At 41.3% G+C, this 67,053-nt stretch overlaps 14 protein-coding genes across 14 annotated transcripts; 9 read left to right on the top strand and 5 right to left on the bottom strand.

Moving 5' to 3' along the window:
* Positions 1-9,689: 9,689 nt before the first annotated feature.
* On the top strand, positions 9,690-11,062 carry MELLADRAFT_50002 (uncharacterized protein; the record flags this gene model as incomplete). The annotated part of the gene is made up of 4 exons (XM_007414863.1): positions 9,690-9,781; positions 9,892-10,023; positions 10,096-10,409; positions 10,520-11,062. The coding sequence occupies 4 exons, from the start codon at positions 9,690-9,692 to the stop codon at positions 10,759-10,761; spliced, it is 780 nt and encodes a 259-aa protein (XP_007414925.1).
* Positions 11,063-11,522: 460 nt separating this feature from the next.
* Positions 11,523-11,854, bottom strand: MELLADRAFT_91880 (uncharacterized protein; the record flags this gene model as incomplete). Its single annotated transcript, XM_007414838.1, has 3 exons — positions 11,523-11,531; positions 11,612-11,711; positions 11,793-11,854. The coding sequence occupies 3 exons, from the start codon at positions 11,852-11,854 to the stop codon at positions 11,523-11,525; spliced, it is 171 nt and encodes a 56-aa protein (XP_007414900.1).
* A 553-nt stretch (positions 11,855-12,407) lies between these two features.
* On the top strand, positions 12,408-13,389 carry MELLADRAFT_38944 (uncharacterized protein; the record flags this gene model as incomplete). Its single annotated transcript, XM_007414864.1, has 4 exons — positions 12,408-12,454; positions 12,568-12,898; positions 13,002-13,209; positions 13,343-13,389. 4 exons carry the CDS (start codon positions 12,408-12,410, stop codon positions 13,387-13,389), a joined length of 633 nt encoding a protein of 210 aa, XP_007414926.1.
* A 6,701-nt stretch (positions 13,390-20,090) lies between these two features.
* On the top strand, positions 20,091-21,698 carry MELLADRAFT_91878 (uncharacterized protein; the record flags this gene model as incomplete). Its single annotated transcript, XM_007414865.1, has 4 exons — positions 20,091-21,266; positions 21,342-21,396; positions 21,477-21,604; positions 21,645-21,698. 4 exons carry the CDS (start codon positions 20,091-20,093, stop codon positions 21,696-21,698), a joined length of 1,413 nt encoding a protein of 470 aa, XP_007414927.1.
* Positions 21,699-21,968: 270 nt separating this feature from the next.
* Positions 21,969-22,470, bottom strand: MELLADRAFT_110709 (uncharacterized protein; the record flags this gene model as incomplete). Its single annotated transcript, XM_007414837.1, has 3 exons — positions 21,969-22,149; positions 22,222-22,366; positions 22,464-22,470. 3 exons carry the CDS (start codon positions 22,468-22,470, stop codon positions 21,969-21,971), a joined length of 333 nt encoding a protein of 110 aa, XP_007414899.1.
* Positions 22,471-23,177: 707 nt separating this feature from the next.
* MELLADRAFT_66817 (uncharacterized protein) lies at positions 23,178-23,861 on the top strand (the record flags this gene model as incomplete). The annotated part of the gene is made up of 1 exon (XM_007414866.1): positions 23,178-23,861. One exon carries the CDS (start codon positions 23,178-23,180, stop codon positions 23,859-23,861), a length of 684 nt encoding a protein of 227 aa, XP_007414928.1.
* Positions 23,862-24,447: 586 nt separating this feature from the next.
* On the top strand, positions 24,448-26,399 carry MELLADRAFT_66816 (uncharacterized protein; the record flags this gene model as incomplete). The annotated part of the gene is made up of 8 exons (XM_007414867.1): positions 24,448-24,478; positions 24,667-24,786; positions 24,872-24,970; positions 25,045-25,335; positions 25,383-25,570; positions 25,663-25,767; positions 25,807-25,923; positions 26,025-26,399. The coding sequence occupies 8 exons, from the start codon at positions 24,448-24,450 to the stop codon at positions 26,397-26,399; spliced, it is 1,326 nt and encodes a 441-aa protein (XP_007414929.1).
* A 3,296-nt stretch (positions 26,400-29,695) lies between these two features.
* On the top strand, positions 29,696-31,880 carry MELLADRAFT_72916 (uncharacterized protein; the record flags this gene model as incomplete). The annotated part of the gene is made up of 7 exons (XM_007414868.1): positions 29,696-30,178; positions 30,255-30,356; positions 30,431-30,601; positions 30,667-30,805; positions 30,866-31,222; positions 31,355-31,412; positions 31,483-31,880. 7 exons carry the CDS (start codon positions 29,957-29,959, stop codon positions 31,523-31,525), a joined length of 1,092 nt encoding a protein of 363 aa, XP_007414930.1.
* A 401-nt stretch (positions 31,881-32,281) lies between these two features.
* MELLADRAFT_91875 (carbohydrate-binding module family 19) lies at positions 32,282-33,120 on the bottom strand (the record flags this gene model as incomplete). The annotated part of the gene is made up of 4 exons (XM_007414836.1): positions 32,282-32,343; positions 32,433-32,603; positions 32,691-32,726; positions 32,820-33,120. 4 exons carry the CDS (start codon positions 33,118-33,120, stop codon positions 32,282-32,284), a joined length of 570 nt encoding a protein of 189 aa, XP_007414898.1.
* Positions 33,121-33,363: 243 nt separating this feature from the next.
* Positions 33,364-34,780, top strand: MELLADRAFT_110705 (uncharacterized protein; the record flags this gene model as incomplete). The annotated part of the gene is made up of 4 exons (XM_007414869.1): positions 33,364-33,374; positions 33,423-33,497; positions 34,362-34,584; positions 34,673-34,780. 4 exons carry the CDS (start codon positions 33,364-33,366, stop codon positions 34,778-34,780), a joined length of 417 nt encoding a protein of 138 aa, XP_007414931.1.
* A 646-nt stretch (positions 34,781-35,426) lies between these two features.
* MELLADRAFT_110704 (uncharacterized protein) lies at positions 35,427-38,114 on the top strand (the record flags this gene model as incomplete). The annotated part of the gene is made up of 4 exons (XM_007414870.1): positions 35,427-36,627; positions 36,732-37,159; positions 37,227-37,299; positions 37,384-38,114. 4 exons carry the CDS (start codon positions 35,427-35,429, stop codon positions 38,112-38,114), a joined length of 2,433 nt encoding a protein of 810 aa, XP_007414932.1.
* A 1,641-nt stretch (positions 38,115-39,755) lies between these two features.
* Positions 39,756-41,718, top strand: MELLADRAFT_66812 (uncharacterized protein; the record flags this gene model as incomplete). Its single annotated transcript, XM_007414871.1, has 3 exons — positions 39,756-40,134; positions 40,502-41,176; positions 41,393-41,718. 3 exons carry the CDS (start codon positions 39,756-39,758, stop codon positions 41,716-41,718), a joined length of 1,380 nt encoding a protein of 459 aa, XP_007414933.1.
* A 5,612-nt stretch (positions 41,719-47,330) lies between these two features.
* MELLADRAFT_110702 (uncharacterized protein) lies at positions 47,331-48,220 on the bottom strand (the record flags this gene model as incomplete). The annotated part of the gene is made up of 3 exons (XM_007414835.1): positions 47,331-47,354; positions 47,455-47,551; positions 47,820-48,220. 3 exons carry the CDS (start codon positions 48,218-48,220, stop codon positions 47,331-47,333), a joined length of 522 nt encoding a protein of 173 aa, XP_007414897.1.
* Positions 48,221-56,201: 7,981 nt separating this feature from the next.
* On the bottom strand, positions 56,202-58,008 carry MELLADRAFT_91873 (uncharacterized protein; the record flags this gene model as incomplete). Its single annotated transcript, XM_007414834.1, has 4 exons — positions 56,202-56,273; positions 56,360-56,735; positions 56,860-57,759; positions 57,851-58,008. 4 exons carry the CDS (start codon positions 58,006-58,008, stop codon positions 56,202-56,204), a joined length of 1,506 nt encoding a protein of 501 aa, XP_007414896.1.
* Positions 58,009-67,053: the final 9,045 nt, after the last annotated feature.

Below are 67,053 nucleotides of genomic sequence, written 5' to 3'. Positions count from 1 at the left end.
CTTATATTATATTCCAAACCTCCTCTTAAGGAGTCATTTAGCTGTAGTCTGTCTGGGTTTGTCCAAACAGACTTGTTCCCTACTTCCTCCTCCTTTCTTCTCTTTCAAATTTTATTGTAATTACATAATATTTGAAATATAACTTTAATTATAAAAAAATTACAAACAAACATTTCCATCTTTAGTGAGCTTTGAGTACTCTTTTGAATACCCAACCCTCACATTTGGGGGCCTCATTGTGTTGAAACTCAAATTCCAACCTCAACCTTTTTACCAAAAGTGTGAGACATCATAAACTAGACAACATAAGAATCATCAGACTGTAGAACTAAGTGTGATTGTTCACCAAGCATCTCACTCAACTCATAACACTCACCGCACATCCCTATTGCATACAAAATTCAAGCCATTGATCTCTAAACAACACAGCACAAGTTCTTGTTTAGAATTATTAGAAAACAAACACAATACCAAGTTTCAATAGTTTTTCTCTTTCAAAAAGAAATTATTCTGATTCAACTAGGTATATCTGTTATATCAACTTCAAATTTTATCTTCTTTGGAGCAGCATTGTCAATTTTCATTTTCATTTTGAGACTCCAAAGAAAACTATCCCGAGTACTACCTCTCAAAGGAAAGAAGAGCAAAAACCCAAACACACAACACAAAAGTCCGCAGAGTCGGGTTTACACATATAGGACTTCCAATTTTGAACACAATTACCAAGAAAAGGAAGGATATCCTTTTGATATCATTTATACAAACAAACGAAAAGGAGAGTCATATTTCAGGATATCGCAGTGGACGAGTAGTCAGAAAATAAAGCAACGAGAAGAATTATTGGAGGAATCAAATCAAAATTCAGAATCTTTTGCCATCTCCGAGATCGGAACTCAAAATCCACGTACATATTCATAGAAAAGAAATCGCAAGGTACCTTTTAAAAGAATAACTCGAGTTAAATCAAGCCAGTCACATCCTATTCTGTACCGAAATCGATTCAGTCAAGAGGAACCATACCAACCATTTCCTATCTTTCCTCCCATCAGATTGAAGCCATTTTTTATTACGGAAACATTCCTTGAAATCCAACTTACTACTCAGCAATCAACGTATTGACTGAAGAACTAATAACACCTTTTTACGCTCATCTTAGCAAACGAACAACCCACACGAGTTGTTCTTAGCAACGACGTTACACATACCTAGAAACCTCGCATATTCCACTTACATAGTGATTTCTCGACAAATCTGCATTAAAAACGAATTCAATCGACGTTTTGAATCGTATAAGAATATCCTTTGACTTTGCTTCGAATTATCCTTGAGAACAAACACTTTGAGATACATCAAACTGTTGTTTTTACTCAATCAATCAATCGATTCAAAATCAAACAAACGGCTATCTTCATTTTAATCGCTCAATTGAACTTGAAAAGGTCTTTAACTTCAGTAAAGTAAGTTCTACAACAAAAAGTAATCATATCAATATCCTTAATCACTTTTTTTTCTTTCTTCTTCACCTTTCTTTTGAACAATTTTTTTGAAAGAACACAAGCTAACATCCTTGTTATTTTGTTATCTCCTTTTTTGATTTCATTGTCTGTCCCATTAGTGTCTTTTCTCAATTATTCAACTCGCACGATCTTAGAACGAACACTTATCAGAATAGAATCCAATCAACAACTTCATTTATATAAGAAGACAATCAATTCAAGCTTATAAGATTGTTCCTCCGAACGATTGATACAAAACTCAACAAACTGTTACCTCCACTTCAACCAACCTTCAAACAAACCATTATCCTCACATTAATCAATCGATCGAAGTTCTTGAACTGTTAGGATAATCAAAGTAGTTTCAAAAACAACGAGTAATTTGAAGCTAGATCATTACTCAAAGTGATCCATTCAATATCAAAAGGATTGTAATCTTCAATTGAATCAATCGATCATCTTTTGAAAAGTTGCATGCTATTAAAGTACTTCCCAAGATAAAAAGTGAACATCTTTAATTCTTTTCATTATTGTTATTTATCTCCTTCTTTTTTGAAACCGAGCTTGAATCAAAAGCAATATAAGACTAACATTGATTTCATTTTTTTTAGTTTTTAGTGTTCAAATTAATTTCTCTATTGTTTTCCCCCCAAATCTTCAACCTGATTGCTCAGCATCATAGTGAACCCCTCAAACTTACAACTCATTTCAAACATTGATCATTGTCATTAACTTCAAATGGAAAAAGTTGTCTGCTAGTAAATTATAGTATCCAGCTTTGTACATACAACCAAAGTACTAACCCCACAGTACCAAACCAAGGACAGCTAGCAGGAGCATACCATAGGTTAAACAGACCAAACCAATCTGATCTATCAAATTTGATAAGGATCAAAATTCTTGTTTAAACTTTTCTCTTAGATAATTGGTCTGAGATCAGGAGAAACACCCTGAAAGTACTAACTTTGTGTTTGTTTGACATATTCAATCAACAAATACCCAATAACGTTACAACAAACTTGATTTTTCTTTGATTCTTTTTCCACATATCACTCTTTAATAGAAAAACAGTTACAACAATTCTGCTGGCCCATCTCACAGACCAGGACCTGAAGATCAACATAAGTTAAAATAAAACACTCATTCAACAGATTTATTCTATCATTTCCGTGTCCGTCATCATAAATTGAACTTATACTAATCAAATCGTGTTGTTTCACCTTGTCATACAAAATAATCATTTTGCTCTTATTAAACTACTATTGTAATAGAACCAAGGAAAGGTCCAGTTCAGGCTTAGAAGAATCAGAAGTGTCCAGCACAAGTACACAATAAGCAAGGACACCGTGTGTTATAGTCAACTTTCTTAATATTCTGTGTCTTAGTGTAAGGTTATCTTTTATTTTTTTCTTTAATTCTTGATCTTGAATTCATTTGTTTGTTCTCTAGTCACTGTCCATTATGTCTGACAGAAGCTCCCAACCACCAAACCAAGCAAATTCTGCCAGTGCACATGTGTCATCAAAGGGTAAAAGACATGTTGAACCAAGTTCCAGAGCAACAAGGAGGTCAACCGTGGAACTTTTTGAACCACTACCGGCCTCAGGTAACCCTAACCCAAAATTAGTAGAGATCTCTGCGAAAGAGAAAGAAACTAATAGAAAAAATATTTCCTTAAAAACCTTAGATTCTACAACAGCAAGCCGGCTACAGACACCAACCCACCTTGGTCATGAGCAACAAATTACCTCCACCTCCACCAGCTCAACCATTGTACCAACAAACCAAAGAAATCAAGGAAGCCCAACTCCATCAGGCAATCCACAATCTCAAGAGCAAACTTCCATTGGATATGATTTTGGTAGTGAAAAGGAAACAGAAGGAACAGTGAGTATCTTCCCTCCTCCTACCTCTTCTTTTCATAATCATCCCTCAGTTCTCTATTCAGGGACTCCTCTGTCAGGTCCCCCTCTAGCCAATAATCCCTCTGATCTACTATCACCTTCCATCAACTCCCTAAAGTTGGAAGATGATGAACTTGAAGAGGTAAAACATCAAAGGCTGTTCAACCAACCAAATATAGTTTCCAATTGTCCTTCCTCAGTTTCTGTTTCCGACTCATATATGGACTTAGAAGATCTCATTAGGAGAAAAACTTACGCAATATATGAAAAAGTTGAACATGTGAACCCAACTTTGAATTTGTTAAAAGACCAATGTGATAAAAGTGAGCAATTGAGAGTAGAAGAGTTTAGAAAGAATTGCCAATTGCATAAAACATCTTATGATGATATTATAAACAAATTTACGGAGTTGAGAGAACAAATGATAGAAGTTAAAAGCCTTTTTCATGAATTTAATAAACAAGAACATCATACAAAATCTCATGGTGATATTATGAGTAAATTGACAGAGTTAAAAGAACAACTTATTAAATCTAAAGAACAAAAAGAAACAATTCAAATCGAGACTCAATTTACAAACAAAGGTAAAGAAAAAGAAGAAGCACCTTCTAGTGACAATAAAGAAACCAGTGCATCAACATCAAATACAAGTGACAATGTTAAACAAGGAGAACCAGAAATACAAACTGAAAATGTCACACCAATGTATAGTTTGAATAAAACTCAGGCTCTAGTATTACAGATTAGAGGTACATTGAACAAAATATTTGAAGAACCAACACTGAAACCTTCTGAACAAAATATGATAAAACAAACAACAAATTTAGCTAGTCAAATTGCTACACGTATATCAGAAAATGAGAAAAGATTGACATCCAAACTCAACAGTTATGATAAAAATTTCCATGAGACAATAAAAAAATTGTTGCAGGAGAGAAATCAAGATAAAATGAGTATCAGAGAGACAAGTGATACAATAGTAAGTGATTTAGCAGAAATGAGAATTGCAATAAAAAATATAGATATTAAAGTAGATAAACAAATGAAATTACCAATCAAAGATCCATATAATAAGATTGAAGAGCTCCTTGACAAATTTGGGAAACATAAACACCATGTGAGCTCCAAAATTGGTGAAATAAGGGAAGACACAAACATAAACAGAATCCGTGAAAATTTGAACAAGCAACAACAACAATTTGAGAGTGGTATGATGAAACCTTACCATGCATTACAAGAAAATATAAAAGACAATCATGAACAATTGAAGAAAGAATTATTGAGACAACAAGAAATACAAATTAAGTCTTTTACAGATCAGATGTTGAAACAACAAGTATTATTAAATAATAAGATATTAGAAAAGAATGTTGAAATACAACAACAACTGATACAAATGGATGGCAATGCCAATTCAGCAAGGCTGTCAATTATTCAGGAACTTAACCCTAGTATAGGACGTATTAACAATAATATTGCTATGCCAATCCACCAAACAAAGCCAAGTACAATCCCCGGTGATTTCAATTCACCCCTTGATGAAAATCAAAGAGTTGATCCATCACTTAGGGGAGAAGTCAGATTTAGACAAGCCACAGCAGCACCACAAGAAAGAATGGTGAGCGCTGTAGAACCTGTACCAGTCCTTAGGGATTTTCAGAGCCCAAAAATTTGTGAAAGAACAACTGTGAGAGAAGGAACACTTCCACCTTGTGAAAGATCATTTATGAGAGAAGATACTGCTCAAACAGCTATAACAGAATCTGCTAGAGAAGAGAACTTGACTAAGGCATTGACAAAACTTTGGCCAACAGGAAGGGATTGGAAAAGGTTTAGTGGAGACGGAGAATATAATCACAATGATTACATTGACTGGTGTGATGGTTTGATCACAGACTTAAAAATGGACCCACTTGTTGTTGTTAGCCATTTAAGCACGGCTTTTACTGGTACAGCAGGACAGTGGTACACAGACAAACGTAAAAGTAAAGGATCTATGACCTGGGACCAATGGAAGGAAGAAATCCATAAAAGATTTGGAAACAATGTGTGGAGAAATAACATGGAAGATTTGTTCATGAAAGACAAGTTTGATGCAAATATACATTTGGATTCCACAGCATGGTCTTTAAAGCAAAAGAAACGAATTGCTGCCTTTGACCCAGATGCATCTGAAGACAGGATTGTGAATAAAATTCTAAACAAAGTTGATGGTGATGTTAGAAATGCAATCAAAAGTCAACTTGATACACCCTACGAGTGGGATATCTTCTTAATGGTATTCAAAGATATTTTTGAAAATACAACTATTATTTCTAAGAAAAGGTACTTGGACGGACCGCAAAGACCTTTTGTGAAAAATGAAACAAACTTTGAAGAAGATAAGATACAAGCTACCTCTATCACAAAGGTTCAATCAAGTATGTCAGAGAGAAAACCTTCTAGAGCATGCCCAAACTGCGGCAGTAAAGATCCAAAACATCAATGGAAAGGATGTAGAGATAAACAAATAGATATGATTGAAGAAGACCTTGATGAAGGTCATAATATGAATGACAAGTATGAATTTCAAGGAGGACGATTTTCTGATGATTCAATGTCAGGAAGTGAGAATGAGGATCATCATCAAGATGTCTGCTTGATTGATACTCATGAAGATCAGTGGTACCAGCGGAAAAATACCCAATGGCAAGACAGTATTACAAAAATCCTAAAAAAAAAAAGAGCTCATAAACCTTCTGAAAAGGAGTAATGACCTCCTTTGAGGGTGGGGAATGTCAGCCCTGAGTACATATACATGTACCTAAAACTAACTCGCAATAAAGAATTATCATATACAAACCTAATTACATATACATACGGCCAATAGACAGTATGTAACATGTAATAAAACACATAAAAATATTAATTACATATACGTCTACACTTAAAACCACATGTAGTATGTTATAAAACATCGTTAACACCTCATAACTCAGTGTCAAGAGTTAAAATGCTTTGGTTTCAAATGCTTATACTACATAATATACTTAGTGTGTATATGTAATTAAGCATAATTAATAATGATCATAACAATCATTAACAACAAACCCTAAACCAATGTTGTGATACAAACAAATACCACTACAGTTAGGTTTAGAGAGGAGAGTATATAATCCCCTGCTCTCTCAGCATTCAAGAAAATCCCCCAAGCAATTATTACACGATACTTTTAAAGAACAGCATTAAAGTTCTATTGAAGTAACATCAAGAGTCTTATAAATATAAGACTAGTGATAACTTCATAACTTTAATCAGCTTCCTGACTAAAAGTAAGTAGTATTCTCTTCACTTTGTCTGGATCCTCTACTTTCCCTAAGTAGAAATCTTTCAGGTTAGTGACCTTCCAATTAACTTCAGGTTGGTTACCTTTTGAACAACCACAGGTTAGTGACCTATATCAACTCACAGGTTAGTGCACCTTTTGAACAACCACAGGTTAGTGACCTATATCAACTCACAGGTTAGTGCACCTTTTGAACAACTACAGGTTAGTAACCTATATCAACTCACAGGTTAGTGCACCTTTTGAACAACTACAAGTTGGTGACTTTAGAACAACCAGATTAGTGACCTTCACCTCACTCTTTAATCTGTTACCTTAAAGATTAAAGGAGGGCCTTGGATCCAGCCTTCTCATGTTATAATATTCTTATATTATATTTCAAACCTCCTCTTAAGGAGTCATTTAGCTGTAGTCTGTCTGGGTTTGTCCAAACAGACTTGTTCCCTACTTCCTCCTCCTTTCTTCTCTTTCAAATTTTATTGTAATTACATAATATTTGAAATATAACTTTAATTATAAAAAAATTACAAACAAACATTTCCATCTTTAGTGAGCTTTGAGTACTCTTTTGAATACCCAACCCTCACATTTACATTGAGGGGGGGTATTGGAATCTGAACGCAATTATCAACATCCTATTCCTTAACTTAACAACCACTTCCGCATTGGTCTTAGGATAACTATTCATCTCTCTCTTCTCCTTTTCTTATTTCTTATTTGTTTTGATGCTCCCAATGCGGTGCATGATAGACACAAACCTTTGTACGACCGTTAACCTATGTCTAGAGAACTATCTGCTATATAAAGAGCTATTGTTTGCGTATCAACTTGTTTTCCTTACTCAAACATTTCATCTCTTTACATCCACACCTTCCAACAGGTGATTAGTTCTCCATCACTCTAACGTGATCTCATAGCCATAGCGCTCTTTTGTAATCACTAACATCGTGATTCCTACCAGGTCTGCTGTTGTTTATTCTTTCTCTTTGTTCACTCATGTTGTTGGTTATGGAAATATATTCACTCAAACATTTCATCTCTTTACATCCACACCTTCCAACAGGTGATTAGTTCTCCATCACTCTAACGTGATCTCATAGCCATAGCGCTCTTTCGTAATCACTAACATCGTGATTCCTACCAGTCACCTGGCCATTCCTACCTCATTACTTATTGCAATCTGAGTAAAAAATTACAATAGCTCAAAAATCAAGTTTTTGAGATTTCAGAAAGCAACTGCAGCTAAAGGTGTTGCATGAGTGTCTCTTAATTTACAGTCAATCTGTCCTACTAAATCTCAGAAATCCGATCTTTGAGTCATTATAAAGTTGTGTGCAATTGTGCCAGAAATCACTTTTGAAAAAATATAGGTCAGGTAAGGGTAGCCAGGGATGGCAAAAATAAGACTCCAATTTCAGCCATTGTCGAGGAACAAAATAGAGCATGTGTTAACTTGAGTGCATATGTGATATTCTGATTTCAAGATTTAGCAGCTTTGAAGGGCACAGAAGGTATTGTACATTAAGATGGTCAAGGAGATTAAACATATGGAATCATCAAGATTGAACGCGCACTTGTTTACTTCAAAGGTGTCTGAGCAGATCAAGATAACTTTGTTTTGTGTTCCTAAGTTGCTGTTGTGCAAACAGACCTTCAATGTAGCAGAACTAAGCTGGAAGGGTGGAGCTTCTCCTCTATGATAACTTTGATGGAATGACAGGTACTTTCAACAAAAGAGCAGGCGCCTGCCGAGTCTGGGTGAACACCAATATAAATTACTTGTGCAGGAAAAAATGGTGTCAAAGAACAAATTCAATACCAAGCTTTAGTGAAATGTCAGGTACCTCTGACATTGCTCAGAAGACCAGGAGGCCGCCGAGTCTGGGTACAACACCCGTTATTGCTTTGCTAAGAATGAATTTCATGAAAGGCCAAATTCAACACCACATGCACCACATAGAGGTTCTAAACATGGTATAAGGTCTCATTCAGCAAACAAGAAGGTAACTCAGGCCTAGAAGCATTCTCGTGCTGAAGGGTATCTGCCTTGTCCGATCCCACTTCTCAATACCAGCTGGGAGGTTTCCTGACATCTGCTGATCTTAGACTATCTGAGTGTTGGAGGTCATATGATTACATTTTGGATCGATTCTTCTACACGACTTTCGGAATCGAGTTGCAAATTAAGGACAAAAGCTGAGGAAAATTAATTTTCAAATACTCCTATTTTAAAGGGAGTGATACCCAATGTATTAAGCCTATAGCTGTTATATCAAAGAAACTGCGCCCTCCATTTTGATTGATTGGTTGATAATTTGCGCCGGATAAAACCGGAGACAGACAAATGTAGTATGATGAACAGATTGGACTTTCAAAATCCAGGAACGAGAAGATCTCCTGCAAATCTCAAAAAAGTAATTCCGATTGCAAAGGCTCCAAATCCAGTTAAGACTCGTAGGTTGGCTTCACGAGATGCTGGATTGGTGAATTCTTGAATGAGGATTTGTTTCCAGATCGGTACTTCTTCTGGTCTTGGTGTAGGTGCGCCCATATATGAGGGAGTTTCCTTTCCTCTAGTTGCCATTTCGCTACTATGATTGTGAAGTAAGCATCAGGAGTCTACAATAGCAAAGAGATTAAGCAAAGGCCAAATTACTCACGGGAGATTAAGGCTGAAGTACCAAAATTAGATCGTTGAACAAACCCTTCGTATCAGAATTCTGGGAGGTTCTTAAAGGTTTCTTTGGAGTGTTGTCTTCCGAAGTGATTGAGGTTGTATGAGGCGGATGAGTTTGTAAAGTCAATTTTTTCAGCGTGTAATTTTTAGTCATCGACCTAAGCTTAAGGTATGTACTTAAACAGGTTTAAAACCTGTCAAACCAAACTCCACGGCTGTATGAAGCTTCTGGACTCTGGCGTCATCATCGCGATTGGCCTTCAACATTCTCATCTCGTCCTGCCTTCATGAGCAATTCTCACGACAAGAACTCGCCATCTGAGCAACCCAAAGTGGTGATCATTGCCGTCGGTGGACCAAGTTGCAGTGGAAAGACTACGTCCGTCATCAACATCAACTTATCAAGAATCTCACTTGATTTCGGACTTATTCCAAGAGAGTCAGCTATTGATCCGATCATCTTGCTTGCTTTCAATATCATCACAACAGTTTAGCCAAACATCTTCATCGGATCTTACCTAATTCGATCATTCTTCATCAAGATGATTTTGCACCACCGGCGGAGGAGATACCTCTTCATCCGATCCACAACGTAAAAGATTGGGACGACCCTAAGGGAGCGTTAGTCTTTTATCACAACTAATATATTACCGGCTGGAATCAACCATATCTGAAATTGAATGTTGTGCTTAGGATCGACTGGCCTCGATTTCGCTCCTCACTCCAGTACATCCGAAACCACGGGGGTGAATTTCCCCCATCTCACGCTTCCCACGATCATCTTAATCTTCAGCCCGACATACCCATCCCTCAAGATTTCACAGAAACTTGGCACCAGCGGTTCTCATCGCTTTCATCTGAAAAAATTCGGTATGTTATTGCTGATGGCTTCTTGTTGTATTGGGATCAGGAATCTGTGAAGCAGTATGACGTCAAACTGTTTGTGAGAGAATCCTATGCAGTCTTGAAAGAACGCAGGCGCATTAGGATGAGCTATAACACAGCTGGTTCGTCACCCTATATGTTTCCGATCTTTCCCACTCCATTTGCAAGAAGTTTTTTGATTGATCATGCCCTTCTCTTGACAATCTTATACATAACCTGTGGCGGGATATAGAGGGTGAGACTTGGGTAGATCCGCCGGAGTATTGGGATCAAATCGTCTGGCCAGCCTACTTGGTTGCACACGAACATATGTTTGTTGGCAAGGACGTTGCGAATGGACCAGTTGATCGATCAAATTGGGCATGCGATGGCACGATAATGCTCGAAGCTCAACTCAATGCGCTCTCGACTGATACGATGCAAGACTTTGTCAACCAAAGCTTAGAGGCTATCTGGGCTCACCTTCATCCTTAGCCATCGTTTTCGAACTTGAATTTCTTTCTAGATATTCAAACTTATTATTTTGATTAATTCTTTTCCGCATTGTATAGATGGTTTGTTGTTGTTGTTAGATTGTAGGACCAAGTCAATGATTTTCTTAGCCTTAGGTGATATGTCAGATTAAAGATAGATGAACTTCCTCGAAGATGTGGTGCGGGTGTGTTGTTCACCTATCTGGTGTAGCAGAACTTATATTGCGTGGCTTGTTATTCTTCTGTTCGAAGCGGACAAAAATTGGCTTGCATCGCCAGCAAGCACCATCTGTCCCCCGGTGTCTATGCCTGCCCGGCTCCATATTCCTCTGTGAGTGCGTTGAATGGGCGCATGGGTCTTAGAAACTTTCCGCGTGCTAGAGTACCCAAACTTTCATCAAGCTCCTTGCCAATCAATGTCTTGATTAGGGCACAAACAGCTGATTACAGGGTGTTGTGGACACATACGCCTTCGTGCGGCTCTCACACAACGGGACCAGTCCCTCAGTTCCCGTTTGCTCGGGGATTGTGGAAGGGAAATATGTGAACTTTGGAACGGCTTAGTATGTCAAGTGGGATTGAAGTAGCTGAAGTTAGGGTATTGGCAGGCGCAATTGGGGGCGCATGTTCATCAATGGCAGCATAAGTGGAGGCATGGTTACAATCGAGTGAGTTTGAATTAGTACGTAATGCAATGTCACATTTTGTCTCATCCGCATATATATGGTATTCAAATGAGAAGATGTCCGCAAGTACATTGGATCAGTTGTGCTGAGGTTGATAGAGAGAGAGGATTGTGAGACTATCAGCATCGTCTTCCATGAGTTGATCAAGGTATGGTATCTGTTTACCTTGTGGAATCCGATGGCCTCGGAGCGCTCTCGGAAGCACTGACGGCAGATGTTCAAGCCATATTTACGGATGAGACCGGCGACGTGGCAGCAGACTTTGCTGTGTTCGACAATGGAATAAACATTCAATTGACGTCAGTCTGGCTTGTTGTCTGTTCGGGCTTGCGAGGAGTTGACGAACCATCCACGGGATCCCTTTCCGTATTTCTTGGGACGGGAGTTCCAGACGTTGGCGTGAGACATGATGTATCGAGTTTGGTGGAGACTGATTTAGATAAGTAAGAATGAGCAAAGGCAGGTTGATCTTGGGTTGAAGTATAGGATGAGCCTACTTGGTCTAGTTGTTGACTTTGACGATTCTTTCAAATAGGATACCAGATAGATTCAGTTTGAATGTTTGAGTTCTTATTGCAGTTTGTGCACTCACGATGTTCTCGATTGATGTTGTGGGAAGGCTGAAGAGGGCTTCCTGTGTACTCGTACTCGATTGAAATGTTTTGCTGAGGTTCGAACTCGCCACCCGGGCCGACAGAGGGGAATCGAAGAACCGGGTGACTGCCAATCGAGTTAGGTTTACAAGACCTAACTTTTGATGAGACATACCGCTAACCTGTAACCTCTCACTGCCACAACCGCTCCCTGCCTCTAGGCTTGATATAGGAAAAAGGCCGACGTCAAGACTCAAACCCCTCAAGTTGTAACAAGTCAGTATATATCATGCCATCCCTCTCCATACATCGATCAGAGTCACGTCCATAGAGCTCATCATCTTTCTTGCCGTAGTCCCTTCCTCAAGATGAGTATTTCCCGGGATTCGCGACACAAGCGGTCGGCTAGTGGAGCGTACGTTTTCGGCAAACTTGATTTCAACGTTGGACCCTTCTAATTCAGATAGTGCTTCCTTACTTCAATCCTCTCCTAAATCAACACTTTCAATTGCATCATGCGGATCACAGCAAGCGAGCTCACTACCGAAAGAAAAGAAAATTCGAACTCGGTCGTCAACCTGCTATGACCAAACTCGGTGCCAAGCGTATTCACACAGTCCGTGTCCGTGGTGGTAACATCAAACATCGTGCTCTTCGACTTGAGAGTGGTAACTTTGCTTGGGGATCTGAACGTGTGACCAAGAAGACACGAGTCATTGGTGTCGTCTACAACTCGACAAACAACGAGTTGGTCCGAACAAACACCTTGGTCAAGGGTGCTATCATTCAGATCGATGCTACTCCTTTCCGTCAGTGGTATGAGGGTCATTATGCTCAGCCAGTCACAAAGAAGGGAAAGGTAAGCCTTGGTCATATAGTCTTTGATCCACATTCCCGACCCAACCTTTCGATCGCCTGTCTGAAAAATTCGCTGTTTCCACGCCCTATAGAAAGTCGAAGAGCCAACCGCCGCTGGAACTGAGGCTGAGGCTCCCAAGGAGAAATCCAAGGCTGTCTTGAAGAAACTCGAACAGCGAAAAGCCACTGCCAAGATTGATCAAATGTTGGAGACTCAATTCCAAGCTGGTCGTCTCTACGCCTCTATTTCATCTCGACCTGGTCAAAGTGGTCGATGCGATGGTTACATTCTTGAGGGCAAGGAACTCGAGTGTAAGCTGTTCTAACTCCGTTCCACCCGCATAATGTAGCAAACGGCTGATCATTTCAACAATCACTCCGCTTCATTTTCTTGCTTTGTCCTTTCATCTTGACCCTTCATGTATCATCTTCACTCTGTTCATAGTCTACTTGCGACGATTGAGGAGTCACAAGCAAAAGCACGCTGCATGAAAACTTACCTCTTATGTGCCTATGCTCCAATCTTGCCGTCTATACCGCCTCTGCCCTCGTTATGGCTTACAACTTGTCACTTATCAAGCCTTTATCATGCCCTCAATGTCATACTATGTCTTTCTAGGTCAATTTTACCGACTTATCACGTAACTGTCATTCTGGTCGACTACTCCTTGAAGGGGGTTTTTGTCCGCGCATGCCTTAGCTGCTCACTAGCTGGCGCATTGTTGCCGGCCTGTGAGTATCGACTCGTCACAAAATTTGCATCGGACTTTTGATTGCGTCCCGGCGTCCTCTTCATCCTCTTATTAGCTCTCTTTGAATTTGTTTGTAATCGGAGTCGATCATTTGAAGTCAAGTGCTCCGGATGCAATCAATCATGCAAGTCGCAAACAATGCTCTCCGCCGTAGACGGCATGCATGTCGTTGCCAAGTCATACCGATGTAGAGCCGCTGTCACTGCCGTCTTTGCTCCATTTGCACTATGCCTACCATGAGCTACCATGCAGTTCTCCACTACTAAAGTCTCCACAGCTATGTTTGTCCATTGATCTTGGACATTTCACACCACTATTCCCGTGGTGGGTGTGGCACGTTTTTGACGCCCCTGGACTTGCTCTATCTGAAACCTAAAGTAATGATACTTGCCAAGCTCTGTTTGGCTTGCTTGACCAACCAGGACTTGATGGGGGCATGTCTGTTAATTTCTCACATCCCGGCTCTGTACAGCTCCTTCACAAAAAATTCTCAAACTACCACCCAGTTTGAGCCTCCTGATAGCTCCACCAAATGGAGTGGTTTGAAAGTAGGCAATGATTGTAAGAATGATTGCCATTGTGGCAAGTACAAGCACTACAATGCAGAGATGGATGGAAAAACTACCAAACTTTATTGCCACATGACCCAGGACTGTAAAACAATCTCAATCTTGGATTTTGCAACCCTTGAGGAAGTCAAAATGAAGTGTGATCCTACACGGTACACCAACAAACAACACCACACCACCATCAATGTCAACCCAACAGAGTTCAATGGATCATCAGCCCTTTCCACAAAGAGCCCTGAGCTAAATCACAACTTTGCACACTCTATGCAGGGCATATTTCATTGCTTCATGGCTTGTACCAAAGTGACCAACCTGGATACTTACAAAGATTTGCTCAAGGCTCTGATTACTGGCCATATTCCTTTTTGTTTTCTCCACAACGAATCATTCCTTGCCTTTCAAGATAAACTCTCTGTCATATGTTACACTCCAGCTTTGTGACACCTGATAATGGACACTGTCTTTCCTTGACTTCATGCACAATACTCAAAAGTGACCAAAGCTGGGCTCAGGCTCAAGTGGCATACAAACCTCAACTGACTGCTCAAAGAGCAGTGTTTATGTGGTCCTAATGGTGTTTGTTTTTGATCAAACAAAGTTAGCAAACACCAGTGTTTTTGATGAAAATCAAAAACGGGTTTGACCCAAAAACAGTTTTTGGCTTTGGTGATGCTTCTGACCAAAAATTGTTTTTGGGATCCAGCCAAATGGGCCCTAAAGCTCTTGTTCAGCTTTAAGTTCCACAACAGTCTCATGAAGAAATAAGACAATTGTGAATTTCTTCAGTGCTTCACATTTTTTGGGGACCAAGGAGTTTAATTGATCCAGTAAAGAGGGCATAGCACATGGGATTTGGATGTTTAGTGAGACCTGGTGTTTTTCAAGGGCAAAGCTTCAACTGTCTGTTGAATATCATTAGCAAGGGTCTCAGATGTGTATGGAGATGCTGAGAGATAAATCAACTTTGACTCCAGATATCAGCAAGACAATACATATCATTATCAGCAATTGGGACTACTTCACCTCAAATTCTCTTTTGGTTATGGTGCTTCAACCACTTGTTGATGTGATCAGTTGGCCAGAAAGGGCCAATACTTTGGTTGGTGATATTTAGAAGGAGATGGGTACAGTTTATAATCAAATTTGGAAGGTTGATTCATCTAGCCACCCTTAATTCCACTCTTACAGAGCACACTGACTTAAGGTGTTACATACACAAGCCAAGATATTCAATGATCCAATCTATGTTGTTGGATTCTTCCTTGATCCCAATTATTGTCAAGTGGCTGTCTCATACTCTAGTGATCAATCGTATGACCCAAAAACAACATAAATCTCGGTACAATTTAATGTGCATTATTTTAACAGGAGCTCTTAATACATAATATTACCTTCACTATAGCTCTCACACTCAAACATATATTAAACCAAAGTTATTAATCATCTGATGAATCATCATCATTTTATTTCTCTTTCATTGGGAAAGTAAGAGATTGAATCTTAGTTATCTAAGTTACAGTCTGAAAATGGCAACCCAAGTCTACCCACATACCACAAGAGGTTGGTAGGTCCTGAAAAGTCATGTTTGGCATAATTGAGGGTGGTTTTTGCCACAAATGACTTTTCAAGTTGATGCGGCCAGAAGGTTTTTTACTTTTATATTTTATCCCTATATTTTGGACATATGAGTTCATACTATACTTTATGGGTTGAAAGTATGGCTCTAGGCTGTAATTATGGGTTGATGATATTGATTTAGGATGTACTTGTGAGTTAAGGATATGGCTTTAGGTAGTAATTATGAGTCACAGTCTAGGACAGCTCATTCTGGCTAAATATGAAAAAATCTGTACCACACATAGCCGGTCACAGTTCATCCACATTTTGGACTGGGGCAAAAGCCAGGGCAAAACCAGATCAGACTGTGATTGGGTCTAGGTCATAACAACTGAAGCTATTTGTCTTCCACAAAGGTTAAAGCCGTACTATAAATGGATCCAACCACATGGATGTGAATGAGGTTGGGAGTGTCATAGGTCAAGGCTGCCACTATCCTATACCAGTATATTATACTATAGGTATAGTATAGCTGAACTATACTATTAGTATACTGAGAGCTATACTAATATAGTTGGACCTATACAGTCACCACTTGCTATAAGCACCATTATGAATGCATCAATTCTGATGCTTACAAAGTGCAATGCATCATTTCAAAATCAGCATAAAAGTATGTCTGGGGAAAAAGTGAACCTGATGCTTATTTTGGGGAAGAAAAACTGCATTCAAGACAATGCATTCTTATAAACTAAAGGTTTTGGACATTTTTGACTATCATTGTAAGTGTATCTGGCTTGGATATGCATGGTTATGCTTATAAAACGCACCAGATCCTTGTGAGCATATTTTCAGAAAAGCAAGGCTTTTAGCCTATATGCTAAGTGTCCAACTTAAACCCCCCACATTTTTGTTTCACCAAAATTTGAGTCCTGTAGCAAAATATGCTTATTCAATGTGTGCTGATATTGAGCGGCAACTGTACTATACTGACAAATATACCCAGTATATTTTGGCTATACTATAGTATATTGGGAACTATGATATACCAAGTATAGTTCAAATCCAGTATGGTATAGTGCAGTATAGTATAGTATATTGGCATCATGATCCTTGCATATACACATCTTCCACAGTTGCATGTTTACTATTTCTGTTACATCCTGTAATTTGCCAACATTGTACTAAAGACAAAAATAAAAAGCAAAAAATAAAGGACAACCACAAGAAGGAAGTTGAACAGCACCAAATCTATCAACATACCAAAGATCATGTGTCATGATTGTCAAGTTATAGTATCAATATACCAGACTTGAGGGAACCAAATACTGATGTTGTAAGTCTGTCTTGTTTGGTTGTCCTTTGAAGAAATAATTGAGATTCAATCAAGTGTTGGAGCTTGGAAAGAACAATCTATAACAATCACATCAGGCAAGAATCCATACAGGTGCAGGCAAGTTTTGGTAGGTAATCTTGATAATTGATTACTGGTCTCACTTATTTAATGTGAATTTTGATGAGGCATACAAGATTGTCATCAACCACAATGAGATTCAGTGAAGGTTGGGGTACTCACATGGGCACATGTGTTGCTTGAGCTGTACAATTGTTATTGTGTTTGTGTTGGACTCAGAAGATCCAAGCTGACACAATATCTCCAGGGTGACAATGGGTGGCCTGTTTAAAGGATGATCAATCCATATGATGGCCCGCCTTCCTGAGCTCAAAATTCTGTTTGAGCTGAAGTGAATATTTGTTTCAAGCAAAACATTTCTGATGTGCAGCATCTGAAAACATGTGTCAACAAGTGTGGCCTCAAGGTGGACCCCTGATACTTGATTGATCAGGTTTTCAAACCACTTGGGCTGTTGAGCTATGGAGAGTGGCAAAGTTTAAAAGGGTGGCCCACACATTTTTTTGTTATCAGCTCATGGCAAGTTGATAAGCAGGTATTGTGGGTGAGAGAAATGAAACATTTTGGGCAAAAGCCCTGTACAATCTCACCCCAGAATTTTGAGATAGTGCCCAAGTCCCTTGCTGGTGGGAGGACTCATGAGGTAACTGTACCTACAGGGCCAAGCAAGTATGGTGGGTAGTGTCTAAAAGTGTGAAATGTTGGACTGGGCAAAAAAATCAAAAAATGATTACACTAGTTTTAAAAATGTCTGTCACAAATTTTTCATTGAGCACGGGCCCAAGCCTGGTGGTTGAGTTTTTTCAATTAAAAGTGGTGCCAAAGCATAACTGGGTTCAGATAAAGAAGCAAGAAGCCTGCAAGCAGTATGCAAAGCTGATGCTGTGTGGGCTCAGCTTGATTCAGATTATCTCTAGATCACCTTCCAAATGTAATTAAAAATGCTCAACCACAAAGATTGGGCCCCTAGCGTAGCAAAACAATTGTGACAAACATTCTTCAAACTACTGTACATATATTCAAATTCCATACATAATGTAGGTTTAATCATCACACCAGAGGAAAGAGATCCCATCATTAAGTGGTGGTCTGTGGATCAGTTGATTACCAAGCTCCTGGTTCAATTACATTGTGACTTTAATTGGATTGAGCTCATTTGGTGTGTCAAACTATGTAAGTCTTTTTTGTTGGAAATTGCTTCAGGATATTGAGAACACAGCAAAGAGTATTCCAACCTTTGAGAATCAAAGGATTTGTTTGACAGGATCAGGCAAACTTATATCATGTACAAATTTGATGTTTCTTTTGCTGCTTGCAAGACCAATAAGAAAATGTTTGATCTCCAGTAAGTCAGACTCTTCTTGATCTCATACATGAATCATATATGGAGTTTTTCATAGTTTGTTATTTTTTACCCAATTTGTTTGTTCATAGGGTGGCCTATGAAGCTCAAACCTGGTCACAACCTCAACACCAAAAAAGATATGTCACATCAAACCTTTGCTTGCAACTCTGCGACCAATGCTGCCCTCGACGTGGATTTTTTTCTATTTTTCCTTATATTCTTATCAGATGTCAACTTTTCTGGTTGGTTTTTGTCCTTGCTAGCCAGCAAGGTCATAAAGTGCCAATATGTGTCTCATCAAATCGTTTGTCGCAGCCAATCCCGGCTCGCAGCCCTGCAAATTGTACTTTGTAGGACTTAGATCAGTTTGTCTCTGCACGCGGACGCGGCCGCGCAGGCTTTGTTAAGCTAACGCGGCTCGACATCATGATTTGTTTCCAAGAGACTCCTCCTCAAACCAACTCGATTGAAAGACAGATCTTGATATATACATTGAGGCTGGTTTCTTGGCCCAAAACAAGTGATAAGAGACTAAAGATCGGCGCCAGATTCTAATGATACATAAACCTTTTTCACAATCGCTGGAGCTCGATGGCTTTCAAATCCAGTATAATATTAATAGGGGCTCCTCTAAGTCCTCTACCAATCCAACCCTTGCTTCCTAGTACAGATCACTTCTGCAGTTCTGTCGACTTATCGTCAAGCCAAATAAGCCATGTTTTGAATCTTAAAATTGAACCTGCAGCATTTGCCTGGACGCGTAGCGGTATGATAACTACATCGTATAAGTTTTGAAGAGGTCTAGCTCGAGGACGAGGGCCAGTTAGCCTCAGTGCAAGTATCAAACTCGTCATTAGATCAAAAAGATTTTACCATTCATCCCGAGACGTGCAATAACAAGCTCACTCAGAACCACATCAAGTGGCCCGATAACACCGAACCACTCCGGTGAGCCTGAGGGTGCTGCCCAAAATCAATGGAATTGTTTTGATGAAACACGTCTTCTCGACCGCACCTGGCCTGTTTATTACCAACGTTCCGCATGTAGATGTGAAACAATACGTCGAACCCCTGTAGACTAGGCAGCTACTGTGGATACACACGGATTGGACTGATGATATACTTCGTTCCGGCCATATATCTCATTTTGGTCAAGCAGCTCTAGAAAGTAACGGAATGTCAGGACCAGGGAGTCTAAAAGGCAACGCATGAAGTTTCGTTGCTAGAAAACCTCCATATCATGGCACACATTCGCGACCCTTCACCGCAGTCATAATTTTGCCTGACCCCAGTCCGCTGTTTTCTAACTTGCAACATCCATTGATACCATACCCGCAACGTCTCTCCCACAACTCGCTGTGTCAATCAAGCCTTCCCGCCAAATCCCGTCTCTTTCGCACTGACAACAACAATCTTCTTTCCGTCTGCGTTTGGAGGTTTCAAGTAGAGAGTTTTCTTACCCAGGCTTCAAGCTCACAATATCGAGAACAATGCAAGCACAGGAGACAGGAAGAAAATCGCCTAGGAAACATCTGCGTTTCAGACTTCTCAAAAAGATGTTGACGATGAAAAAAAATGATGAAAGAAACCCTGTGCAGAGCGAGAAGCAAACCGGAGATCATTATAATCAGATGGACGGTCACGATGTACATTTGAGCAAGCTAGGCGGTTCGCAAGACGAATTTTTAACATACGTCGCAAGAAATCTGGTCGATGCTGCTTCAAAATACTCTTTAGTGGATCCAGTAATCAATGAAAAAACATTCACTGCATCCCGGAGACGAAAATCTGCACCTCATAATCGCATCTCTTCCACAACCAATGAACTCCCTCTCACCAATCTTGGTACTCAGACGCTAGAAAATCGATCCAGTCACATGCCGTCTAACAGCTCCTCCATAAGAATACCGACCCATTGTTCATGTAGATCCGTGTCCAAGACAAACTCGAGGCCGACATCAGCCTCTTCTTCTTCTCGCCGTTTATCTATATATTTTTTACCATCAGAAAGTCTGGATCTTGAAAGGCTCACCAGTCATGACCAGAGTGACATGCCACGCTATATATCACGATCTCCAGTCTCAGATTCAGATTTGGAGTATTTCTCTTTTCCCCCTTCCAGTCAATCGCACCACCAAAATGATGAATGCATCAATCAACTTCAAGATGAGCAAGAATCTCCTGCCAGTTGTAGTACGGCTGTAGGTCAATTGGAAATCCTCTCGGAGGATGATGAAAAAGAAGTCTCTTTGGAGTTCAAATCATGTAAAGGAAATTATTCGTTATATGATTCGGCGAAGAGCTCGGCTCAACATTATGTCCAGTTAGGTATCAAGGCCCACGAGGATGACAATCTTAAGCGCTCCGCATCCCTTTTTCGACGTTCAGCAACGGAAGCGGGAGGCTGCGGGCTAGGAATGCTGATGTGGGCATTGTCACTTCGACATGGGTGGGGTTGCGAAGTAGATACTATGAAAGCCTATTGGTGGCTCAGACTGTCTGCTGAGACATTTGTCAACGATCTGAACGCACTGAAATCTGAAATGACGCACATGGATCTACTGCTTGCTGTCGACGAAAGTGTGAATCTTGGACAAAGCCAAGAACACCGTACAAGTATCGAAAGGTTGCTTAAGGAGTGTAGAGCAATCATCTCCGAGCTCTTACTAGCCTTATACGAACTTGGTCAGTGTCTTATGATGGGGTGGGGGTGCCCAAAGGATAAAAAGCTGGTAAGCATATTAGAGTCCAACTCAAAGCTGCGTTTCAGTCTGCCTGATGATATGAACTCTTTCAAATCCTCATAGGCAGTTCAGTATTATACATTAGCGGCGAAGCTGGGGGATCCTGATGCACAGCTAGGTCAGCTTTTCCTTTTCGCAATCACTTGTTATGTAATGCTGATAATCAGCATGCTTGGATTGGATATCTGATATCTGTAGAGCTGGGTTTCTGCTATGAGACTGGAAAGGGTGTTGAGAAGAGCTCTAGACAGGCGGCGAAATATTATCGAATGGCAAGCATACAAGGTGTTCAAATGATGGGGTACCAGTGGATCTGGAAAGACAAGGTAAAGAAATCCATTAAATCCTGTACTCGATCTTCTCAAGGCACTAAAATGTATTCCACCAAATCATCAGTATGATCCGCCTGATAGGACCTAGATTCACGCTCGCCAGCTTTCACAACCAAATAGTACAAGACAAAGGGCCATAATTCTATTGCGAAAAAGGTTTCCTTGCTTTGCAACACTCTAAAATTCAAGAACATTATTACGCGGATTTTGAGAAATTTTGTCTAAAACAAAACATGTTGATTGGAACCAGACTTCCATAATCAATATACCAGGAGTATTTTCGTTACTTTTTCAACTTTACAACACCTCATATTTAAACTTTATATCCAAACCATTAATAATCATTTCATAATAATATTCATTCTACACAAAAACACCTAGCAGAATCTGAAATTCTAGTCGCGATACCAGTAAACAACAACTTAATTTTGTCTTTCTCGGTGGGAACCCAATGTGATGATAGGATTGCATCCAGCGTTGCAATGGTATGTTCTTGCCAACCCCAGCTGAGAGTAGCCCTTATGATATCACTTTTTACCCTAGTTTTGATTGAGTCAAGGTTTACTTTGATCCACTTTCGGTATCTTTATATTCTTGATCAATTCACTTACGCAACTATTTTATGAGCCTTGCCTAATCTGTAACCTATCCTTTCAATAATTTGTCTAGAATATTTATCTTCTAGAAAAGTTCCTAGAAGATTATTCCTATGTCCCTCGATCATTTTGCGACATTTTACGACGTCTCCACGCATACCTATATGACACTGGAGCATGAGAATAAGATCAGTGAAATGAAATATCCCAAAATCGAACCACCCCTCATGCAGATACCATTCCACATAAGACCTCACTGGGCATGTTGCAGGGGCCCTGTGGCCAGATTGGGACCCCAATGTGCACAAGTTTTTGGTTTCAATGATCAATCCGTTGGAGTCATTTTTATGCTCTCATTGTGCATCAAATTGATTTTCACAGGATGATAGAAGCACATACTTGGTCCTGAAACCAAAATAATGAAGTCATTGAATTGTGGCCCGGAGTAGTGCACTATCTCAATATTTCCAGCATGATTCTCACTAGGGCCCTTGATTGATCCATAGGTATCTGTCGAAGTGGGATCCATTACTTTCAAAATTTGTGACACAACACCTGGTACAAAGCCTGGATGAGAATCTAAACATAAGACTGTATCTGTAAACAGATTTTTTTAAATAAATTTCACTCTGCTGATTGGGGTTGAAATGAAATGTATCGTTCAGCTCTTGATCTGTAGTGTAGCTTGGAAACAAAGGGGTGGCATTGTGAGTTGACGATTGCGCTCAGTTATGATGGGCTGATCGGGAGATCACGAGTAAACCGGTGGGATCCGAGCCTAGGCCAAACCCGATGCCTTTGCCATTTTGCTGAATGTCCAATTTGGTGCTGGGTCAGGGTGAGAATTCCGACTCGACCCCGTGTCGACTTACATAACACTGTTCACCGCGTCTCAATTTTTTTGACCTTCTTAACCTCTCTTTCCCAATTCCGTAAGATTTCAAAGTTCTCTCACTAAGACGTCAAGGTACATGTCCGCAATTCACTCCGAAGAAGACGTCGATGCTACCGCTGCAAGCGATCACCTATTGCCGCGACTTTATACCGACACGCAGGGATCCCGCTCCCTACCAGCACATCTAAGACCATATGGTCCTCTATGGGAGCCGCCTTCATTCGTCCACCCAGTGCACTGCGGAGGTGATGGATGGCAGATCGAACGAGGCCAAGTGGGATTAAATCCGATCACGAGAGCACGCATGCAAGCTGCGGAAGCGGACTTATTGTACGGCCCTGTGATGGATTTGGTCTGTGATGTGGGTTGGTACAAAGGCAAATGGAACATGGATCAAAGGACGGAAAACCCACGCTGGGGGGGATGGTTCGACGATCTGGTCTTGAATTTTCAAGAGCTTTCTACTTCGCTCCTTGATGCCGGGCAAATTCAGCCGTATTTGCCCCAACAGCTCAAGATCCCTCCAGCTATAAAGTCTGAAGACCGATCCGAGCGCATTCCGAAAGTCATCTCCAGCAGTGCACCTTCCTTGCTCATTGATAACCCTGGAAGTAATGGTCGAGGATCGTTAGATCTGTATGCCGGCCCTCTGGAAGTGACGGGCGTCGTGCAGGACAAGGAAGAAACAAAGCAAGACAAGTTTCGGTTCGAATTATTTGCTGGAGCTCTTCTAAGTAAGGTGATGCATCTTCAAAAGTAAAGATTGTCTGGAAAAAAAATTACCCTGTGGCCTGTTTCATCAAGGTTCCAAGCTTGTATATCTCTGCCCTAGTCTTGCTCAGCGGCATCTGATTCCTTTATTTTCCTTGCAGATCAGCTCGTACCAGGTAAACGCGGAATCATCTTTAATGCAGGAGGACCGGTATGGTCCTTAGATTTCTTACCAGGGGTAGATTGTTGCAAAAAGGAGAATTGTCAACCTGGCACAAGTCGGGCCCACGGAAGGCCTCATCTCGATTATCTCGCAATCTCAACCATATCAGAAGACCCTGGTTTGATACCACCTAGTGAAATGCGCAAGCGTGGTATGGCTACTAAAGGAAGCGTACAAATTTGGAGCATACCGATCATTGAGCCTGAGATCTTGGGCTGTCCTGCTCGTCCGGGTCGATGGACACGTGATACAGCCAAAAACGCGAAAACCGATATAAATACATCAAATCCGACTGCAAGTCTCCAGCAAGAAGACCTGCAACCCTATCAAATTCCACGCTTGAGGATTTTGCTGGCCTTGGCAAGTGAAGCGACTGCCGTCCGATGGAGTCCTCGAGGAGGTGCAAACGAAGATGGCGATGACCGGGGTAGTCATGTCGAAACGTACGCTGCATGAACTCGATACATCACATCACGACTTTTGCAATGAATTGATCGCAATTTTCAAACCTCGCTATTTGCTTTGTTTGCGCCCGGAAAAAGTCAGTAGAAAAAGGATCATACGATCACCAGAGGAGCTAATCACCATGCTTTTATCGAACAGATTAGCTTATCCTGCTTGGGACTTCTAGCTATTGCGTTAGTTGATGGTTCCGTGGGTATATACGCCCCTCCAGATCCCACCATTGCAAGATCCGGCCTGCTTCGCGATTCCCCGAAAAACCCTTCATCCGAGCCCGATGTCTTATTGCGTAAGTGCATTGACTTGTCATAAATTCCGAAATCACTCGCAATATCATGAGCTTCCTCTGATACCTGATCACACCAAACAAAAAGTCAATCTCAAGCCGCGTGCTCGATTGCTATTGCCCAATACCACCTGCTTGACTTTGGAATGGGCAAATCATGATGCCATCGCAGGCGGATGCACCAATGGTGAGATTCGGTTTATATCCACATTACTTTACGATTTTGAAGTTTCATGGTTCCGGACCGCGAATTTTGATTAGGTTACATTGTGATCTGGCATGTCCTTGACGTCTTGACGTCTGTCGCGTCGACCTCGAATGTGTCCACCACACCTTTTGAACCAATCAACATTCGGCCCACCCATTATATCTCGTTACACGCTGCACCCGTAAGGTCTTTGCAATGGATCCGAACCCCTCCCCTCAACCAGAAGGGTGAGCCTGATACAGACCAAGACCCCAGTTTCTTGGCATCCACGGGGTATGATGGAAGCCTCAAGCTTGTTGATACAGACGACATTGCAAGTTCAGCAACTTTAATTCACGAAAGAGGTAGATACACTCATATTTGATATGCAAATGAAATTACTGCTACGCAGACCCTGTAATGAATTCAAGTTATTTGCGGGATCTCTTGTCGTCAGGTGAAACGACCTCACTCGCCTTCTCTCCGACTCTAGGCTCTCTACATTTGGCCGATTCCGATTATAGTATCAAGGCTATATGTCTGAAACCTAGGGATCTGGGGGTCTCCAAGAAAATATTGATTCAGCTAGGACTACTATGGGTGAGTGGAGGTTTTTCACCGGATCTTCTGTACACCTTTGCGAATTTCAAGGTATTTGGCTAATTATGGACGTCCTGACGGTTCTGTAACAGCAACTCGCAACTTCGGACTTACATTCCTTCATTGCATATGCCGGAGCCGATGGTGTCTGTGGATTAGCATCAATGATCAGACCGCAGAAGTACAAGAGTCGTGCGGTCAGTGCAGATCACTTTTACGTTCCTTTGGGTTTTTAGGCGCTTGAACTAACTCGCGCATGGACACATCAGACGATGTGGGCGCCGAAAGTGTTTCAGCTCGATTTCAGTAGGAATACTGGCGAACTCAGGATGCTGGATAATATCCAACCGGATGTAAGTGAACACACTCCAGGCGCCGATCAAGACTTGCCTCCATGGCAAGCGTATATGATCGCAGCACTGACTACCCTGCTGATATTCATTTGAACTTATAGCCACGTTCGAATGATGGTACCGCGGTGGTCAACGAAGTCATTGCGAAACCAAAGAGTAATAAAGCCAAGGACTCGTCACGCAAGGGTGGCAAGCCACGGACAGGTCAAGTGGCTCAGACAAACAGTCCTGTGGGCATTTGGCCACCGATAGTGGCGGTACATTGTGTCAGTTGGTGCCCCTCAATCAGACGGGCCACCATATTGGCGAGTGGAACGGGGTGTGGTCTGGTACGGGTAGATGCTGTCGAGGGAGGCTGGCATGGGAAAGGGATGCGATTTGGAGGAATTGACGAATTAATGGATGGAGCGGCTGATCCCAACAATCAGACTGCCTGCAAGGAAGAAGAAGATGAATACATGGACCTAGGTGATTGAACTAGCAAGGGTGTTGATTGAAAATCTGATCAAACGTAGCCAGGAGGATGTGACTCTTTTTCCTGTTGCTTGTAAGATGTGTCAACTTGCCCGAAAAGATCCTTGATGATCGTGATACAATCTGTTTCACTATGAATCAGGTTTTCAGCATATGATCAATATCTTGAAACAAGGATCCTTCTTTCATTGGAGTTGACAAAAACTCCAGTAGAACTCCACAGTTTCTCCATAAATGATCTGGTTGTTCAGCATCCTTCTCCATCATGTTGTGACTGTTGGGGTGCATATCTGGCAGTACAAGTCCAGGAGTATTCTAACCACACAGCCTGACATGACCCCTTGTGAATGACCAAGTTAGCTTGTGTGTAACAATGGTATCGACACAACTGGCCAACACTAAAGGGGACTTCGGCTTCAGAAAATTCATTCTTAGCAGTGTTGGAGCACACTCCAGGGAGGCAATTAGTGATGTGGAAGTATGAAAAGGGATGATGGCCTGCTGTTTGGTCCACCCAGGCCATCCATCTTGCCCTTTGGGTTATGTTTCAAGAGAACAGCGTGTGAGATGTGCAAAATGTCGACTTTCAAACATCAATGACTTCTTTACGGGCCCCCCTTCTTTACTCACAAAATTTGGACAATGAAAATAGGCTCTTGGTAAACCAAGAAGGGAGGCATTTCCCTTGTATTCCGTCCATATGTACTCAACACAACAGATAGATGCACTAAGGCCCTTGAAGGTTAGTTGCCACAACCCATCTCCTTAAGTGGAAACCCAGGTGCATGCAATTCTTTTCAAGGCAATATTTTTTTCCCAGAAAAATACAATGTGGTAGTACTTGAAGAACTGTGCAGCACAATCCAGTGCATTTGATCTGATTAGAGTCTAGAATCCCATGCTGAAATAATTCAGTTATATAGGGCACTATCACTTAAATTTCTCAAGTGATGTACTCCAGATGTTGTTCCTTATACAATATACAGGTGGTTTTAGATCCTTGGTTCTTTGTGTTGAAAAATAAAACCCCAGCTTGTTATGGAAAGATTTGCATGGGTTTTTGGGATGAAGATTGGCATCTTGTGGACTATGGATCATTGTTTGGATAATGTCAAATTTGAAGAGATCCTTGTGGCTAGATTTCATGAAGTCATTTGAATGGTTTACCATTGCGGCCAAGTGTCATCCGGTGAATACGTGGATAGTTTGTGGCACACACAGCTCAACCCATAAAGCAAGAGCGTCTTTTAAAAACACTGATGGGTGTAAGGACTCTATAAGAGTCCTTCACTGAGGTTCTGGGTTCTTTCTTGCTGGTCTCAATGGAGAGCTGGAACTTCTGTGTTACGGTACTCAAAGCTACATATGTACGTGTACAAGCAGACACAAAAAGTTTACGTCACCCCAGGCCCCAACCAGCTTGATTCTGCAGTACACCTCTTGGGTTAGTGAACTGGTCGGGCCCAGGGGGTGACGTAAACTTTTTGCGTCTGCTTGTACATAGTTGCCGTACATAGTTTTTTTTGGTGGGTAAAAAAACAAAAGAAGTATATTTGAAGTATTTCGCCTGCCAAAAAAAACTATGTACGGCAACTATGTACGCGTACATAGTTGCTTTGAGTACTGTAATTTATTACAAAATTAGCTCCAGAATGATCCCGTGAGTAGCTCTCTGATCTCAAAGAGTCAGTACTTGTAACCTTTAAGAGAAAGAACAACAATAGTAAAAGAGAAAAGATGTAAAGAGAATTCTCACCTAGCTCCAGAATGATCCCATGACACTGCAGGAATCATTAAGTGTGAAACCGGATTGAGCAAAGTCGCAATGTCCGGGTCCGCGACTTTCTTCAATTGCGGATCTTGTTTGCCATAGGTTTGCTATAGGTTTGCTAGCTTGCATCGAGCTGCCCTCGAGTTGTCCGCCTGAGCTGCAGTACATGTTATGCATGTTTTTCCTTTCAATATCCTCAGACCACTCAAGATCATGTATGAGTCATGAGCTTTATCATGTATATGTTACAAGAGTCTAGACATATGGTACCTCCATTAGTCCATACTACAGCCTGAGTGGATGACTATGTAGAGGGCAGCTCGAGACAAGCTTGCAAACCTATGGCAAACCCATGGCAAACAAGATCTGTGATTGAAGGAAGTCGCGGACCCGGACACCGCAACTTTGCTCAATCTGGTTTCACACTTAATGATTCCCGCGGTGTGAGTAGCTCTCATATAGTGAGGATCATCTGAAATCTAATTCATCTGTCTATATTGCCTATATCCTAAACCCATGTATTCATTCTACATGTAACTCCTTACAAAACCACAAGTGCAGTCTCAAAAATCTTGTTGGTAGGTTGATGGTTGGAAAAGAACTGATGGATTTGTGACACAAGATATTGCAATGACTTCATGTAGAACCCAGCAAGACTCACAGAAGACAGCTGGTATTGCAATGGAACTTGCATTTCATTCTATTGCTCAGCTGATTGGGGTTGCTGGATTGAGTTACAACTGGGAATCACACAAGCCATTGGGAATTCTGTGAAATCACTGAGATGCTCGGGTTTTGTGGAACATTTGGAACCTGCTTCTTGCTCATAACAGCTGATTTTTGTGAAAAATGGGTTTGATTGTGGTTGTCACTCCATATCAGTCAAAATTTGGTATAGAGCTCAACACAGTTGATGATTAGCACAAATCTGCTATATCAGGTGCACTATATATGCGTATTTTGTGTGGTTGAAAGCTTTGATCTACATTTCACAGCCAAAAATAATTAGTGCCCTCAACCTTTGCATTAGCCGATGCACACTGCCCCCATAAGTGAAGCAACAGTCACTGAATCAAGCTGAGGTACCTTATGCTCAAATTCACGGTGACTGCCATCGTCTATGTATACCACTGATCCTAAACGCAAATAATTATTGAGACGGGTCTCGGTTTCAAATCTACTGATGTCCAGCTGATTGCATGCCAGGGATTCGTATTGGACTCGGCAATGCGGAGGACTAAGAAGTAAGAAGCCTCTTGATGCAGGACATCACGTCTATATATTTGCGGCCGTCAGGGACTTGGTAGCTCCTCACTGCTGGCACCGGCGCATCAACCGAGAGGTTCAAAAGGGTCCTGTCGAGGTTTTGGATATGAGAGAGCGGATGCTACGTAGCCCTATTACAAAAATCAACTTGACCTGCTAAAAGATTCTGTACTCGGCCGAGGCGAGACTTTAAACGAAAAAGGTTTGGGGCAGATTTACAAATTCTCTGCGGATAGTCAATTAAATTCCACATCACTCTCCCTTTGCTGTTCCTGTGTTCCGCCCCCATCCCCAATCAACGAAAAAAGTAACCACATCCACCACTCGTTTTTAATCTTTACCGCAGGTCTTTTGACCACCCTAATACAAACCTTTCACCATCTTCTTGATAATATCCAAGCTGTTTTCGTACTTCAAGCCTTGAACTTGAGGTGGGAAAGGAGGAATTCAGTTGTTGTGGTGGTGATCTGGAGCTGTTATCGTTTAAAACTTTTCTTCTGTCTCTGCCGACCTTGCATCATCATGGCAGCTGTCATGGGGTATGGTCACGGAATTCCACATTTCGGCATGCAAGCCTCCAATCGGGCGGCGCTCGCTGCTGCTGCTCATAGTGTTCAAGCTCACCGTGTCTACGTTGGCAACTTACCTTATGCGGTCGGATGGAGAGAGCTGAAAGACTTTATGCGAGAGGCCGGTGAAGTTTCTTTTGCTGAAGTCCTCATGGGTCCTGATGGACGCAGCAAGGTTAGTACAATTTATCGCTTATTCTGGTCACACGCCTTCTGTACTCCGTATCTGACCAAAATCTGTGTCTTCCTAGGGCTGCGGCGTGGTTGAATTTTCTACAGCTGACGGAGCACAAAAAGCCATCGCGGACTTGAGTGATCGGGCTCTTTTCGGTCGTCCCATTTTTGTTCGAGAGGTCAGTATCAATAACCATATTGCAAGTGATACTGAGGGGCCTGTTGAGCGTTTTTCAAATTTTCTGGACCACAGGATCGCGAGACTCAACCGCGATACGGTCATCAGCCTGTCCATCGGCCTGGTCCTAACGGTATACACAATCATTACGGGCAGCACCATGGGCAACACCATGGGCAGTACCATGGGCAGTACCACGGGCAGTACCACGGGCAGGGTGCAGGTCGGCAACTCTTTATCTCAGGTGTAAGCTTCCCTATGATGGCTTCGGTTTAGCTGCTTGGTAGTCATTGACCACCCATTATCTGTAGCTGGCTCTTACTGTCACTTGGCGTACTTTGAAGGACATGTTTCGTCAAGCTGGGAACGTTATACGCGCGGACGTTACCGCTGGGAAAGGAACTGGAACAGTGTTGATGTCTAACGAAGCCGAAGCTCATGCTGCTATTGGTAAGCGCAATGAATATCTCTCAATGAGCGTATCTCAAACTTCTGGTGCATTTGGTTCAGCTACATTCAATGGTAGTCAAATCGAAGGCTCTCGAATCATGGTCCGTGAAGATAGATTTGCAAACCACGGGCATCAGGGCGGCTATTCCCATCAGTACCATTCCAACAACTACGGGCCGAATGGCAATGCCAATGGCTTCCATGCCGTCCGAAAGGCTCCAGCTGTGGACCAGACCACTCAACAGCCGTCAACCCAGATCTTCGTCAACAATTTACCCTACTCGACTGATTCCGCGACTCTGTTATCTTTGAGTCCGAGTGATGCGGTGCATGCAGAGGTGATGATGCTTGCTGGAAGGAGTAAAGGGATGGGTGTTATAGAGTATGCTTCGTTGGAAGCTGCACTGGCGGCGCTGGGTACGTGAATTGGCATTGCTGGGCAGTAGGCCTGGAGATATATGTAGCAGCCGAGGCTCTTATGATGGCGAGCCAGGTGCGGATTAGTCTCTCTGACGCTGATCTGGTTCAATTTGGTCCTGCAAAATTCAGGAACCTTGCAAGGTCACGTCATCGGAGGAAGGCCTCTCATGGCCAAGTACAATGAACGGTGAGTAGACATTCTGTGACTCATTCACTTGAATAATTTATTGATGATCAACTCAAATTGTACAATATAGTTGGCACGAGTTTTCGGAAAATGCCGCCGTACCTGCATTGTAGACGAACAAGACAAAAGAAGCGCACCATGGATATGCTACGCTTCCATTTCAGAATCAATGCAATTGGAATTGCTAACTTCTTTGACCTGAGGCTGCAATGTCTATCACATCAATGTGCTTAGGCTTCAATTTATCTAGACATAATACACTTTTCTCATGGGTCCGAGCGTGTCCACCCCAGATTTGATTGCAATGACCCACTATACAATCTAACTACTTGTTTCGTTTCATTCTTTCATCTTTTGATGTTCTTTTTATTCAAATCTGCTTAAATTGCTCCCAAAAATTATTTTGTGTACATTCTGACTTCTACTCGACGTGCTATTCATGATCAAACCATGCATTGCAGCTTCCCCGAAATTTCGTACAGTTTCCCTCATTGATATTTCTACTTATGTCTTCGGCGAGTTCGCGCACAAAGGGATATGAAGCTTACTCACCATCATCTCTCACAGACACAGATTCGGGTCACTGTGACATCTTCTACACAAAAACGCGATGACTGCTGTGTCCCATTCTCGGCTGATTTCACGCAAACAGAGTCATTTTGATCCAATTTGACGAGACAAAATTAGGTGCAAACGGAAATTTGTTACACGAGTGATATAGCGGAACATATCCGAGAGCAAGGAGATCTATCAAAGATCAGCTCGGCCGAGCAAGTTGTATAAGAATAAAGGTCAAAAGAAAGCACACATCGCCGAAAAGTTGATTCTTTTTTGAGTGAACTCAGATGAAGGTGTCGGACAGTTGGAAACTAAAAAGGGGTATCTTCACACTCAGACTCGTCCTCGTCCTCGTCCGTTGCTTCTTCAGTGCCTGATATCAATTGAGTTAGGAAAGAGGAAAACCCAATCATCAGAACTAGTTATCATGAACAGGTAAATAAATTTAGGAGGAAGACATACCAGTTCCAGACTGGGAATCTTGAATTGCGGTAGTATTGGACTGCGACATCGGGGAATCCGCGCTGGAAGTGGTATTCTTGGTAGACTCGTCATTGTCTGTAGACCCATCTCCCTCTACCCCACCGGTGGCACCCGTGGCAGCAATCCGCGAGGCTGCTATTTCGCGAGTGACTATAAAACATTTTGAGGAGCACACTTTCATCAGAAATTGCGTTATAACGTTTGAGATACAGAGCATCTATTTCTCAAGCAACTTACCGCATCCGAGAGATGTGCCACTCTTGAGGACCAAGGCTGGGTGAAAGAATCGTTCGAATCAGCGAATTAGTTCAAACTCGGTTATGTGAGGATAAGAGATGACATATGAAAAAGAAGCTTGGAACTCACGCATAGCATAACAAGTCAGATTCCCTCCACAGGGTATGATGGCGTATTTTCCATGATCACATATAGCAAAGGAACCTTTAATACAACCTTGCTCTCCGTCCTTGCAAGGTGCATCTGCTGTGAGAGTAACAAATTTAGCGTTTAGTTTTTGAGTGGCTTTGCCGTTTTCCAATAGATCGCTAGGTGAAAAAGCTCTTCTTTCGATTCGATGTGCTTCTTGTTGAACTGATCGGGAATCGCACTCTTTCGCATATAAACTAGAGAGTGAAGCTACAAATAATAAGTGACTGAAAATTTGCATGGTTGAGAAAAAGTTTATAAGTTGTGTAGCTAGTTGAAAGTTTAACAGTTTTTATGGCAAGGGTTGATATTGATGATTGGATGAATGATGTAGCCGTGAGGAGCCATTGGCCTCTTTTATGATCCAAATGGTTCAAAAGCAAAAGCTCAGTTGTCTTGCCAGCTTTCTCCCCTTTGTCTACTTTTACGGGTTTGACAAAGTATTACCAGTAGTCAGCCCTAATGCCGAGTTGACAAGACAATAATGTCAGCAGAGTCAGCAAGGATATGATAAGTGTTTGGTTTTGAAAATTTCGCACATAGACATAGTCTGGTAGTATTGCGGAATCGTAAGATTACAAACGCGATCTTGCCAGTTGCTTTGTCGATAGCCTGCACGTGAGTAACAAGTTCAAGTCACTTAACAACAAATCAACTTCCGAGCTTTGTACTTTAGCAGCACGAACACAGCAAGAAAGGCTCGGTTCAAGCTCAGCAGTCAAAGTTATGCCGGTAGGACAGTTCTTGTTATCGACTAATCAACTGGCCACTTCAGACTCATGACAATCTATATCCAAAACCATGAATCAAGTCCTCAGATTCACAGACTCAGCTTTGTCCATGATCCAGAAGCGGAGAATCACCCCAATCTAGGCCATATCATCATGTCAAACCGCCCCTTTGTATGTCGAAAAATATGTTAAGAATGAGAAAAGATACCACACCCAGCTAGAACATCTACACGCTATGAGTGGTTTTTGTTTCTGAGAGTGTTCTGCATCATGTGGTGTCTTCAAAAGTACTGACTGATCAGGCATATATTCTTGGAACAAAACAGGCATCTTGTTTGACACATTCCAGGAGCTTTTGAGCTGTCAAAGTCACCTAAATCATTTGAGTCATTAGTTGTCTTGGAGCCACAATCAACTTTATATTCTTGTGTTGATAAAAATGATAGAAGAATTGGGAGTTTGTTGTATGGGTTGAAATGAAAAGGTTTCAACTTTAATCTTTCAAATTGGGGGCAGCCAGTAAGCCTTTGAGATGCAGTGGTGTGAGCTTTGTGTGGTGGTAGGCTTTGCTATTCAAGGTGTTCAACTCTTGATAATGACAAACAACCATGCCATCTCTTGCCATCTTGTGATCAATACACTTTGATAAGCAAAAGGCAGTGTAGTATCAAAGAAGTGGGTTTATACAAATGAGATATTGACAACAGGAAGGGGCAAGGACTGACCTTGTCATTACAATTTTAACAATCAGCTCATGGAGGAATACCCTTCAGGGACTGTTTCTGGTAGCAGTAGCAAGTTTTATCAATTCAGTGACAGTAAATCTTCATCTTGATCCATTCAGAACCAGAGAATTGAATCCAAATCTTCTTCTACCCTTCAGACAAGAATCAAGCGATGATCAGTGTCAAGACTTTCTTGTCGCTGCCATGATGGTTGAATACAAAATTGTAATACTTCACAGCTTGCAGCGGGTCTGTAGACCAGAGGCAGGATTCTTGCATACATATTTGACTTTGAATCGACTTGGATGAAACTCACGTGGCAAATCCATTTGTGCAGTTCTTGGGAACATTTCAATTTCTGGAGTCCCGGTCTGAAGATTCAAGAAAAGCAAAGGAGACAGATAAGATGTTAAGTGATACTGAAGAATTTAAGTTTAAGGCCTGAAGATGGAATTCTGAATACCCGGTGACAAATGAGAAATCAAGGATTGAAGAAATGACAACCGATCGATGATTTTGAAATGAAAAAAGGTCAATCAGATGAGAAAAGGAATTCATTTTGTTTTAAAATTGTAAAATAAGCTCAGCATTCGATGGAAACAATTCTCAACTTCAAACTTCAAATCTAATCTAATCACTGATTCGAAAAATTATTGTACGACTCACTTCATCTCACTTTGAAGTTGACAAGAAATCGACAACTGATTTACTGATCCATCAAACTTACTTTGCCCTTCATCTGGGTTCTGCATCAAATTGTAAGTGAGCCCCTTTCAAACCAGTGCCATTGTTCCTATTGTAGTCAATTCCATACATTAGAAATCCCTTTATGACGCGTGTCGATCAGCTATTGTATTCGATCTGATGTCATCATTGACTTGGACATTCGTCTTTCTGATCGACCATTGTCTCATTTACTTTGAGCTATTCATCAACTCAAACTGAATCTGATTATACTTGATTTCACACAAAACAGGATTCCTCTTGCTTCAAGTTGACCACAACAGTCTCCTACATATCCTTCTCACCTCATTAAAAGCAATCACAATTCCTACTAACATCCAATCAACTGGATCATACAATCAGGCAGGATGTCCAAGCGGACGACTCGACCAAATCTAGTCGATCTACCCTCTGGGGTCATCAAAACCATCTTTCAACTTGAACCAGAATTGGTTCCATTGTTCCTTGTCGGTTTAGGGTCCAAAAGCCTTCACATCACCTCTCGAGCACTAGTCTACGAGAACTTGACTGTTGATGATGATCAACTATTACTCGATCCGATCGCATCACCTCTGACCTCAACACCATCTTCATCAAAGCTGATGACCATCTTATATGGTCCTCCTGAATATGCAGAATGTGTCAAGACCCTCATCATGGTCCCATCAGCTTTGCCTAGTCGTCTTCAAGCTCATCAAGATCGCCGGAAATCCCAAGGGATGTTTGAAATGGATGATGCGCTCGCAGAAGAGTCCACAGAACCTTTTGGACCAGACGACGATCACTCTACTTCATCATCTGACTCATTTCCACGAACTAGAACCACCTCATCACATTCACCGACCCGTCACTTTAAGCAAACTTCGTCTCACAATGACTCTTATGAGATCTATGATTCATCAGCAGAGACTGATCGAAACCTTCTTAACTTATTGTCCCGACTCGCCAACCTAAGGCATTTCGAATGGGCCACTGACCGTTTACCGATGAGGGATCTATGCGTGGATCTTGGTACACATTGTCCGAATTTGGAGCGCTTTACTCTTAACCTTGTCAATCCTAAAGAGTCTGGTCGATCTCTTCATCCTACGGCGACACTCGATAGCTCAATCCTAGGCCCAATCCCCACCGTGGCTACTCATGACCATGGTCCACAACTTAACCTTTGGACACGAAGACGGTCACAGACAACCTCTACGCTAGACGATATGGATTCTGATTCAGGGAATGGGATGATTCAGACTAAGCCCATTCGATGGGATGCGGATTCGGTTGACAGTTTACCATCAAATCTCACGCACCTACATATATCTTCCCTCTCTAGTCTCGGGTCTAAAAACCTATCAAGGGCTTTTGAGGGCATGCCATGGATCTCATTGACTGAGTTAAAGTTGAATAACACACTTTTTGTTGATGATGAACTCATGACATCTGTTGCAAAGGGTTCCAAACGCATCAAGGTCATCAAAATTGAGAACATGAGTGGGACTAAGCTGACTGAGCGGGGTATAGAAGTGCTGTTCAATAGCCTGGATGACTTGGAAGAGATCGAAATTCTTGATGTAGAAGGTAATTTCTTCCTCACCTGTATCTCTACTTTCTTCAGTCGAGCTTGTTTCAAATCATATCATCTAGATCTAGCTGTTGATCTTTCTGGTATATTCTTCTCCCAGGACGGTTTTCAAAGAACGGATGGTTAAATTTAGATGATTTACCACTAAGTCTCAAATCCATCAAGTTTGGATATCACGAGATTGGTTCATATCATAGTTGGACACTAGAGCATTTAAACCATCTCACCAGTTTACTTTCTCTTTACCCTAATAAACTGGAACGACTCTCTATCCAACGTTTTGTTCCTTATCCAGCTCTAATTCCCGGTCGACATGCGATGTATTCAGAGTTATGTACAGGAAGTAGGACAAGTCCTAAGAAGATGACTAAGGAACAAATCATGGCTATAGTAGAAGAAGGAAAAAGTTTGAAGGAATTAGATATCGATTGGTGGTTGATCAGCGTTGAAGGATTAGAAGTCATCGTTAAAGGTTTACCAGATCTGGTCAAGCTGAGGGTATTAGTCGATGCACCTTTCCAACGAATCGTAAGTCCTATCGTTTTGAAAAGTTTTGAACAGTCAAAGATGTGGTCTGATACACTTTCGTTTTCAGATCGGATCTGCCGCCTTCGTGCACAGTAAACTGCGAGTCTTGACGGTCTCAATTCCTCCAGAACACACACCTTGTTAGTTACATTGTCTGTTTATTTACAAGATATCGCTTTCAAGAACTCTCATGCTGATGAATACATCTAATCTTTATCTCACAGCTGTTACCCAATTAGTTTCACCTACAAATGGATCGCCAGTTTCTAACTTCAAATCTAGCCCAACTTCCCCATCTGTCTGTACAGAGACAAGCTCAGTAGCATGTTCTACTGTTGGTTCATCTCTACCCATACCGACTGTTCAATCACCCGTACCTGTTAGAGATATCAAGAAATTCATTAAACGTGCAGGGCATTTGAAAGAGATCATTTGGACTGGAAGGGGAGGATTAGGTAGTTGGAAATTCACTAGGACTTGTGGTAGTGCAGTCAATGTGAAAGTAGAGTTTGTACCGATCACAGAATCCTTACCTACTGAAGCATTCACATACGAACCTAAACCAACCCATCAAAGCACAAGAGGATCGAGTATCTCAAGTGCTTCACCAATCTCAGGTAGAAGGAATAGTTCAGCTAGTTCTACATTTGGATCATATGGATCATCTAAGAATGGAATCAAACGTCGTACATGTAGTATTACTCATCCGAATGAAAATGGTAGTAGAAGAAGTTCAGAAGCTAGTTTACAATCTCTTTCAACTTCTTGGGGTAGTAGTACATTGAATTTAAATAAATTTGGAAAGAATTCGATTGGATTCCTCGAAGGGATCCCAGGTACACCTGCTCTTTGTGAAATCGAATCAACTGGAAATTTGAATGGAATCGAAGTCAAGAAAGATGTTCAAGCACTTTCAGTTGATGAACTTCATCATCTTGATCTTGCTTTTGCTTAAACTTATCTTTTATAAGAGTGATCTGATGTATTAACTTTTTTTTCCCCTCCTATTCTTCATTTCTGATCTTCTTTTCTTATCATCAATATCTTAAAAGGTATGATTTGTAGTTTTATGTTTAGTTTTTTGTAAGTCTCTTTTTTACGTTTTGTGTTAGTGTGATGTGTCAGAGATATATTATATACTTATCTTCCCTAAAGTGGAATAAGGACATCATGTGATTTATTGTTGTTCAGATCATCAATCTTATTTTTGAGATTTGGTTTTTGGATTTGGTTTGAAAGAAAGAGGTTTGAAATTGTGGTGTTGTTGTAGTATTTTGTAATGGTTTTGATTGTGATTTTTTTAAAAGAATACTTTTATTACCTTTTGATCTTTTTACTTGTTTTAAAAATCCATTGATCTCTGCATCACACTTTTTAGAACATTTTTGCTGGCTCATGTTGCAGATGTGAATTTCCTCTACCAAAAGTCTGCTTCTCACCTGTAAGAGTTGGATAATCATATGGTGTATGAGGGTAGTCCAGATCTCACTAACCAGGGTAGTTCTCTGCAAGGTAATGTATGGTAAGGTACCAGAACTTCATTTGATTTTCTGTCTTTTCTTGCTGGTGCATGTTTGCAAATGACTGATATGGGTGATAAAGAATTTACAAACCTATTTGTACTCTGTCTTATTTCTTGTTCTTATGTTGGTATCAATTATATGGCTCCCTAGGTCCTGTTCATCCTCCTAGTCCCATCAAACTCCACATCTAGCTGCAATAAGTTGGACATCTGAAACATAGATTTAAGAAATTTGATAGTTTGATTTTGTGTGTTATTCTTTGAAAGAAGGTGTGGTTAATGTTTTTGATTCTGCAATTTTTTTTTCTTATTCATAAATCCAAGAGAAATAACCTACAAAGATTGATTTCCAACATAAATGAATTCAGTTAAACAGTCAATCTCAAGAGCCAATGATCTTCTCTTCAAACTAACTATTCTGTCTTATCTTAGCCTACAAGGACTAATCTATATCCTCTCACTTTTAAAATTCAGCACTAGATTTTTACTTTGGAACAGTTTTACTGGATGTTTTTATTGGACACAGAAAATGTGATGTCAGGTTTTCCAACAACCAAACAGAATTGAAATGTGGCCTATGGGAACTACAGATCTCAAGAATCCCTCTGATGCAACTTCAAGGGACTTCAATCAATCATGACACCACATCCATAGTTAATGAATAGGTCAAAATTACATGGATTTCAATTAGATAATTTGATAGTGGTGAAACAGTATAAAATTAATTACCGGTGTTCCCAAAGCCCGCGACGGTACACCGGAGTCCATTTCTAAGGGCGGGGGTGAGGAGCGGGGCTGCGCGCACGTGTCTCCCAGAAGGTTGTAACCAGTTACAAGGTTGGAAGCTTGAGAAAAGTTTTTCTCCCACGCTTCCCTCCACTTCATCCTTCATTGGGAGACCAGTCAGCCCTGCGAACTTCTCACCCCCTCTCTCTCTTTTTTCTCAAAAGACTCTCAATTAAAAGGTCAATTTCGTAGTACATGACTAGAGTAGAAAAATCCAAGCAAAAATTCTTTTCGTTTTACAAATCCCATAGGACAACTCTAGCAGCAAATCAAGCAAAGGAAAGAGAGATGACTAAACAGAACGCAACTCTGTCGACACAAAGGGCAACTAGGAATTCGTCGAAGGCGCTAGAAGCCACTAAACAGACGGTGGTCCGGGAAGCTCCGGTTGATTATCTGATCAAAAATGACACGTCCTTCCACGGAGAAGAGGAGGAAGAGACTGAAGGAGAAGGCGGTGAAGGAGAAGGTGGTGGAGAGTACGTGGAGAATGAAGGAAGGGAAGAGGAGGAGTTAATCGAAGAAGAACCCAAAATGGTTCAGCCTAAAGCACCAATCAAACTGGTCCTCAAAATCGGACGCTTCGTGAATCTAAGTCAGTCCCGGGAAGCTTCGGATAGTGATTCGTCGGCAGAAGACTCTGTTGTCGAAGAGCATTCAAAGAAGCGTGAGTAATGTTTCCCTATTTTCATATCATTTATTCCAGGCGGAGAGGAAGTGGTCTCGTACCAATCCTTGACCAAGAGCCCGTTAGCTTGGAAGCTCCCCCCTTGGGGGGTTGAGCAATATCCCCGTGTAGATGTGTTTACACTCCGCCGTCAGGTGTTTGTGAGGCCAGTGAATGGCTTTATCCCGAGGGAGATTTTATCCCAGTGGTGATAGGTGGCCGGAATGCCACCCAAGTAGGAGAGGCAAGGAAGTGTTCTCCAATCCGGAGTCCACCTAGCAGAGATGATGCTCCTGCTCAGCGGTCTCACTCCCTATAAGTTTCAGAGTTGTTGACTGTCTGCATGTCTTTGTGACTCACTTCGTAGATGTCGCACCGGTCTCGAAGAAGAGGTCAGGCGACTCGTCCAAGAAGGACAAGAAGGAGAAAGGAAAGAGCTCTGAACGCCTAGCTTGGCTAGAGGAGATAGTTCAGGAGGTGAAAAACGGTCATCTCAATCGGGTGAAACGTCTCCAGAAGCGCTTCTATGACAAGTACGGTGAAGTCAACACCTCGAGCTCAAAGGAGAAGAAAGGAGTGAAAGGCGGAGAAGAGAGAGCTAGAAAGAAGCTATTGAAGCAGAAGAAGAAAGAGGCGACTCACAAAAAGAAGAAAGGGAAGAAGAGAACAGCTCCAGACTCGTCCTCTTCAGACTCAGATTCAGCCTTGTCTGCAAAAGACTCTGACTCTGATTCTCCAGCTCCAGCTCTAGCGAGTTCTTCGGATTCTTCGGACTCTGATTCGGCGAAGTCCTCCTCCTCTTCGGATTTGGCGAGGAGTGTTGTTAAATCTAAGAAGTTGAAATTCAAACGCTTGAAGGTGAAGGCTTACGACCTACCTAATCTTCCCAAGAGGTGGGCAAAGCATTTCAAGAAGATGAACGATTACGTTCCGCTCTCGATCTTCTTACGAGAGAACGTCAATAGCTTCGGTACTTCAGACCCAACGGTTCTCAACCTGGCCAGCGAGAGAGCACTGCGCAACCTGGAGATCGAAAGAGATCGTCTTATGGACTTCGGTGAATTTGTGGAGGCCAGCAATCTCAAGAGTCAGTATGCCGCAGACCTTTACGGACACACGGACTACGCCAAGTGGATTCAAGAGCATGTGAAGATTGTGACCAAGATGAGTGAGAAGTACGGTTGTTGGATGGTGGCCCTACGATACCACCTGTACATTAGATCTTCGGTGTTTCGGAAGCATGAGTCAGATGCGCCAGATCCCGGTGAGAAGCGCAAGAAAAAGGAGGAGTCTTACAGCTACGTGTGCTTACCGGATGGCCTCCAGCCGGACATTGAGGCAATTGCAAAGTGGCATTGCGACTCAGCGGGTGATACGGTCTACACCTCAGGAAACCCGTACGCTCTAGGGGGGGCCAAGTTTGGCTTCAATTTTGCCACGGGAAAACCTCGCCCGTTGTCAAGCCAGTCAAATCCGAAGGCGTCAGGCTCGGCGGGAAACCAGAAGAACGGTCCTGGACAATGGAAGACCAGGAGTCGAAACAGGGGGAGATCCCAGAGAGGAGCGTTCCAGGGGGGGGGCTAATCAGACGTCGAACCACTCGAAGCAGTCGTTTGGTTCCTTTCGTGAGTACTGATCATTGCTCAGAGGAAAGCACAGTGTGTTTATAAGATCCGAAGCGCTGACGTATACTTGTCTCGCTATGGAAAGAAGCGCCACAAGCCTCGACTTCTCAGGCACCACAGGCTCAGAGTGCGACACTAGCGCCGGAGCAGAGGGCAGCTTTTGTGCCGTACAAAGCAACCCCAGCCCAATCTAAGTAAGTTCGAGGCTAGGATTAGATCCACTTCATCAGTTGTCTGTCCTGGATACTGACGGAAAAAAAAAAAAAAACCCTTTCTCCTACCTACTTACCACGTGAATCGTTGAATCATTCTTCTCTGCTTGTATGAATTGTGCGATTTCTTTGATGGTGGTTTTCACTCTTGTTGTTACTTGTATTGGTACGCGTTCAGAAAGTAGTTGTTGTGTTCGTGGTTTGCAATCATAAGTCTGAACCATTTCTTGATTCATCGTAGTGGTGCATAGTGTTTTGGAGAGAGTCGTGCGTGGTAAGAGTGTGGAGATCTCGAGTGCAGCTGAGGTAGCCCCGCTGTCGGAGTCCGAGGAGTCAGATAGAGAACACAAGCCTGTGAACCTGAAGAAGAAAGTTCTACCTTTAAGTCAGAGGATACTGTATACAGTCCAGGTGGCTAACAGGTGGCCTGCAAGGGTGTCGTGCGATATGGTGATCCCCGAATGGATAAATGTGATGAGGAGGGTGGGGATGGAGGATGACATCCCTTACATAGTCAACGGCTTTACCGAAGGATTCTGCTTGGGAATACCCCAGCACGACATCGAGGGCATGGACTGGTTTACACCTCCGAACCATGCGTCAGCCACAGAGGTACGCCGAGAAATAGAGGCAACACTGTGGAAGGAGGCGCATGCAAAGAGAATCATTGGCCCTTTCACAGCAGAGCAAGTTAGAGAAAGGTTCGGGTTCTTCAGGACGAATCCGATGGGAGGAGCTGTAAATGGAGATGGTTCGATTCAAATGATCAATGATCTTTCGTTTCCAAAAGGAGACCCGAACGTACCTTCCGTCAATTCCTTCGTAGATAAACACAACTACGGGACCCAGTGGGACGACTTTAACACGGTGGCGTTGTTTCTACAAGAGAACCCGGGTAGGTGGGAGATGGCAATCTTTGACTGGGCAAAGGCTTATCGCCAACTACCCGTCCATCCATGCCAACGTCGGTTTCTTTGCATTCTGGACTTCTACAACCGTATCTGGATCGACTTGGCGGTCGGTTTTGGGGGAGTGGCGAGCTGCGGAGTGTTTGGGGCTCCGGCGGACGTTTGGAAGGTGGTGATACAGACACTCCTGAAACTGGCGATCATCTTTCGATGGGTGGACGACAATCTGATCTTCAGACGCCCGGGGGACAAGGTGTCGCTGGAGGACATTTCTAACCTGAGCACCGCGCTAGGTGTAAAGTCCAATCCAAAGAAGAATCACGACTTCGCTGATGAACAGCGTTACCTTGGCTTTATATGGAATGGAAGGGACCATACGGTCAGACTACCTGAGGAGAAATTGGAGGAACGACTCCAATTGATTTGAGACTTGTTGGTGGTTGACTCTGCTTGGAAATTCTCACAGATCGAGAGCGCATTGGGGAAACTGAGCCACACGGTGAACATAGTGCCACACATGGCGGCATACTTGAGGTCCTTCTACAGATGGTTGAAGAGCTGGATGAACAAGAATGCAGAGCGGAAAGTACCATCAGATGTGGAGGATGACCTGCGAGAATGGCTCAAGTGCTTATCTGAATTCGACGTGAGGCCCTTGGTCACGTGCGCCAAACCAATTGAGGTAGGATGGGTGAATGACGCGTCTTCCTCGTTTGGGTGAGTGTTTTTTCTTAGCACCATCGCTGTTGCTAAGGGAGGAACCGTCAGACCTGATGTGCGGTATTCCATTTGCCAGGATCGGGGTTTTAGTAGGCAAGAATTGGGCCAGCTTCAGATTCGAGGACGGTTGGCAGACTTTGGAACTGAGAGAGGGCAAACGCACCATCGCGTGGGCGGAAACGGTCGCAGTGAGGCTAGGCCTCCTGGTTCTGCAAAAGTTAGTATCCGTAAAGGGTAAGACCTTTTGGGTCGACACCGATAACACCACAACCAAAGCAGGTTTAAGAAAGCGTAAATCTAAAGATGGGCTAGTGAACAATGAGTTGAAACGCATTCAACACCTACTAACTCGGTTAGGCTGTAACGTCCGGCAACGCCGGGTAACTTCGGGTGACAATGATGCTGATGGTTTGTCGCGAGGGATCTTAGGAGACTTATCCTGGTACAACGAAGTTATTATAGAGGTACCGGAAGATTTGAAGTTCATCCTGCGGCAAGTAACCCTCACAAATGAAAATCGGCAAAAGTTCTAGAAACTCGACAAGCAGTCCGAATTCGAGGGTAGACGTGGCTGATGTGCGAAGACTCACCAGGTGCTATGGGTCTTTTAAGAAGAATGCAATGGGGGTAGATACCTCGAACAAAAATGCGGTACAGAGCCATTACCTGAGGGGGACTTGGGCAGATGGGACGTTAAAACATTATAACTCAGTGATTGTAAAGTTACATAGATTCGCCTTCCTGAACGAAGTCAAACCGGAAAACCTCTTACCCATCAAACCGACAGTAATGAAGCATTTCGTAGTCTGGGCGTCCAAGAAGGTGGAAACAAAGGCGGAGGAGGACGAGTCTGTAGGATCTAAGACCCTCAAAGCGTATGTTGCTGGGGTGAAAGCCTGGCATTTGTTTCACAACGAAGATTATCCTACTGGCGTTGACGGTGCAGTATCAGCTCTCCTGAAGGCATCTCGAATCGTAGAATCGGAGTTCGCATACAAGAACAAGGTCAGGCCACCTGTGCTCATTTCGGATCTGGTGATACTTCAAAAGGAACTACCGAAGAAAGGCGAAAAGGGTCTGGCAGTTCTGGCCCTGGCACTGGTCGCCTTCTGGGGTACAGCTTGTCTAGGAGAACTAATATCGGACAACGAGGCAGATTCAACACCGAGATGGGAGGATGTAGCCTGGGGAAAGAACAGTTTGAACGTCAGAATAACTCTTAGACACGCTAAAACAGCGAAACCAGGAGAGCTCCAGTACATACATGCCCAACAACAGAAGTCTTGTCTGGACCCGGTAGACGCCTTGAGGTTCCTATACAACTTCCGTCCAAGAAACCCGAGAGACAAAGTCTTTTCAATCGGTTCGGGAAGCCAGAAGCACGTCTTAAAGAAAGCCGACACGATGCAACTCTTAAATGACATATGGAACGCTCACAAACCGAAGTCCAAGCAGAACCTGTATGGCCACTCGTTTCGAATAGGCGGGGCGTCTTTACGCTGGAACCTGGGAGCGTCGAGGGAGGCGATCAAATTGTGCGGTCGATGGTCTTCGGACGCCTATAAGATATATTTAAGGAAATATTCAGACAAGGAATTGGAGCAAACAAAGTCTCTGTTGAAGAAGTTAAAGGAGGAAAGGTTGAAAAGGGAAGTTAAAGGCTCACAAGGATAGTTCGCTCAGGTGCGGTTGGGGGAGAGGAAGGGAGACGTGCGTAATTAAGGTTCCGATTACAGTCAGCAGATCCTCCCATGTTCATTCCGTTTATTTTGTACACGTTGAGTTGTACAGCCCATCGGGTCCGAGTGTATGAAAGCTTATTCAGAGAATACAGGGGAGTAGGTGGCATCAAGTCTCAATAAGATAAGGTGCGAAGAGAGCAAGACTCACGTAGGCTCGAGTTGTGGGTCTTCTCATGGCTCACGGCTCCAAGCATACGTGAGTTGAGGGGCTGAGAAGCCCGCGTTCTCTGAGAGTCCTGTTCTCGCCTCAGAGGGATTGGAGGTATGATCTGGTGATCTTTTCATACCTCTACACCCCTCTGAGGCCCTCCCCACACCACATTAAACACAAACTCTAACAGAAATTAAAGTCTGTGTCTACGGTGGTAGAACAGCTCTTACGAGCCGTAAGCTTCTTAGAATCCGGTAGTACTAGGATTACTAAGTACATGAACTTCTAGTAGGTGATAGCAAATCACACCCCTGTAAGAAATGGATTTCAGGAGAGAGGTACAACCTGCTCAGAATAGCAGGGTTCAAGTTGAAAAACATTGAACCTGAAATATGGTTTAGAAATTGCTTGGAATTCATGATTCATATTCACAGGGGGAAAAATAGGAGCTCACATTGACGTGAGCAGGGGATGCTTTCCAGATATCTTCAAAAATTCTTCAAAAATTCTTCAATCCACATTTTTTGTTGCACTGAGGTGCTCAGCCTTTGATACCTATGTTCTGCTTGAGTTTGCCAAAGCATGCTCATCTTCATCTTGCATGAGCATCCCTTGAGCATAGATGAGTGCTCAGCACTCAGCTGGCACACTGCTGTACACTCAGAAATGCCTGAACAGTTCAATCCTTTGAAAGAAAAACCTCAGGTGCCAAGAGGGTCTTATGTCCTCAGACTTTGAGATCTCATCCTTTGGGAGGGCCCTCAGTCTTGACTCTCAGCCCACGGAAGCTGGCCCTGACCCTCAGAAACCTGGTAAAAACACAAACTGGCACCAACCTGTTCCAACCAGCGCTCTCAACAATGGGCTGACTTCCTTTCACACTCTCCCAGATTCCCCATGATCCATCCAAATTCATGATCCAAAGTTTGGATCATCTCTATACATCATTTGCTCAAAGTTATTATCCTTACTCTCACTCTTGTCTAAATTTGCTCATCTTGTCATTGTCATTGATACTCATTCAGTTTGGATCTAATTCAAAATTTCATCACTACCCGGAACATTAAAAGATGTAGACATATTCAAGTTGTGTAACACCATCAAATCCAAATCCAATCCCATCAGGTGAATCACTTGATATAGAATCACTCTTAAGGCTTAATCACTTTTAAGACTTATACCAAATGGATTAGGAAACAATGAAAAACCTTTAACACTTTCAAATGAACAATTCCAATCTAATCTAATCAAAACCAATCAACATAGAAGTCAAAATTTAGAATGGCTTGCTGCTTGAGCTTCAGAGTTTTCAATTCATAGAAGAACAAGAAGAAGGAAGTGAAGATTGGAAAACATTTGATGCTATTAGACGTGCTAGTAGTGAGGATGGTAATGAAAAGCGACAAACAGTTTGAGTTGATTTTGTTTTTGGGCAAAGTTGCACTTTCATTAGTTGGGTTTTTTTGTTTCTCTCTCTTGCTTTGAGTTACATGCATGGTTGTAACTTCATTTTGAAGTGTTGTATACTTAGTTTCAAATACGCTTTATAAAAAATAATATAATCTCATTTCTTAATATGAATGATTAGTAGTCAAGATGAACAAGTTTGTAAGAAAGAGCAAAAACAAGATATTAAAAAAATTGAAAATTGATATATATAAACTGATTATAAATAAAAAGAGTGTTGGGAATGAGTATAGATTATTTATAAAAAAAAACTTTCTTGACCTGATTAACAACACATAGTTGGACAGTACAAGCTTTGGTACTTCCTAGGTTTGATACCAGTGGCTTGTCCATCTCAAGATGAAAGCTACAACACGCTTGGCTCCCCCTTCTTAGTAGAATCCTGAAGCCATAACCTACAAATTGAGAAAGCTATCAATCAAAAGATGAAGGAAAAATTCATACGATTCATCAGGATGTAGATCATGTAATGCATCTCCTCTCATCCTGACTTACAGGTCTTAATCTGGGGGGGCAAGGTGGCTTTGCCAAGGTCGAGTAAGGACTTGAAAGTGGTACAGAAGGAGAACTGCAGTGAGCTCTTGGTGTGCTTCTACGTAAATAAGACAAAAATGATCAGTATTTTGAATATATGCAATAATTAACAATTTGAGCAATTATAGAGAAGTATATGTACCCAATTGAATCAGCTGGGTACATAGATTACAAAGTGGGAAATTTCTGCTGATTGTCAGTTTGATTGTTGCTTGGTGATATTTTGATTGGCGTAGGTGATTTATACCTAGTGAGTGAATCAATATCAGGGAGAATCTGCTGTGAGTATCATCACTATATCATTGATGATGAAAGGACACACACACCGCACTTGCTTGCTCAGTGGTGATTGAGAGCTTCTCCAATTGTCAACAGATGAATAATCTGCTGAAGAGTCTGATCCTCTCCTTGATCTTGGTAAATTCTGATATGGAGTCAATTTGCCAGAAGGTCCAAAGAGAGCAGTGATGTTGTCATCAGTCATCAAACGGATTGAGATTGGACCTGAGATTTGTCCCATTTCACTCTTCGTACTTCCAGTTCCAGTTGAAACTTCAGAGCTGATACTACTATCTTTTTGGTGATGCCAAAATTGTAACCTAGACCTTCTTCCTGCATTTGTAAGTGTGCTGGTCCGAGATAGATGGGATTCAATTGAAGCTGGTTGGCTAGAGGCTAGAGATGACTGATGATCTTGATCTACTTGCACAGGTGCCTTCAAGACCATGCTTTTCAAGTGACACATAATACCAGCTCGGCTAAACCTGCGGTTATTGATGTCTTTTTTCACTTTTGTTTGTGGCGGCTCATAAAAACGGGTTCAAAGAGGTTTTTCAAACATGTCCAAAGTGTTGCGCAATGAAGGCTTGGAATCCGGATCTAGTGATTTAAGTGGTGCCCAAGAGCCCATCAAATTGGAGACTGGTCCATAAGACAATAGCCGTGGTTTGGGAGTTTTGTGAACAGGGCCACGCAGATCAAAGGAAGAGTCGTCTTGACTGACAGCGCGTTGACTGGAAGGATTGCAAACAATGGATAAGGAGTTAGTAAATGCCATTTTAAGTATGGAGGAAAGGAACAGACACTTGGCCTTTTGCCTCACATGGCTCCGCTTCCAATTCCAAAAGCCCATCTATCCTCATGCTTAGACCAAGAAGAAAGTCAATTAGACATATCAGGAAGAGAGATACACCAAGGTGCAGTCTTTTTCAGATAAACAGACGGTGAGGCAAAGGAAGAATTGGAAGACATTTTGAGACGAGATGATGTGATTTTTATGACAGGCGCATTGATACTATTCGGGATCAAATGTAAAGGACAAAGACACTAGCCAATCAATCCCGAGTTGAACAATCCCGGTTTGAATTGTTGATGTTAGCTTCTAATCAAAGTTGAGGTTCAATGGAATTGATCAAACAACCACACCAGTGATGAAAATTGAAGTTTGACTTTAACTTGATCAATTTCTAAACCAATGGCAATAGGGGGGCTCAAGTCCAAATATTTTACTACTTTTATGGTGAAAAACCTTTCCCATACGACATCCCAAATTTTTTTGAGCAGCAAATTTACACAAATTTGCGGAAATCTGCTGCTCAGAAGGAGATCTGAAAATTTTTTTTTAACGAATTGGGAAAAGTTTTTACAGCACGGTACCCCAAAAAACTTTCCCCAATTTTTTAAGAAAAGGCTGCAAAAATCTTGACTTGAGCCCCCTTAATATCAAGAGAAGAGATTGAAACCAACAATCTCAATGTCTTATTCCACTGACCAGGATCAAAATACATTCATCCATCGGAGAAGAATTAAACTATTGGTATCAAGTCTAAAGCCCTAAGCAGATTGTAAGATGATTTTGGTCTTGATAAGTAAAGATTGACATCAATCTAGATTTGATATATTCAAAAATGAATTGTGATTCTGTTTGATAATTTAAGCTGTCCATTCAATAGATTGGAATGCGTTTGATGAAGAGGTGGATTGATTGAAGGTAAAGGAGGTTTTTGTTTGATGATTGATTTTGATTTTGTAAAGATTGGATGGTCGGTTGGAGCAAGGACAATCGGTAAGGGTTTGTGTAAAGCAGAATGAGCAAGGAAGCCAGGTTTGAATGTTGACTTCTCTTTCTTCTTGATTGTGTCCATTTGATAGTTGGTTATTGTAATATTGAAATGGTGAAAGAGGGGTAAGCAAAGTCAAATTTTAATCAGAAGCACACTGGATCACAGGATCAGCAAGAATGATCCGCCCCGTACCCGCATTGCGGCCGGATATCATGTCCAGGGGTGTCAATCAGGGATTGTTCCCATTGTGTTTTTCATCCAACATTTGATTGGGTCTCTCACCACTCATTCAATTTGGTCACTTGACTGTGCAAGCTGAGCATTGAAGGGCTTGAGTTGACCTGAGCGGATGAGCTGGACCTCCCTCAGGCTTCTCAGCTAAGGGATAAAGCCTGAGGGAGGGTTAGCTCATCCGCTCAAGTCATGCTTACCATTTAATCAGATGATGAGCTGCAAGAAAACCTGAGGAATTTTGAAGGAAATCTGTAAACAAACCCAAAACAAACTTGGAGATACGTTGAAACATTCTCTGCTCACATCAATGTGGGCTCCTATTTCCCCCCTGTGATTTCATGGTTTAGAGCTTCCAAGTATCTTTTGTGAGGTCTAAAATTATGATTCAATGCTTATGATTTCAAAATGCTTGCTTTTTTCTAATTTGAACAAAAAAGTCGGTTTTCTTTGTGTCAAGGGAAAGGTGTACAGGTTATTGTTTGTTCCTTAACCATTGTTTTTTCCATATTTTCCTCTTGTTGAATCTATATCAGCAGATACAATGTACTTTTTTAAAAAGCTTTTCTACCTTGTGTAAGAGATTGTTTTCTCTTTTTGATTATAAGACATAGTGCTTTGAGGTTTTTATGACTCCTCATTTTTTTAGCTTGACTTGTCCTTAAACAATTTCACAGAAGTTGTTGAATTCCTTATCAAGATATTTGAGTTGAACCCTGCTAACGAGATTGATATCAGGTAAAAGGTGCAAGAATCAAGAGAGCAATGGTTTTGAAGAATTGTACATTTTTTGCTGATAACTTAACAAAGCACATTGCAACAGCATGTCTAAGGCTTGACCAAAGGACTTGTGCCAAAGTTGTAGCAGTTAGTGGTGTGAGTTGTAACAATAATCTTGAAGTGAGGCCATATATTTTTGCTCTACAATGCAACAGTGCTTGTAGTTTTCAAGTCAAAGCTCCCATTCAAACTCTGGGCCCTCAATGAGCATTTTGCATGATCAAGGCCTTTAGGAAATGAACATATGATGATAATTGAATTGATATGTTATGCAAATCCCAGCTATGTAACCACAAAAGTCAAAATTTGAGTGATCAAAAATTGTTGATTTCTCATCTTTGGATTGGAATGGAAATGCCTTCCATGACAAAATTGAGAAATATGAATAGGCGGTTTTGAGCAGAAGATGTAGCTGGAGTCACATAAATGAATGGCTTGTTTGCTAGAGATGAAAGGGTGTTAATGGGTCCAGACCATGTTTTGGTCAATTTTGGCCCAAACTTCTACCACCAAGTGGGTTGACCATCACTCAAGCCCCTTGACCAAGCCTCTGGTAAATTGTTGTCAGCCCGGAGTACATATGTATGTATCCAAAGACAAACTTGTAACATACAATCAACACTCAAGAAACTTAGTTACATGTACAAGCCTATTTGGACAAGATACAACACATTTCCTGCGCCAGCCCCAACTAATGTGTTGTACCTTTTCCAGATAGACTTGTGCAAACACTAATTACATTAGGGCTGTGGCTGGGACCTGCAAACTTGAGGCCGGCCTTGTGACCAGACCCGGACCTGATGTGACCCAATGGCTTCCAAAAACAGCTCGGCTCACTCAGGGCAGGGCCAGAAGTTGAGCCCCGCGGCTGGGTAGGGGCAACCGGTGATGAGCAACTGGCAGGTAAGTTGTATGTCAGCTGTTTTCCATTCAAACATTGTTTATTAATAGGCTTAGTGACCAGAAAACCAATGCCAACCCAGTTGGGTTGGGCGCCCAAGACACCTACAGGGCCTTCCGGAGCATTGCCAGGCTAGGTCTCGTGGCCTTGGGCCCGGCCATGTGGACCATTAAGATGCCATTGGGCAGACCAGGTCAATCAGGGCTGGGCCCGGGTCACAGTCCTAAATTACATATACACATACACTCAAAACCACATGTAATATGTACTGAACCACCAATTATACCTCATAACTCAGTGTCAAAAGTCACAACACTTAGAGCATCTCCTATTGTCTTGGTAAATGGCTGTGGTAAGGTAACTTTTACTGTACCAAGGGTCAAAATCCCCAATTGTGTCAAAAACATGCATTGGTACCTACAGAATCTGTAGTCTGCAGAGGTGTGTATCTGCAAATCTGCTTGACTTCACCAAGCCAATCATATCACTCATCCTCACACAGTCCCACTCTATTGCACTACACCTGTATGTACCTCACCTTCAAACACCACTTTTGAGGTGTTGGTACCTATTCCATCATGTGAATTCTTCATTTACTCAGATCAATTGTTTTCAAATGGTCATATTGACAATTTGTTGGTTTTCTAATTAATCTTTTTCTACAGCTGTTCCAACAATTAACGGCAGAATTCTATGATTGTGTGTTGCTCTCAAGGTTAAATCTAGAGAGGTCAAAACTGGATTAAACCTAGTTTTGCACGCAAATGAACAAGGAGGCCTGGGAGACCTGTCACTTTGAGGCGGCTTTAACTAGTTTTTGACTTTTGGATTAAATTCAAATGCAACACACCAATGAAGAATTCTACCATTAATTGTTGGAACAGCTGTAATCAATCTTTTTCAATCATTTGTTTTCAAATCAATTGTTATCAAATCAATCATCTTGTTTCCAAAGTGATTGTTTTGGAATCATTTGTTAGATCAATCGTCTTATTTGCAAACTGATTGTTCTCAAATGGATTGTTGTCTGATAGAACATGAGTCTTGAGATTTGCAGTTTCCTTTCTGAATGTACAATAGTGGGAATAAGGTATCTCTGTACAGTACATACTGTACTTTGTTTGATTTAATGCAACAATAGTGGCTTTCCACCGTTCTGTATCAAGTGATACTGTACCAAGTGAGTATTTACAGAAAATTTGCTGTAAATTTACTCAAACAATAGGAGATGCTCTTATACTACATGATATACTTAACACACATATATAATCAAGTATAAGTAAGAGAATTCACAATCCTCTTGGTAAGTGGCCTTGGTACGGTAAATTTTACTGTACCAAGCCCAGAAAACCCCAATTGTGACCAAAGTACAGATCAGTACTTATGGATTCACTCAAAATTTGGTAGAGGTCCAGCAAATGTACTGGATCTCTACCAAGTCAGTACCTATACAATCTACCAAAGCCACCCAGCAAACTTCACCCCTTCTACACACACATCGTTTGATTTTTGTTCCAGTTTTTGTCTTTCATCAATATCAATTCAATTTTCCTTTGGATTTCTCTCATCAATCAATCAAAATGAATAAATTCAATCAAGAATTTGAAGAACAATCAATTGAAAATTTTGAAAATAATCAAGAAAATAATCAAAACAATCAAAATATTCAAAATATTCTCAGCAATCAACATCACAATAATCAAAATTATTCAAAAAAGAAAAGATCAAACAATTGGTCTTCTGCCAAAGAGCAGAATCTAGCTGTGGCTTGGATCCACATCAGCCAGCAACCCAAATTTCAAACAAACCAGAGTGGCAAAGTCTATTTCCTATAGGTCACTGACTATCTCAAAGCAATCTCACCTTTTGAGAAGCAAGATGTAAATTCAGTCAAAATAAGGTAAGCAATTATCATATTGTAATTGATCCCAATGAATTAAGCTGATTCTTTGTATCACACTTTGTAGATGGGCCTCTTTGAAGACAGCCACCCTCAAGTTCTCATCAATCTATGCTCAGATCAAATGCAAGCCTCCCAGCAGCACTGTTGAGACCAATTGGCCAGATCTGGTGATCAAGATCTATGACAAAATGAACCCTCAATATCACTTCAAATTCCTACCAGCTTGGAGGATTCTGTTGACTGCACCCAAATGGATTACCCCATGTTCTCCCCCTGGTCTGTTAACAATTTCAGAGTTTTTTGGTGAGTGTACTACATTGTTGATTGTAACCTAGCTTTTTTATTTGATCCTGGGATGGTCATATGTTATGTTTTGGTTGTGTTGGCTATGTTACTTCTGTAGTCACAGTGTCATTTTACTATTCACTGGCAGGCCAATGAGTTACATTCACCTCAATGCAATCTCAATACAATGTCAGTTCAATATCAGTTTGACCTCCAATTCTGTTCGAGTGGGGGATATGCACAGGCTGCATAATCACTCAAACCTTCCAGACATTCTGACACCTTCATGTGTGGACATGCAACCAAACGTTATTTCAGTTCATTCTGGAGGGTTGCTAATTGTCTGCTACTCTAGGCCAAACATTGAGATTGGATTGAGATTGGATTCAGGTTGTCTTGCCAGTGAGTGGTACAATGACACTGTGAGTCTTTTGCCTATTCAGGGTTCTAATTTGGTTTAGACCCTTTACCTGTTGTAACCAGGATCTGGTGATTAATTTGTGTGAAACATCTTCTTGGTTTTAAAGATGTTTCTCATTATTTGTTTCCAAAGGGACTGTCTTAGATCTTAATATCTAGTCAAGGGTTCTCATTTGCAACCTAGGCTAGTAATAAGATTGATTGAGTATGTCTGTTTTCTATGTAATTACACTCTGGAAAATAGAATGATAGAGTTGTATTAAGTTTAGTATTTTATTTATGTATTATGTGTTTTTGTCAATACCTTGATGTTTTTGCTTCACAAAAACCTCCCTGGTTTACAAGTCAACTAAATGTATTCTGTCTTTCTTTTCCATCCTTTTCTCTGTTTCATGTTGTAATCACTATATATTGAAATAAAGATTTTTTATGATACCCAATTACCCATGTTGCAAGTTCAATGTGCATAGAGCACTCCAAAAGAGTACCCAGCCCTGGCTTGTGTATTAAGTTAGTTTCTGCTGTATGTTGAATAAATCATTTATGTCATCTACCATGGTGGTTAAATTTGAAGTATTCCTAGATGTTCACTTTTTGTAGAGCTTGATTGGACTTTGATATTTTCAGAAGTCCAACAAACTATGAGTCTGACTTGATGCGACATTTGATTGAAGGTTTAATAAAGAATGACCTTGATTGGTAGTTGAGAAGCAACCATGATAAGACAAAATCAAACAAAGACTAGAAGAAAAACAATTGCACTGTTCCTGTGGAGGACACCTTGTATGTTGGGGGTCCTGGAGGGTCCAAAGGCTTGCCTTTGTACCTCCCTTTGTACCTCTTGTATCCCCCAAAGTCTAAGGTTGACCAGGCCTGCACTGTATAGGAAGCCTCAGACACACCTTTTCAAGTTTCAATCCACATCTTGGGGCTTTTTGATCAAAATGTATAGTGGAAAATTCTTTGTAATCACAAATAGAGACATGGGATCAATCTCCCAACCCAGGACAGGACAGCAAAGTTTGCGCCAAAAATGAGTTGTGCTGGCAATTGGCTCAGTGAGCACTGTGTAATGCTGCAGAAGCATTGGAGTGGATCAATATTGGGAAGCCATGTGCACTTTTGAATATGCAGTGACGTGAGCACAGTGATAGAGAAAAAGCACAAGAAGTCACAAGCCAACTTGGCAACCTTTGGAAATTGATCTTGGGTGAACTGTGTAGATGATGAAGCCAGCCAAGCAACTAATTCTCCATGGACAGAAGAGACCAGGTACACTTGCCTGCCATCATTGTAATAAATCTGTGTGATGTTTGCATGGATGGATCCTCAAATATTACTGATCAAGTTCTTCACTGAAAAGAATTGTTTTGTCAAGTGGGTCAACCAGCAGATGAGCTTCAGCATTGGCCTCAGAAGTAGTTTTTGATGGTGAGGTTCATTTTCCTCATACTGGGTCACTCTAAGAAAAAACCAGTGCCACATAGTCTGCTGGCACTGGGCTGTGCCGTAGTGACCAAAACCCCCCAAGCCCCTGTGGTGCACACTGGTGCAGTAATTTTTAAGGATTTCTGGTGCACTGGTGACTAGTGCAGCCGCTAATGGTGTGGAGTGAACTGCACTGTGAGTTACAAGGGATTGGTGGGAAGCAGGATAGAGGAAAACAGCCCTATGTGATTACAGACATTCATCAGACCTTCCAAATTTTTTTCTTGACCCAGACACCAGGTGGCAATGGAAGATGAACTAGCCCTGAATATGGACGACATGGAATTGTATACACAGAAACATGATATATTACTGGCTACTTCATTACATATGTCAAGAACCCTGTATGACCCTCAAGATGAGCTCTATGACAACAGATTAGATTGCATGATACAATAACAAGCAGTGAAAAAAACATAGAACACCTCATAACAAACAAACATAGCCTTTGTCATACTTCCCCTCTACAATCCTCAAAAGACAAAGAATAAAGTGTTGTTCACACACTTACCCAGAGTACAACTTGCATACAATACTGTCCCCATTTTCCATTTAATTCAAAGAAACATAAAACCCAAATGAAAAGGAGATTAATTGCAGAGTCAAATTGCTGGAATTACTTAAAAGAGATCAAAATTCAGCTGTAACTGTCAAAACTGGTATAAATCACACTTGAAAACTCCTTCAGCTCAACAGTGTTGCTCAAAAGCTATAGAGCAAAAAGAGGGCAGAGTTAGTAGAGTTACAAAGAATTGATGGTAGTAGATGCAAGGGAGGATATGAAGGGGCTCTGACCTCAGTATATTCATTGGGTAACATATTGAGGATGTGATGACTTTCTCTAGTGATGATAGGTAAGAGTGTAACAAATCTACATGTTTTGAATTTTTTCTCTGTTTCACTTGGATCATCATCCTTCAACTCCAGAAATCTCGGATGGACAAATTCTACATTAGACTTTTGTGCGACATTTTGTAAACACCTTCGTGTCACTCGATCCATTAATGAGACCAAGACGAGATGAAAATCGTCACAATCGATGAAATCTTGAGTCTCGTTCAATAATTCCCGTAATCGTGCGTTTACGACACAGTCGATTGGTGACATTCCTCCGGACCTCAATGTCTCAAGCTCCTCAAGAGTAGTAGAAGGTAGCAAGACGGGCGAGAAACTACAAGATACGGTCAGTGTTTCAAAATCTCGAAGTCGGTCCATGAGCAAAAAGACGTTCCTTGATTCGGGTTCCGAGGATGCACCAGAAGTGGGAAAATACAGGGGGGAATGAGTCTACATACCTGAACGGTTCTCCATCATCCTTCTCCTCCACCTTCGACCTTATGTCTCTGAAGATCTGTGAAAGATCGGCCAGACTCATATCATCCTTGAGGCTTTTCCGAGACAAGACATCCTCTACAGCAACCCTGATCCGGTTGGATAAGAGTCTCCACCCGTGATGCAAGTACCACCACGAAAATGTTAGATAGCGTCGTTCAGTGCTAGCGTCCATGAGATCGTGCTTTCGTATTACATACAGCCGATCATGTTCGTCTGGCCCATGAGCATGAGCATCGGGATCATCGGCACTGATAACGCTGCTCAGGTATGCATCTCGCCCCAACAAACCAAGTTGAATGTGAGTCTGCATCGTTAGAAGCGCTATTCCATAAAGGCAAGTGAATAGCCGAGTAAAGGAGAGCACCATGACTTCTTTCCAAATCTCGGATCGTTTTCGGAGCGCTGTACCATCTGGTCTGAGGAGTACATCAATGACGGCTTCACTTTCGGGTTTACAAATCATCGATGGAGGAAGGCCGTTCATTCGGTTTGGGCTCAAAGCTGAGCGTTCGGACTCTCCAGTGCTTGAACTAGAGCCATTAAGAGCTGATGGGAGATCTGATTGAGGAAGAGAAGTATCCTCTTCAGGGATCACTTCAATGCTGGGGGGTGGAATTGGATCGTTTGGAATTTCGCTTGCGTTTTCAGAGTCTGCCGTGATATCAGAGACCACCTGCTGATTGTTATTTGGCGTGATGGGCTCAGAGTGATCGGATAGTCGCGGCTTCTTGGTCTGATTAAGTAAATCCGCCAGTCGTTCGACATTCATGGACTCCAGAATCTGATTACCGATAGTGGGGACCAATGCTGTGATGGTAAAGAGGCAGTCATCTTGATTTTGATGGAAACGACGCCTCAGGCTGTCAGGTCAAATGGGTTTTTTGAGTCAGTCGCTCAGTCACGATCATTATTTGTAGCTCTATTGGATGGTCTCGTTCAAGCTTAACGTACTTATCTGTAGTAAGCCGATTGCGGGCCAATTCCTCCTGAATCTCATCCAACTTTGATTTGATGTAAGATACCAGAAGGTAGCCGCCTCCAATCGTAGTGGCCAAGAAAGTTAGAGGTCTACTACGTCGTTCAATGAATCGATTGAGGGCTCCAATCATTTTGAGTGATGAAGGATGAGGAGGAGGTAATGTCTTGGAATGCACCCATCGACTGGATTGGTGACAAATTTCGAAGTCAATACCTGAACTCAGCCTTGGTCTCAGTCAGTCTTGGAGTTTGACTGCTCACGCGCACCTCTGCGCAAATAATATACATCTGCACCGTCATTACCACCCTGCGCAGCACTCTCGATTGACATGTACTTTCTCTGAAGACCACACCAAAATACACCACATGGATGATGAACACCAGAAAGAAGAGCATTTAATCTTGGATGGTTGGCCAAGCAGTGACAGGCTTTGCCTGACCAAAATCCTGTATTTCATATGGCACACCGTGAGCAAACGCAATAGGGGTTGGGCGAAATTTTGACCAACTGGTTTGCAAACCCCATTCAGTCATAGTTCAACACTTTAAGAATCCTTTCGAGATGGCTAGAAAGCAATATCAAAGCCACTCTTAACTGACCAAAATTTTTATCAATCTTTTTGCTTTCCAAAAGAGTAGACCGGTATGAGATGCTTCTTGATCACGCCAAAGCTGTACCTATTCAAAACTCTTACAGCAAAAAGCAATTTGCGCCGCTACAAGCCACGCATACGCCCTCTTGCACCTTTCACCAATCCCCAGACCATTCTCTTCTCACAAAAGCTTACCCATGTACCCACCCAAAATCTCTTGGTGCTGAGGTCAGACCCGTAACAGATGTGTAAACCCAGGGAACTTGTTTTCCTCAATCTTCAACACCTTTTGCCGGGCTTCTCAGAGGCACAAAACTGGTTGGTCAAAATTTTGGCCAACCCCTAATATGTGAGCCCCTTGCCAAGGGACTTACGTCCAAAAACAGATTTCTCGCATGAGGTGTAGCCTGTATTGGCTCAAAAATCTCTACAGCAGCTTATTGGTTTTTTAGGTCAATCAACCTTCCTCAGTGCAAAAGGAAAGGAATATGGCAAAGAGCCTCTACATATGCCTTCAATCTTACTTGTATCAGTCTGGGAATGTGTCCTTTTGGGTGATAGACAAGTGGTCATTTTCACCAATTTTTGAGGGATACAGGCTTTGAGTGCCCCCACCGCTTAGAAGATTTTGAAAAAGACTCACAGTTTATGACCCAAAAGCAGGAGCTCCAGACAAGATTTGGAAAAGCTTGCAATTGAATCATGTACTGTTTATTTGGCAAGAAAACAAGGATTTTAAAGTAGGGTTTTTTGAGCCATTACTGGTTACTTCTCACCCAAGAAATTTGTTTTGGCAGTAAGTCCTTTGCTGGAGCCTTGGGCCTTTGGCAAGGGACTTGGTTAAGTTTGACCGTGAGGCAACTTTCACCGTTGGTCACATCAGAATGACCTTTTTGATGATGGTTTGGGTTTGTGTACACCAGCAGGTCAGCCTCCTTGGCCCTTGGTGGTTCCTGAGATGGTCTTGTTTGGTGGAAAGAACCAAGAAGAAACATGTTTGGTCACCAAAACATGTTTCAATATTGGAAACCATTCACCCTTGTGTCAGGAAAGCTCCAGATGTCAGAGACCAGATGACAACACAGGGTGTTAATGGTATTTTGACACCAATTGCAAATAGTAAAAAACGGGGCACTGGATACCGCAACCGTGGTTAGTCATGCAACAGGTTGCTGAGGACCCTGGAGAGCCCCTATATACTCGGCTTATTGGGTATTTAGGAATTGGCCTTTTTGGGCAAAAAGGGTCCTAATCTTCTGGGTAGGAATTTGGGAAAATTTCAAAAAAATCTAGTAAATGTGCCTTATTGAAGAGGTAGGAATATGTCAAAAAGTCAAGGGAAAAAAATTATGTTGCTTACACCTGGGGTAGGAATCCAGCCTCTGCAGGCCATAACCACCATCAGCATACAACTGCACATTGGGGGGGTTCAGGTCAAAAAATTTTACTACTTTAACTTTTCCCAATTGCGTAAAATTTACACAAAAATTTATGCAATTGTGAAAAGTTATACAACATCCCAATTTTTTTACGCAAATTTGTGTAAATTTATTGCTTAGAAGGAGATCTGAAACAAAAATTTTACGGTCCTTTTTTACAAATTGGGAAAAGTTTTTACAGCACGGTACCGTAAGAAACTTTCCCCAATTTTTTAAGAAAAGGTCACAAATATTTTGACTTGAGCCCCCTTATTACTAAGGGCCCGAGCAGTGATATGGTGGCACCCAGGTCCATCGTTGCTTATGAATACCAAGCCTGGTGATATCAAGTTCAAAGCTGAGATTGGACACCTTTTTCTACAGTACAACAAAGCCTCCATTGATAGATATGATTAAAAAAGGCCCTTTAGATGACTCAAAACAGATTGAGATCAACTTGACCAATGATCTAGCAAATCATCCAAATGCAATTGTACCAACATATTGTGGTTTTGAAGAAAACTGTCCAAATTGCCTCATATTTTCTCATCTTGATATAGCACTGCAGAAATTCACTATGTGTTTCCCCCTACCACATCAATGAATAGTACTGAACCCAAGGCTAACACCATATGGATTCCTCAAGCTTATTGTGCTATGTTGAAAGCTATGAGCCAAGAACAGTAAATTCAGGCAGTTCTTGATCAACTTGCTGTTGAACACGCTCAAGCTCGAAAAAAATAAGCTACCCTCCGATTTTATTCTGTAAATTTTTCTTACTGTTTGTGATCAAATCCTCTCCACCTTGTCTAGAGATTCAATTGGATGTTCTTGCTTCAACTTTTTCATCTTCATCTCTACCAAATTCAAGAAAGAAAAATATTTTTCTCCTACTTGTGATCAAATTCTCTGATATCCACCACGTGTAGAGTTTTGATTTGATGTTCCCACTTTAGCTCTTTCAATTGTTTTCCACCAAATTCTAGAAAAAGCTACAAGTTTTTCAACAAAAATTGTGATGTTTAATTCCTCTGAAACACCCAAAAACACAATTTTGAGGGTCCTTATTCAAATGGAAGGAATTTTGAATTTTTTGTCCCCAAAAAACAATGGTCCTTTTTCTGCCGGTAGGAATCCAAGATTTTTTTTGAAATCTGGCAAAAATCATGTAGGTAGGAGGGCAAAATTTGGGGATTTTTGTCACTAGGGTATATTGGGGCTCTCCAGGGTCCTGGTTGCTGTGTCAGTTGTATCACACATTCCACAGTCTTTTAAAGGAAGATAAAAGGGGGAGGTGCCACTTTGGTTTTGTGATAATGACACTGATTATCACAACACTTCATAAACCACACTCCAACTGTTTTACAAGTCATGATAACACATCATTACCAATTTTATTGTAAAACCTACTCATCACAAGTAATCACAGTTTTGGCCCAATTACATGCTATAAGTGCAATAATTCCATATGTAAAAATCCTACTGGGGCTACATAACCTATGGTGCAGATCAACAAAATTTGACATCAAGTTTTGTGTGTGATTTGCTCATAAGTGTGACAAAATACATGGAGGAGGATCCTGAATCATGTGATTTATGTACTTATTTCTACAACACCTTGTAGATGAGATGATGACCACAATCTCTAAGCCTTTTACTTGCATGTTGGCCTCAATTGTGTTACTTTCTACTTCTGAAAGCTCTAGATGGTAACCGCACAATGATTGAAATCAAAACCCACATGAAGTGTTGTTCTCACTCGAATCAGGTGGCTATATGCAAGGCAATTTTGGAAAGAAGATCAGCTTTTGAACTGCAAAAAACACAGCTTTTACTGCAACCACTTTGTCACTCATCCTATCCAGGGGAAACCTTCTTTGGTACAAATATCCATTCTGGTTGCCCAGAATTCTGTTTAAAACAATCCAAGATTAAACTCAGATGGAATTCAATCACATGGGCGCTGTGGTGGCCAATTTATGGCATCAATCAAAAAAATTAGTTATAGTAGTTTACCAAGGTTATTAGGAAATCTCAGCAGGGAAGAAAACTCAAAATTGAAGGAATCTGTTTGATAGAAGCTCTTTTAGGCTTATGTATTTCTCAATATGTCATGATTAGGCCATATTATCTCAAAAACTTATTAAGATCAGTATAAACTCTTAGGGCCCGTTCGGGTCGTTTTCAGATATTATCTGACCTGAAAACCAAATTTTGATTTGCCCCTATCTCAAGGGGCACATCGAGATAGTGGTCTTTCAGATACTGAGATTTCCAAACAGCGATCCAAAAGAGGTCAACAGACGTCTGTTGACCTTGCAGTGATCATATTTCTGTTTGGTAACACCCACATGAGATTGTATGTATCTTTTCATTCAACTCAAACTTTTGAAACAATCATCATTGACCTTCATTGTTCTCATCCTACCGTAATCTTTCCATTCGATGTATCCATTCTTCTTTTGAACTCGATATTATCTCTTAAATAATCTAATTGGTCAATTTCTTCATCTATATACTTTGATAAATACATTTTAAATTGATGTTTTAATAGTTTCATCATCTAAATCTACGTTATCAAATTGTCAATTGATTCTAGTTCTACTACTGTTCAAAGGTAAGATCAATCAAACCTTTTGAATCAAAGTATCATTGATAGCATTTTTCAAAGTTTAGTATAACTATTCAACGAAGATCCTTGAACAATATCCTTTAGAAAAATATCTAAACAAGGCAGAGATGAGATTATAAAAAGATCAAAATAGTAAAAACTATTATGGAGTGAGGGTGGATGAGCAAAGCAGTGAGGATCAAAGAACATAAGGGTGTGTGTGGGTGATGAGAAGTTGAGAAGGAGATGAACAAAGAAGATAGATGGAGGAGGGGCACATCAAGATAGAGAGATACGGCCAAAAGGCTGTATCTCGATGTGGACCAATATCAAGATATTGACGATCAGATATTGACCTCAAATATTTGAACCAAACGCTGATCTGATTTTGAATATCTGGTCGAGATTGGACCCAGATATGATGTGGCCGTATGTAACTTTTTTAGTGTGAAATTTGGCCACATCGTATCTGCTTGCGGTGTCCGAACGGGCCCTTAACAAATGGATTACAAAAAGAACAGAAAGAAAACAGAAGAAAAACTCAAAAATATAGGTATACAGACTTGGAAATGGTTTTTAGGGTAGTAATATTAGGTTTATGGGTTTTGTGAGTTCAGAATATGGAAGAGCAGCATCATTGTATCCAGTACAAACTTTAATATTGATGGTTGATAAGGAGGAATAGAAGTTATTAAGGAAATAGTACTTTTTTGAAGTTGGTAAACAAGGGTTTTGTGGGTAGCTTACATATGTAATGGTGGTATTAGTAATATTTAAGGTTGCCAAGAGGATTTTCTGGGATTTCTAATGTTATAGATGATGATGTAACATTACAGAATCAAGGGAGTAGGAGCAACAGCTGTGTAAAGTGGTAAAGATGGGTGGATTTTGTCAAGAGTAGAGGTTTTCAGCTTATTACATATGTCAAATGACGTCAGAATTGGATGGTAGATGACTCATTCAACACGGACACATTGATTACATAACTTACAAACTTCAAATCATTAGTAACAGAGGTTTGTGAAGACAGTCATAAGAGAAATAAGAAATTGGTGTGAACTTCAAATTTTACACTTACACACATACATGTAACAGCATTTACATACAAAAACCTTAACTTCACAAATCAATAACTCATCCATTACTAATCAGAAGTACCTGATATAGTGCCAATTATTGATCAGTATCACAAGCTCTACAAGATGCACTTTAGTAATCAAAAATTGGACATCACTTGGAAAAATCCATAACTTTAAAAATAGGTTTTCAGCCAGTTTACAAGGAAAAAATCACCTGTATTCATCATAAGAAGGGCTGTATGACATTCAATTACATCATTGATCACTTTGGCTGTGTAAATTATGTCATCTATTAGTCACAAATTTGTTACATTGCGTCATTATATGATTTTTAGGGGTTTTTGGTCAAAATTGGTTGGTTTTTGAGGCTGTTGATCATTGCAAGAGTTGTAACACATTTATATATATACTCTAGGATTATCTTGGGATTGTTGTTCCCTTTTTTTGTCTATCATCTATGCAGTTATCATTTTGTTTATCATTATAAACTTATTTTAGCAGTACCTGGTCACTTAAATATGCCCTTTATTATAGCTATAAAGAGAAATTTACTTTAGTGTTATAGTCAAAAAGACTCATTGGGAATAATGTCAAAATATGTTGCTTTATTTTCTTAGTTATTGTATTGGAATAACACTATAGCAGTGTTGAGAGAAATAAAATTGTGCTTTTTGAGTTAAAATCTGTGTGCTTTTTGGTCCTTTAAAGATACTTTTCTCTGGTGCCTTATGTTGGAGTAAAAAGTACTTTACGTAATCAGGTCAAAACCACTGAGGTATGGTAAGATAAGACTTAAGGAAATGGTTTCATAGGTAGACGGATTGGGTTGGATGAACTAGGGAGTAGTGGTCACGATTGAGACGTAGGAAGAAGGCATTATATTGAAATCAAATCACGTTTGGGATTTGTGTAGAAGGAATGTCCGCATTGGGATTGTAGATGAACTGTTCTGTTTGGTAGTTGTTTCGCTGTGTGATGGTCTGAGTTTTTTCACTGCTCGTTGTTTTCTCTTATAAACCTCTCACTGTCTGCCTTTAGAATCTTTTCCCCTCATCAAGGAAAAGTATTCTAAAGGTGAGTTATTACCTTAACATATTTCTCTTTTTCACCTTTTATAAGAATCCTACTAATACTTTATTGAATGCGCTGTTATACCTTCTACTCTGTTCTCTACTTCTTTTTCTCTTATCTCGTTCAGTTTTCTCTTTACTATCATCCTCACCTGTCTCGTCCCAGGTTCGTCGAGTTTAGAACTCGCTCATCTTATTTTGCCTCAGCTTGTCTTGTCAACAGCTGAAAGTTGTTTTACAACCTTTATCAAGGTGTGTTGTGTAGCTTGATCTATTTTGTGTTTCTGTTTATCCTCATCGAGGAAAAGTATTCTAAAGTTTTCTCTTTACTATCATCCTCACCTGTCTCGTCCCAGGTTCGTCGAGTTTAGAACTCGCTCGTCTTATTTTGCCTCAGCTTGTCTCGTCAACAGCTGAAAGTTGTTTTACAACCTTTATCAAGGTTGTTGTTTTGTAGCGTCGAGCTCATATTTGTCGAATTCCTATATGGTAGCGAGAGGTTCGAACGACGATACCTCTGTCTTCTAAATCATAAAACAAGTCCATGTCAACACCGTCATCCGAACTATCTTCAGAAGACTTTTCGCTCACTGATTCTGAACTTGAATCAGATACCTCTTCAGTGAAATCAACTCGAACAATTCTTCCTCCTAAAACCATGTCATCCGAAGACACCTCTACTGTGTTTGGCAACTCCCTCCAACGCTATGGCCAGCAGCTCACTAATGCTTTGAGTAAATTTAAAGTGACCGAAGATCTTGTTGATGGTAACTACTCCAGCTGGAGAAGATCTATCTTCGATAACCTCGAAACTCTAGAACTCCACCACTATGTTGAGAAAAATGATTACACGGACAAAGAACTGTCTAACAATAAACAGATCAAAACCAAGAAAGTAATCGTTAGCTATGTTTTGAACCGTTTAGACAAAACTAATCATTGTCAAGCAATCAATCACTTGACCAATCCTGAAGATCCGAATACCATCCTTCATGATCCTTTCAAGTTGTGGGAATTCCTCAAAGACCGGCACTTTCTAATTAACGCTCAACGATTGGCCTCTATGTCAAAAGCGTTAAGCAGTATCACGATTGCTCGAAGCGACAGTCTGACCGAGTACTTGGATAAGTTCGAAAGTTTATTCATAGAGTTTACACGTTATGGAGGAAAGATGGATGATACTCAGTCCGCCATTCGTCTCATCGACTCAATCAACCGTCTTCCGGAGTCAATTGTTGAATTCATACACTCTACTGTCAATCCTCTTACTCGTCGTGATGTCCTTAAATACTTGAGAGATTATGACACCCGTCATAACTTTTCCACGTTAGCAGCTCAAGTCACTCATGATGAGAAAGCTGTCAAAACCACTGCCAACTTAGCTTCCAGAGGTCGAAAATTTGAATGCACTGAATCAGTCTGTAAAGGTCCACATCCTGCCGATAAATGCTGGTCCAAACCAGAAAACTTCAAATAACGGGATGATTTTCTTGCACGACGAAAAGCTAGTCGATTCGGTGGAAATCAACGTTCTGGTTTCAATTCAAACTCACGATCAACTACTCCACAAGTCAGAGGAATGAGACGAGTCACTCCATCGGCCAACCTAATTGCTGAAAATCTAGAACGACTCACTTTTCACACTAGCTTTGAAGTCATTTCATTAGATGATACTCCCTCCGCAAATCTGTCAAATGCTGTATCCGACACTACGATCTGGGGTTTGCATGACACAGGTGCCACTCACCATATGTTCAACATATCTTCGGTGTTTGTACCTGACAGTCTTAAACCTGTGGAAGACTCTAATCGGCGACTCAAATTGGCCGGAGGTGACGTTTCGTTAGCCGTAGAAAGCATTGGACGAGTGCTCCTGAAAGCAGGAGATGGTACCACATTTGAACTCACGGACTGTCTGTATGTTCCAGAACTCAGCAAGAACTTGATTGCTGGTGGAATACTTAAGAAGAAAGGTGTTTGCGAGGTTTTCGATTACTCAGATCCAACTTGTTTCGCCCTAGTAAGGAATGGTCTAGCCCTTCTTAACGGAGTGATTCTCGAGAACGGCCTCATGAATGTAGTGATTGATCCAGTAAGCTCACCAGCTTCTCAAAACCCTCAAGCCTCGAACTCACAGTCTTCTTCAATTCTCCATCGACGTCTAGGTCATATAAGCCCATCTTATCTAAATTCAATGATTAAAAATGATAGCTTGGATGGTGTTGTAACCAAAGTCAATTCTCTAGAACCTTGTGATGTGTGCTCTGCTTCCAAAAATACAAACGTCTCCTTTAACCATACTCGTCCTAGATCAATGAAATTCCTAGAACACGTTGTGGTGATCAATTTATGGGATCAATTAAAAATTCACAATTACCAGTTTACCAGTTTATTAGCAGGATTCA

This window comes from Melampsora larici-populina, assembly GCF_000204055.1.
Source record: "Melampsora larici-populina 98AG31 unplaced genomic scaffold MELLAscaffold_46, whole genome shotgun sequence".
NCBI lineage: Eukaryota > Fungi > Basidiomycota > Pucciniomycetes > Pucciniales > Melampsoraceae > Melampsora > Melampsora laricis-populina.
The sequence above is the reverse complement of the archived record's forward strand: the minus strand, read 5'-3'. Positions and strand labels throughout refer to the sequence as shown.